A 72089-nucleotide genomic window follows, 5' to 3' on the forward strand; every position below is an offset into this window, starting at 1 on the left:
TGCCTGCGGCCAGCTCTCTTCCGCCGTGTCGGCCGGCCTCCGCATCTTCGCCTATCCATTGTTGAGTCACCGTACATCGCCACGACTCGCCCTCTGCTGTTCGCGCTGAGCTGCTGCGGTCCACTGGCCTCTGTGGCCAAGGCCTCGCCCTTGCTCTTACAGCTTTTTTTTTTGAGCTGCTGTATCCTTTATTAGAAATTCAAAAACATAGGGATACAGATAATTTCGGGCAAGATGCTAAGCCACACGTGGCGCCCGGGACTTAGAGAAGCCGCAGCCTTCGCCAAGGCATGGGCTTCTCCATTGTGCTTTCTATTTTCATGTATAAACTCTACATCCTGGAATTGCCGCCATTGATGTTTGATGTCTTGCAAGATGGAATGATAGTTGCAAGGAGCTTCAACTTGTATATTCGACACCACTTCCAGACAATCAGATGCAACACAGAAGGATTGACTATGTAAATCTGCTGCAAGTGAGAGAGCCTCACTACAAGCCTGAGCCTCAAGGATGGTAGGGTCAGATCGGCCTTCATAGATGACTGCCGAGGCCCCTAGATACTTACCCCGTTTGTCCCTGCATACCACTGCTGAGGCCGCTCTATCTCGCTCGGTCTTGGACCGCTAGTGAAAAGGGTCGGTCCGGTCTGCCAAATACGGCCCGAAAATTTGGGTCCGGTCCGGTCTTTAACGGTCCGACCGAGGAATAAAATGGCAGCGCCGCCGCTGTTCGTCGTCATCGCGGCCAACGGCAGACCCCGGCTGAACCACCATGTCCCCAAGCTTGCCCACTCCCTCCTCCTTCTCCTCGCCATGCGCCATAGCCTCTCGCCGCCGGTCGCCATCACTGTCGTGCGTGCACCGCGGACGATCTCGCGTTCTCGACCCTTGCCATGGCAGCCGTTTCAGCATAGCACACACGCAGGCCATCAACTGGGGGAAAAAGCTCGATCGGCCGTGATTTTCGCGTCCAACAAATCAGGCAAGTATTTTTCGGAAGGTGCAAATCGTGGGAGAAACGCTCTGCCTATAATCATGTGCCTTGATCCTACGCTGCCGTTTTCCTTTTGGTGAAGCGTATGTTCAGGTCTACCCGTTGCTCTCTCCGTAAACCTTGCCTAGTTGTGTGCGTCTTTATCGTGTGTACAGGATTAGTGGAGCTTAGCTCGGGAGTTAGTTGGGTTAGTGGCGGCACCTACATGTATATATCTTGCATAAATGTGCACCTCCATAACTGAATATGACTGTATTCAGTCCTGTTCGTGTGTTAACTTTCCGCACTTTTATTCAGTCGAACAAGAAATACAAAAGTACAAGAGAAACAAGGCTTGATCCGCAAATCGCGGCGCCATTTGACATTTAACTTCACGTCAGGTTTAGTCCTCTAATTATGGCAACACCCGCAGACAGAAAATCGTGGGCTCATGCACGTCCCACATTAGTTGCATGCAACGAAAAAAACTTCTAAGGAATGTTCATGGCTAACCGCCGCAACGCAGAGCCCACTTCCCATGGCACATCGCCCACCTCGCCGCCGGCGCTCGTGCATGTCGCCCACCTCGCCACAGCACCCACGCACGTCTCCCACCTCGCTGCTGCCTTTGTTCACTGTTTCTGTCACAACACCCATCTTCTTGCCGACAATCTGGTCACCACCGCCTCGCCATGACCACCATGGTGTAGACAGTAGGAGGAATTGGGCAGAGCACCTTGGGTGTTGCCGATCTATATCGCATGTATATATAGGGTTGCAGGGGCGCGCGGAGCGCTGGATTACAGGGAGCGCGACGTGCGCATCGTGTGTAGGTTAGTGGGGATCGTGCTGCATGCATGTCCCCTGGTCAGCTATCTATGTGAGCAGCAGCACAACTGCTAACACCCCGCCGCAGCTGCAACGTCGGGTGGTCGGATGCACAAGCTCGAACGGAATTCTTCAAACGCCGGTGTTGGTAGCCCTTTCGTCATCACATTCGTCATCACATCCGCGGAGCTGTCCAAGAGCAACCTTCTCTCGCACGAAGTGGATGTTGAGCTCGATATGCTTCGTGCGCCGGTGATGAACTGGGTTCGCCGCCATATAAACCGAAGAGATGTTGTCGCAGTACACGATCGTAGCCGTGCGGAGCGGGACATGGAGCTCTCCGAGGAGTTGGCGCAGCCAGCACCATTAAGCAATGGAGTTGGCGACGGCGCGGTACTCCGTCTCGGCGCTCGAGCGCGAGACAGTGGGTTGACGCTTGGACGACCAGGAGATGAGGGCGTCGCCGAGGAAGACGGCGTAGCCGGACGTGGAGCGACGCGTGTCGGGTCACCCTGCCTAGTCGGCGTCGGAGTATGCGACGAGGTCGAGGGAGGCTGGCCGGTGCAGATGAAGGCCGTGCGAGGAGGAGCCGCGGACATACCGCAGAATCCGCTTGACCAGAGTGAGGTGCTGATCGCGCGGGTCATGCATGTGGAGACATGCCTGTTGCACGGTATAGGCGAGGTCGGGCCTCGTTATGGTGAGGTATTGTTGGGCACCCACCAGGCTCCGGTACTCGGATGGATCAGAGACCGGTGCTCCCGCATCCCGACTGAGCTTGTGGCGCGTGTCGACCGGCGTGCTCACCGGCTTGCTGTTCGACATGTCTGCGCGGTCCAACAACTCTTCGGCGTACTTGCTTTGGGAGAGAAAGAAGCCGTGTGCGTTGCGGACGACGCTGATCCCGAGGAAGTAGTGGAGGGTCCTGAGGTCTTTCATGGAGAACTCGGAGAGGAGGCGCTGCTGAAGTTGGTGAAGGAGCGCCGGCGTGGACGCGGTGATCACAATGTCGTCGACGTACAGCAACAGGTAGGCCACCTGGTCGACCTGGCGCAGCACGAACAACGAGGGATCCGAGCGGGCCGCGGTGAAGCCGATGGTGCGGAGGAAGCTGGCGAAGCGGTCGAACCACGCCCGTGGGGCCTGCTTGAGCCCATAAAGGGAGCGGTCGAGGAGGCAGACGTGCTCGGGGTGCTGCTCATCGACGAAGCCAGCAGGTTGCTGGCAGTACACCCGCTCAGTGAGGAAGCCCTGGAGGAAGGCGTTGTTCACGTCCATCTGATGGACGGGCCACTCCCGGGCGGCGGCGATGGTGAGCACGACCCGGATTGTGGCAGACTTGACGACCGGCGAGAAGGTTTCGTCGAAGTCCACGCCAGGGCGTTAAGAGAAACCCCGGATGACCCATCGCTCCTTGTACCTCTCCAGCGAACCATCAACCTTGAACTTATGCCGGAACAGCCACTTGCCGGTGACGATGTTGGCGCCGGGCGGCCGCAGCACGAGCGTCCATGTCCTGTTGGCCATCAGTGCCATGTACTCATCCTGCATTGCAGTAAGCCAATGGGGGTCGCGCAACGCAGCGTGAACGGACTTGGGTATGGGCGAGGGCTGGGTGGTGACCGTGGCGGTGTTGGCATCGGCATAGCGCGGGTTTGGACGGAACGTGCCGAGCTGGCGCGCGTGGTCATGGGATGGGAGGGAACGGTCCTGCGGAGAGCGCGAGTCGGAGGGGCAGCACGATGAGCAGGAGTGGGTGTGGGGGAGGGAGTGGGTTCGGTAGCGGGTGGTTCGGTAACGGAAGTGGGCGCATCGGGCGATGCTGTCACCACAGCGCTGGGGCACGGGGTGACCGGAGGCGCCGTGCTCGCTGCATCGGCGCAAGGAGGGCTGATGGTAGAGACTGTTGGGGCAGTGGGAGCTGCGTCTGAACGAGCGCGGAGGGTGCGAGGGTGATGAGGGATGTGGAGCTGTGGAGGCAGTGGCTTCGGTGTCGTCAGACGGAGGCGCGGCGTCGGGGGGAGTGATGGCGGCGAACGGGAACTGTGTTTCGTCAAAGACGACATGACGTGATGTGATGACACGCCCGCTCTTGCGATTAAGGCAGCGGTAGCCTTTATGATCCGGGGAGTAGCCCAGAAAAACGCACGGATGTGAGCATGGGGCGAGCTTGTGAGGGGTTGTGGATGCGAGGTTGGGGTAGCAGAGACACCCAAATACACGCATGGATGCATACGCAGGGTGTGTGCCGTACAGAAGAAAGAATGGTGTGTGGTTGTGGCGGGCACGGCAAGGCCGGCGGTTGAGAAGGAAAGTGGACGTGCTCAAGGCCTCAGCCCAGAAGTGGTACGGCATGGAGGCGAGAGTCAGCAAGGTACGAGAGATGTCATTGAGTGTACGAAGCACACACTCGGCGCGCCCATTTTGCGGCGACGTATAAGGACAGGACATGTGAAGCTGCATGCCCTCGGAGGCGAAGAACGAGCGCGAGGCAGCGTTGTCGAACTCGCGGCTGTTGTCGCTTTGGAGGGTGAGTATGTTAAGGTGGAAGTGGCAGCGACCGAACGCATGGAAGGTTTTGATTGTAGGAAACATGTCTGATTTATGTCGTAAAGGAAACATCCATACAAAGTGGCTATAATCATCAAGTAGCACTAGATAATATTGGTAGCCGGACACACTGAGTACAGGTGATGTTCACGCGTCACAATGAACTAGTTGGAAAGGGAAAAACGACACATGATCAGAAGAAGTAAACAGTAATCGAACACTTTTGCCTAACTGACAAGCATGACATATGGACGACAGTGTGCCATGGCTTGGTGTGGACGAAGAGCGCAGAGTGCTGTGGAGGGAGTCGTGGCCGGGGTGACCAAGTCGTTGGTGCCAAATGTCGGTCGAGACGGCGGCGAGGGCGTGGTGAGGTTTGGACGTGGACACGGGGTAGAGATTGCCGTCATCATCACATCGGAGAATCACCCGCTTCGTCCTTCGTTCCTTAACAGAAAAACCATGATCGTCAAATTCGACGTTAACAGGATTATCTTTAGCTAGGACTTTGACGGAGATTAGGTTTTTGAGAAGGTGGGGGGAGACGAGGACGTTGTGTAGGTGGAGCGGAGATGTGGTGGTGGGAATGGAGGTGTGTCCGGTGTGCGTTACGGCGAGCGAGCTTCCATCACCAACTGTAATAGCAGAAGAAGTATAGGGGGACGATGAGAGGAGCATACCAGAGGAGGACGCCATGTGCGCGGAGGCGCCGGTGTCGAGGTACCAGTCGGCGGTTGGAGGCGCCGGCTGCGGCTGCTGGACGTGCATGCTGTTGAGGGCGTGTACGAGGGCAGACTGGTCCCAAGCAGGCGACTGGCCACCCGTTCCAGCGGTAGACGGCGCCCCGTAGAGCGGGTGCGGCGGCACAGCGCCGGCAGTCCACTGCACGGGAGGGGCGGTCGCCGGGATCGGGTGTGGAGCGCCGTTGCTGGGAGGCGCGTTGGAGTAGTACGAGGCGATGCCGGCGAAGGGGTGTGGAGCGCCGTTGCTGGGGGCGTGGGCCGAGCACGCCTGCGCCCGGAGCATGTGGGCGCCACGGCAGCGGCCACGCATGAACCATGCCGGTCCAAGGCGCGACGTTGGATGGCGTAACAGGGGCGGGGGAGCGCGACGAAAATGCCCCGTCGGAGTGGGAGCCACCACCAGAGGTGTCCACGGCCTTGCCCTTGCCGCGGTTGCGCCCCCCGCCGGAGTTGCCGCCTCCCTGGCGGCGAGGGTTGCCACCACCACCGGAGTTGGGCGGCACAGGTGTGCGGGCGGCATGGAGCGCCATCTCGGAGGTGGTGTCCGCGGTCTGGCGGCTGTCTTCGAGGAGAAGGAACGCACGACAGCGGAGGAAGGAAGGGAATGGTGTTTGCATAGTGAGAATGGGGATGGCATAACGAAGCGAGGGTGCAAACCTCGGAACATGTTCAGAAGCTACTCCCGATCCTTCACGGACTGCCCGAGGTCAGCGAGGCGGTCGGCGCACTCCTTTAGGCGACCGAAGTAGGTGATGACGGAGGAGGAGCCCTGCTCGATGCGGCAGAACTCCGTCGCGAGGAACACCGCCTGATGCTCCTGGTTCTCCATGAACAAAGAGATGATGGAGGCCCAGACCTCCGCCGCAGTCACGTGTCGCTGATGGATGAGGCCGAAGATCTCCGGACTCACGCGGGTGTAGAGCCAGGAGAGGATGTGGGCGTCGTCCTGAAGCCACACCGGATCAGCACGACGCGGGGCGCCGTTGAGGTGAGCGAGGACGCCGCTCTTCTAGAACATGACTTCGAACAGTGTGCGCCCGTGCGAGAAGTTCGGGGGCTGCAGAGTCAGGACGATGGGAACATGGTGGTTGATGAAGACTGCGGCGAGCGGGGAGGCGGGGATGGCAGCGGTTACCGCAGAGGGTGCGCTGGCGACGAGGGCGCCGGGGTTAGCTCCGAGTCCGAGTGCTGACGGAGGAAGGAGGGAAGGTGCAGAGGGACGAGGGGTGGCCGAGGCGGCATCCTCAAGCGCGTCGGTGAGGCCACGTCTGGGGCGAGGAGGGGGTGGTGGAGGAGGCGGCGGCGTAGTCATGCTCGCCGGAGAAGAAACGGCAGCGGAAGAGGCTTACACGCGCTGGGAGAGGCCGGCGTCTGATACCATGTAGACAGTAGGAGGAATTGGGCAGAGCACCTTGGGTGTTGCCGATCTATATCGCATGTATATATAGGGTTACAGGGGCGCGCGGAGCGCTGGATTACAGGGAGCGCGACGTGCACATCGTGTGTAGGTTAGCGGGGATCGTGCTGCATGCATGTCCCTTGGTCAGCTATCTAGGTGAGCAGCAGCACAACTGCTAACACATGGAAACAAGACCGCCGGTCCTCTCGGTCCGGCCCGGGCCTCACCGCTGCCGGTCTGGTCCCTGAAAACAGGCCTGCCACGCTGCTCGGTCCGGTCCGGACCGGACCGCCGGCGGCCGCTTCAAACGCCTGCTCGAACCGGGACCGAACCGGCTCGGATCGTCTCCACCCTGACTTACAGTTGTCTCCGCGACCTGCGTCGTCGCCCCTGCACCGGTAGCCGCCGCTGCGGCCTGGCCCCGCCTCGTCCCCTACGGCCGACCCGGCTGTTCCGCCTCACACTGCCAGCAGCAGGTGGACCATCGGATGCCAACCATTGCCTCGCGCACCTGCCTGGTGAAGACGCCAAGTCGCTGCACCTGCTCCCTGGGCGTCCCGGCTTAGAGACAAGTCAGACTCGTCCTCGGAGAAGAAGCAGAAGGTGGGAGCAGCAGCTTAGCAGCGTATCGCAGCAGGTTCAAGTATTTTTCAAGGCTCAGCAAGGCAAGATTATGGGATGGAGAAAACTCGAAGTGGCCTTCTCAAAAGTATTTGCTGGTGATAGACTGAGGAAAGTTCAAGAGCTGAGGAGAAACAATAAGTGCAGATTAGGCAGGGAAAGAAAAGAAAGAACCCATTATGGAAGAAACAGCTGACCAAAGAATTTGATCTGCCAGCAGTACTAGGTCGAATAAAGTTAAAAGGTATCCCACGTGAAGCACCAAGAACTGTTCAGCTCCATAGTTATTTGATGGCGTTTATTGTGTCGCTTCCAACAAATTGTTCGAGCGCCCAATTCAGACAGACGCACCATCAATACTACCGAAGCAGCGTCAGTATTCATTATTATCGTGCCATCCAGCGGACACGTGTACGGCTTGCCTTCGTACGGTCCGGTTTATAATGACCCGGAGGATCCGTTTTATGCCGCCCGGTTCCAGCGCTTTAAAGCCTCCACCTTCACTACGGTCTTGTCTCTAACGAAGAGGGTGGCTAAAACACCGTTGAAGTTACCAGAGGTTATTCACAGACGCGGATCTTCCATTGTCTAAATAAATCATGTGATGTCTATCCAATTATTTTATTAACACATATTGTTTTCATCAAAGAACAATTACTTGGTCTATGATATTTTTTCATAGGACCATTATTCCTTACAAAAAGGTGTTGCAAAAGGGCGTGAGCAAATATTATTTTTGCGCTAGCACTCGTCCTGCGCAAATTGCCACCCCCGCTACATCAACACACGCAACCGACTCATTGCCCGTGTCCATGGCCGACTTGCCTGCGTCCATGCCGTTTCCAGCACCGCGACTGACTCTCTCGTCCGCACTGGTTTACAACGCCGCTGCCGACTCTTCCCGTCCGCACTAGATTACAAACGTCGCGCCCGACTTATCTGTCTGCTCCCACGGCTGACTCGGCCGTGATTGATTTCAGCTTCACCATGGTGATCATCAACTCCACGGTGGATAATTTCTGGCCAAACATATCAGGTGAAATCCATCCAGTATGTTTTCATGTTTCATATTGTTTTCTTTTAAAGAACAATTACCATGGCTTGCAAATTCTTTACTGCAGGACAAGTTGTCTACTGCAAAGAGGAGTATTATATCTCTGAGCTGTTGAAAGGCTCATACCGGTTTATATCACGGTTAAATATGAAGAATCTCAAGACAACTCTTCAAGTCGTCTTAAGACTCAGGGGCTACAATGATATGACTCTGTAATGATTGCCAGTTTAATGCAGACTCAAGAACTTCGTGTCATTGAAGGGAAAAATAACTCGGCCCCGGAGTTTACTGTCATATTGATGAAAATTTAAAGGCCGTCAGAAAATTTCTGGCTCTAAATGAAAATTATGGTTCAAGGGAAATCCGTCTCACACAAAGCGCTGAAGTTCTCAATATCCAGTTTAAAATCCGGCTCAAGGTAAATTGGTCTCTCATAAAGCTTTGAAATTTTCAATATCCGGTTTGAAATTCCGGTTCAAAAAGAATTTATTTCTCGCAAGTTTGAGTTCTCCGAAAAATTAAAGGTTGCCAAAGAGAACTTGCTGCCATGATGCACGGTTCAAACATGGGTATCCCGCCTTATGGGCTTATCTTATTATGGTCACATGGGGCTTCCTGTTCATTGAGCGAAGCTACGATTACCCTTTGATCCGGCTTATATGCCATGCTTACAAAACACTTGGGGGCTTGCTATCCAGGTTAAAGGGACCAAAGAGAGTCTGTTGGAAAAGCACAACTCAAACATAGGCGCCCATTGAACACAACTCAAAAATATTGCTTGGGGGCTCTTTTGTTTTAAAGAACAAAGAGTTTTTATAACCCTTGTAATAGACTTAAACGCCAGGCTTGGAAGCCAGGTGTATTCACCTAATACCCTGGGTTATCCCGCCTTTTTAAGTAAGCCACTCTGCCCAGGTAATCCTGTAATGACCCGCTGAACGTTTGACAAGACAATCTTATGCAGACAGTGAACTTGTCAATGTTAAAACGATGATTGGTTATGTGAGGTCCATCTTATAAGGTTTGTGTATAGGTTTAACTCAGTGGCTGTGCGGCCCGTGAAAGCACTCGATTTTTGACCTGGCAGCCCATGAAAAGCCTCGTTTTTCGTTTGTTTTTATTCGGCCGATTTTTTGAGGTTTATTTGATGAGGCTTATAAAGCTTTATGATTATAATTCACCGGTGTTTATTAACCCGGCCTGGCTTTTGACTATAAGTCGACCAGTATATGATAAGAAAATGTCCAGTGTTTATTAACCCGGCCTGACTTTTGGACTATAAGTCGGCAACACATCATGATGTTAAAATTCCTTAGAAACATTGTGCTCTAAGGTTTGGGATATTTCCCCTTCCAGTTTATGATGTTATAAGCCGGCCATATATAACAATGGAGAAAGAACATTGCATGTTCAAATTTTTGGCTTATCACCCTTACTGCACGGGAATGATAAGCCGGGGGTGTGAGCAAATATCACAGGTATGATATTTTGTTCTGATTATATACAGTTATCATTAAACTGGCCCTGGCTTTTAACGTTAAGTCGCCAGGGCATATGTTGTTTAAACTATGTAGGATTTGCAGAGCTATGCCTTACATAAATGATTAAGTTCAAGCCCATCAACCGTTGCTCCTCGAGAAGGATTAAATAGGTGTCTGTCGCCTCGTAGACGTTGCAATCACGAGAATCCTGTCTTTCATTGTTACTAGCCATGTTTCCTATGCTTAAATCTAGTCAATTAATTCTAAACCTAATAAAATGAATAATGACATAAAAAGGATTATGTTTTAGAGGAATGTTGATTCATTCTTGTTGCGGTAAATCCCAGGCACTCGATATGTCCTAGTTTGTAGCACAAGTCATGCCGAAATTCACGGAAAATTTCGGCATGACCTTTGCTACAAAGTGGACAAATCAAGCACCTGAAATTTGCTCAAACGGAGATGAATCAACATTCCGGCAAAACATAGGCCACTCGGCTTCATTCCCTGCAAACAACAAAAGGCCACTTGGGCACAATCGAACCACTTCAATGTTGCATATACCAGGACCACTTAAGAACATGTACATGAGCAACTACAATAATGGATATACATGAGCAAACACTATTGAGGAATTTGCATATAACATGACCACTTCAATGAAAAGATATAATAAAAAATAATGGAATATGCAAATGAACATCAATGACATATATCATATAACATCAATCTTGTTTTTTTTATATAGCAACAATTAATTTAACCAAGTTTTTGAAAACAAAAACAATTCAGTTTTGTTTATAGCTAAATGCCATAGCTACCGTTCTTTATTTATAGCTAAATGCTTTTGTTTTTTGTTAAAAGCTAATTTATAGCTAAATGCTAAATGCTAAATGCTACTGCTTTTTATAGCTAAATGCTACTGTTTTTTATTTATAGCTAAATGATATTGTTTCTTGTTTATAGCTAAATGCTACTGTTTGTTATTTATAGCTAATTTATATACCCTTTGTTAATGCCCTAGCTAAATGCTATTATATGTATACCCTCTATTAATTTAAAGCTAAATGAAATTACTGTTTAGGCATTTTCATAAAAAAAATCCCTAGCTATTTCCTAAAAAATGCTAAATATTTTTCCTAAATGCTAAAAAAATTCGTACTGTCCTAACCAAATCTAGGGTTCATATGAACACCTAGGGTTCATATGAACATCATCACAACAACAACATATGAAATTTTCCCTAGCAGAGGGAGAGAGAGAGAGAGAGAGCAGGGAGAGGAGAGGGATAGGCTTACGGTCGGCGGCGAGGGTGGGCTCGGGCTCGGGCGGCGGCGCTTAGGTCGAGGGCGGCGGCGGTGAAATCGAGGGCGGCCTCGGGCGGCGGCGGTGAGGTCGAGGGCGGGCTCGGGCGACGGCTGGCATCAAGGGCGTGCTCGAGGAGGGCGATCGACGATGGCGACAGAGGAGTGGGGGGATAGGGGAAGATGGGGGAAAGGACTTAGCAAAATTTTGAGCTCACGCGGGTTAAGTCAAAATAGCACTAGCGCTTGTAGAAAAAAAACCAATATAGCTAAGTTAGCTACATCGCTTTCTACCAAAACGTGCTACTGCTATAGGAAGTAGCAATTTATTTTCCTTTTTCTTTTCCTTTTATCTAAGGAACTTAGCAATAGCTCGGGCCTATAAAAAACGCTACTGCTAGAGTAGCTATAGCGCTTTGTGAGAACAAGCGCTACTGCTATTCCTTTTTCCTATATTTTTCTTTTTCTTTTGTTTTTCTATCCATTTTATTTTTTTCATTTCTCTATTTTCTATTTTTTTTCATTTTTCATTTACTTTTCTATTTCTTTTTCATTTTATTTTCTTTTTCTTAGCAGTAGCGCTCCGCACTGTAAGCACGCTACTACAAGGAACTTAGTGGTAGGGTGCTTTCCGCAAGATCACCATTACTATTCCTAGTGGCAATAGTGTGGGAATTATAATAGTAGCGCTTTTACGTGCAAACGCGCTACTGCTACCATCATAGTTGTAGCGCCCTTTGTTGACGCGCGCTACTGCTAAGTAGCAATTCGATTTTTTCTAACCAGCGGTACTGCTATACCTCTCTGTATAAGGTTTTCCCTAGTAGTGAGTCCATCATAATAATACTAAGTGATGCATTATTTTTACTGTAAAACTAATTGAAGCGTATTTCGGGTGTGAGCCACAACGTATCCTCAAGCAACAAGCCGCTACATTGAACACTAAATCGACAAACATCATCTCCAACAGATAAATGGAAAAAGCACTCACCTCTATTATCGAGTCTCACAAACAAATAATGAATGTATCACCTTTCCCACATTGGACATGATCGCTATATGTGGCAATCAATGTTAACTGGACGTGAACAGCTTTCAAAATATTTCCCCTACTGCATGGATGCAAACTAATACATAATTTAGTTCTGGAACCAATGGAGGATAAAAATATTGTACTAATAGGAAACAATTATTTAAAAATCAAAGCAGTGACCTCAGCTTCCTGTGCCGGTTCTTTTTGGAAAATCAAGAAAACAAATATATCTATTGATATATGTTCCTACATTCAGGTAGGAATAAATAAGCCATACAAAAGCACCTAACAAAAATAAGATCTAATAATAATTGACCATGCCTTCTTCGAATGGGCATGATCCAGCAGGCAAGAAACATGCGCCCACAAATAAAAAAATTAAGACTAATTATTACAATTAATATCAATATGTCAAGGTGTTAACAGATAAAATTGGAGCACATATATGCATTATACGTAAGTAATGTATTTGGCCATCTCATGGAATCATTCCATGAATCAGTTAATAGGAAAGAAAAATTCTAGGGAACATATTTAAAGATGGGTATATACATCATAGACTCTGCAAATACATTATCAGTCGATGTCTTCAATTTCCAGGTGATATATAATGACCTATTGGGAAGGGCGGTTTTACATAACCTGTTGGATGGAGCAAATTGCAAAATTTTATGTAATGTTGTCAGAAACATCACAAGTCCAAAGTCAGAGGAAAGGAATTGCATCTCAGCAAGTATAATGCAGCATAACCTGTAACAAATATAGTAAGTGAAAGGCTTAATTGGGGATAAAAAATCAGTTTGCTGCCAAAATAAATCCTACCGAGATTCTAGAAAAAGATAAATCGCTAATACATAGAACATATCATGCTTGATGCATCATACCATTACACATCAATACTATTGCTGAAAAGCCATGAGAAAAACATAGGCATATATTAGCAATCAAACGCTTGTGTGACAAAATTGAATTTTTTTAAATTGCACTCTATAATATAAAAAGATATATGTTGCCTGACGTCCGCAAGAAATAGCAACTCCATGAAGTCCATGCGGGAGCATGTGGCGTTGATAGCCTTGACCGAGAGAGTCGGCGGTGTGTGGTAGTCGCATTTGATGATCGAGGCGGACTTCTCGACACTTGTCACCCCTGACAGCGGTAGGCTATGCACCGTAGCCTGCACACAAATTGAATGTGTGGTCGGGAACGTGACCTCACATGGCCTCTGTGAAAGTTTTCAGCATGGGAGGCACTTGTGCTGAGGAGGCGCGTGTTCGGGACACCTAGCACAGTCCCAAAACGTCACTGCTGACGTTTTTGGTAGATATGGTTTAACGAGGATAGATGTACTTGGAAGTAAACCTACACAAAGGTCTGCATGCGGCCATGTAATTGGCTCCTTCTGGATGTTGTAGTACTAATTGTCAAGTGGAATTCCAATGTAGTTTCTTCATGTAATGAGGGTTCAAAATTTCAGCGAAATTTCACATATTTCGGTGGGGTTCGTAATAATTGCAACCATGAAATTTTGCGCCAAATTCAAACTAAAATTTAAATTAGGTTAAAAAACATGAAATATTATTGATTTTTGAAACTCAAAATCCGAAATAAGTTCCCAGTTTCTAAATTTTTGCATATTTCAGCGACGTCTGAAATTTTTCCATGTCCGAAATTAAAAACCTTACCGACGTGGCTTTTTGGGCTGGTCCATCTATAGTTATGCCCTGGCCTCTGGGTACCTTGGTTTTAAATATGCCGACATGGCTCGTGCTCAAAATCAAGAGGGACAACTAAAAAGAAAGTTTTTTCACGCTCCACTAACTAGCGTAGTCTTCTACTATCAATAAAACCAAAAAATAAATCAAATGTTAGTGAGTGAGATCTAAAATTTGGGAGTTATCCAAACGCATGTCATGCCCATCAGTAAACACCAATGGTTTGGTAGGGTAACTCTCAGCCGCCATTCAAGTTGTAAGTAGATATTTACACTTATAGTATCGATGATTTGTTTTCATTTTAATATCGAAAGATTATTTTGTTAGAAAATAGATTTTTTTCCCTCAGAAAGCTCATTCATCTCACTGGTAGAAAAAGGGCCTGTTGTCCCGGTTCGTAAGGGCCTTTAGTCCCGGTTCCTGAACCGGGACTAAAGTGTCGGTACTAATGCCCTGTCCCTTTAGTCCCGGTTCAATCCTGAACTGGGACTGATGGGCCTCCACGTAGCCTGTGCGCGGAGACCAGGCAGGAGACCCTTTGGTCCCGGTTGGTGGCACCAACCGGGACCAATAGGCATGCACGCGTCAGCATTTCTGTGGCTGGGGTTTTTGTTTTTTTTTGAAAGGGCGGGGGTTGGGGGTTTTGGGGGGGTTAATTTAGGTGTTTTATATATTGTGTTAGCTAGCTATAATTAATAGAGAGAAGTGTCCTCTCTTATGTCCGTGCTTGGTCGACGCTACGTACTATACATACGTATAGAGAGGACTAGACACGCTAGCTAGCTAGTAAGCAAACGAAGGAAACAGAAGATCGTCATGAACATATATGCATACAGAGAGAAGTGATATCGACCACCTCTCCTTCTCCGAGAGATTGGTCGAACAACAAGTTCTGTATATCTATCCGACACTACCGGCTACATATATACAATAATTATCTCTTACAAATATAATCATATGGACTCATGGTCCACATAGTATTCTCCGTCTTCAGCGATCACGTGGTCAAGAAAGAATGCCGCCAATTCCTCTTGAATTGCTCGCATGCGAGCTGGTGCTAGGAGTTCATCCCGCTTCCGAAACATCTAATTTGAAGAAGAGGGTCAATACATATATATATGAATGAATGAAGATCAATACAAATGATGGTAATAAAATAAAATTGTGAATGTTGTTATTTACGTACTTCATATTGTTCGTCAGAGTACCCGCCCCGCTCACAGGTCGTGTGGCGGATGGACTCGCAAACGTAGTATCCACAGAAATCATTCCCTTGTTCCTCCCACAACAACTTTACAAGAAATAGAGGTCAATCAAACTGATAAGCAAGAATGCTAAATGGTATTGATGAAACTAGCGCTTAAATCACTAGGAGTTGCGCGGAACATGCTACTATAGTACTTACTTTCGGGTGTCTAAATTCCAGCTCCTTCGGCAGTCCCGGAACTTTTCTGGTGAATTTTCACCAAACCCTGCCGGACAAAGAAAACAATTACTTGATATCAGGAAATGAACAAAGTTGCTGATATGGTGGATAATGATTGATTTAACTTACTTCTTGAGGATTTCAGTCATGTCCGCATACTCCTGGGAATCTTTTGGTTTAGAGTCCAAGACGGTTACTACTCCCTACTCAAGCCTAATCTCTAGGAGAATATAGTGGAAACTGCACACGCATGCATAACTCATCAATTGCATTACTATAACCTGGACTAATATATAAGGGAAACCGAATATGCACAAGACAGTAACACTCACTTGAAGTTGTAAGGAAAGAGTATTATATCTTTGTTTTCATTTTTTTGAATGATCGTAGCAAGTTGGCCTCGGTATCTCCGGGACAATGTTCAACCTCAGTTGCATCTATGAGATATGTGTTAACGAACCCAATATCACCGATTTGTCTTTTCTTCAATTCGGCGATCTTCATTCTGCATAATATAGTGAGGATAATTATAAATACATGCAATGAAAGAGATGAGCTATATAGAGAGACTTAATGACAGAAGTAGTAGTACTTACAGACAGTAGCAGGTGATCGTTGTTTTATCGAGGGCCAATTGATTGAAAAACTGATAGAACTCCTCAAATGGAATAGGCAACAGTTCAATTCCAATGAGGTCATGCTTCGGTTTAACTCTCGCATACAAAGTACTCCTCCCCTCAGACTCTCTGCAGATTTTCAAGTACCAATCATGTAATCTTCGCATCATCGTTGTTAAAGATTTTTCATCTTTGACGAGAGGCTTCCCGTACTCGTATCTGTGTATCTGCACCTTCATGGGATCATAATGTACATCGTCGGGCAGGTAATCGTCAACATTGCCATAACCGGGCACCATCCTCGGATCGATGATGTCGCTAGGCACCTTGAGGGGGGGGGGGGCACGATTGCTTCGCTTGTTCGCCAAGCTGGGCAATTTGTTTCCCAGCTGCTCGTCGTTCTTTCAGCCTTTGATCACTGATTGTACTTCCCGACCGCTCCGCTTCGGCCCATGTCTTTGCAATAATGCGCTCATAGTTGCCTTTCGGCGGAGACTTGGGTGGTTTTGCCAGGGCAGCCAGAGTGCGCTTCACTTTCACCGGATCTACCTTCTCCTCCGGAGGTGGATGTCTCTTTGCTCTCAACCCTTGAAACCAGTCATCCGCTTCGGTTCGCGCGATCTTCGCGTTCTCCTCCGGGGTCCTCTCGTATGGTAACTTTTGTGGACTCTTCAGAGAAGGACCGAATCTGTATGTCCTCCCGCCTCTGGTTGTACTGCTAGACGCCGGCCGAGCAGACGAAGCAGTTGTCTTCTTTACTTGCTTACGAGGCGGAGGAGAAGGACTACAACGCGTCGGAGCAGCTGCTGGAGCGGCGGCGGGTCTCTTCCGCCCTTGCTGACGAGGCGGAGAAGGAGGAGGCTGGCTGCTCGGGCACGCCGGCGCAGGCGGAGTGCTGCCACGCGCCGGAGAAGGAGCCGGCCAAGGGCCCTGATCGTCACTCGCCGGAGGAGGAGGCGGTGGAGGAGGCGGAGTGCCCTGACTCGCCGGAGGAGGAGGAGGAGGCAGAGGCGTCCAATTTGGAAGGTTGATGAGCTCCTTCCGCCATAGGCATGGAGTCTTCAGAGCAGACCCCAGCCGAGTCTCCCCTTCACCGGTAGGGTGGTCAAGCTGGAGGTCCTCAAATCCCTCCGTTATTTCATCCACGATCACCCTAGAATATCCTACTGGAATCGGCCGGCAGTGAAAAGTTGTGCCGGGTTCAGTAGGATAAACAGAGCCAACAGCCGCCTTGACCTTCAAATTCATCCATTGTGTCATAAGGTGGCAATTTTGAGACTCCATGATAGCATCCACGGGATAGCTGGCAGGAGCCATCAAGGCATGCTCCGGCTGAAGCAGCTCGGTGGAAGCCACGCTGCTTCTACGCTGAGATGGCGGGGTAGCTTCGGGGGAAGCTTCGGCAGTACGTTTGCTGCGATTTGCTTCTCGTTCCTCTATCGCGTCTACCCTTGCTTGCAGCGCCTACATTTGGGTCTGCTGCACTTTTTTCCTCCTCTCATGGGATTTGTAACCGCCTGCGTCCGGAAACCCAACCTTCCATGGAATGGAGCCTGGCGTGCCTCGTGTCCGTCCAGGGTGCTCAGGATTCCCGAGGGTCATTGTGAGCTCGTCGTTCTCTCTGTCTAGAAAGAACTTCCCTTGCTGCACTGCTTCGATATACTGCTGAAGCTTCCTGACTGTTATGTCCATTTGATCGTTCGTCCAAATGCACTTCCCTGTTACAGGGTCCAAGGTTCCGCCAGCCCCGAAGAACCAAGTCCGGCAACGGTCTGGCCAGATAATTGTCTCTGGTTTGATCCCTTTATCAACCGGATCATTCTCAGTCTTGGCCCACTTAGGCTGGGCTATGAGGTAGCCACCTGACCCCGTGCGATGGTGAAGCATCTTCTTTGCAGCATTTTGCTTGTTTGTCGCCGACATCTTCCTACTCTTTTCTAATGTCTTGTGGGCCACAAATGCGGGCCAGTGATCTCTGATCTTCTCATATCTGCCCTTGAATTCTGGTGTCTCATTATTTTCGACAAACTTATTCAGCTCTTTCTTCCACCTCCTGAATAGTTCTGCCATCCTCTTAAGAGCAAAAGACTTGATTAATTGCTCTTTAATTGGGTTCTCTGGATTATCCTCTGGCGGTAGGGTGAAATTTGACTTCAGCTCAGTCCAAAGATCATTTTTCTGCATATCATTGACATAAGACACCTCAGGGTCTTCTGTAGCCGGCTTAAACCATTGCTGGATGCTTATCGGGATCTTGTCCCTAACCAGAACCCCGCACTGAGCAACAAATGCGCTCTTTGTCCGGAGGGGTTCAATCGGTTGGCCGTCGGGCGCGATTGCTATGATCTCGAACTTTTCATCCGAGCTCAACTTTTTCTTCGGGCCTCGTCTCTTTACCGAAGTTGTGCTCGATCCGGAGGGCTAGAAAAAAGAACAAAGACTTAATTAATATGTGTACATACCAAAACAATGAATTCATCAATCAGCTAGTCAGCACAGGCTTAACTAATATATATACCTGACCGGACTCGGTTCGGTCACCGGAGCCGTCATCACGGTCTCCTTGTTGCACCGGCATTGGGTCACCGGAGCCGTCCTCATGTTCTTCTTCTTGCACCGGCATTAGGTCACCGTAGCCAGCTTCTTCACCCTCTCCTTCCAGACCATCGGTGTCATTGAGAAACAACGAGACGGCATCACTTCCTTCTGCGATTATGTCCCTCAACAACGCTTCTTTTGCTTCATCTCGGGCGGTGTCCATAGTTTCTACAAATATTTACAACATGGCAATTATTATTCAAACATGACAGATGGATATATTAGTGCCAAACGTAGAACTAGCTACCTAATCATAGTAAGGAATCATATATATTAATTAGTGGCCTCGACCCCCCCCCCCCATGTGTTGAAGTTATCAGGAGGGGGTATATATCGACAACGACGACACTACATCTATATGTCCCTCGACGACCCTCGTTCCCGATAAAAAAAGAGGAAGAAGAAGAAAAAAAAGAGGAGAAGAAAGAATAGAGGAGAAGAACCAACTCCTCTATTCTTTCTTCTCCTCTTTTTTTTCTTCTTCCTCTTCTTTTTTTATCCTCTTCTTTCTCTCATGTTCGAGAGGATCGCCGAGGGGTCGGAAGGTTGCCTAGTGTCAAAGGATTCAACAAAACCATGTCTTCATCATTAGGCGAAAGTAACATGTGCATGATGGTACGAAGCTCTCCAAAGTTATTTTGGAACGGAGTCACAGATAAGATAATTCGCTTTTTGGTACAAAGTTCAGCAACGCCTTCCAAATATCGTTATTTGGAAGGCCTTTGCTGAAATTCATACAAAAAGGCAAATTATCCTATCTGGGACACCATTCCAAAATAACTTTGGAGGACTTCGTCATGCCCTGGTTACTTCCGGCTAATGATGAAGCCATGGATTTCTTCAATACTTTGACACTAGGAAACCTCTCTCGACCCCTGGGCGATCCTCGACCCCTCGAACCCTCGACGACCCTGGAACCCTCGACCCCTAGACGACCCTGGAACCCTCGACCCTCGATCCCTCGACCCTATAGAACCCTCGAAGAAAGGAATAGCTGGAGGAGAAGATCAAAGAAAAAAAGAAGAAAAAAAAGACGAGAAGAAGAAAGGAATAGTGGAGAAGAAGAGAAAATAGAATATTCTATTTTCTCTTCTTCTCCACTATTCCTTTCTTCTTCTCCTCTTCTTTTCCTTCTTTTTTCTTCTTCTTATTTATTTCTCCTCTTCTTTTCCTCTCCTCTTCTTCTTTCTTTCCTCTTCTTATTTTCTTCTTTCCTATCCTCGACGACCCTGGAACCCTCAACCCCTAGACGACCCTAGAACCCTCGACCCTCGATCCCTCGACCCTATAGAACCCTGAAACCCTCGACCCTGAAACCCTCGACCCTTGACCCCTTAATGACCCTCGACCCTCTACCCTAGTTCCCGACCCTTGACCCCTCGGCGATCCTCGACACCCTCGTTCCCGATAAAAATTAAGAAGAAGAAGAAGACGAAAAAAGAGGAGAAGAAGAAAGGAATAGCTAGAGGAGAAGATCAAAGAAAAAAAGAAGAAAAAAAGAGGAGAAGAAGAAAGGAATAGTGGAGAAGAAGAGAAAATAGAATATTCTATTTTCTCTTCTACTCCTCTATTCCTTTCTTCTTTTCCTCTTCTTTTTCTTTTTTTTCTTCTTCTTCTTTATTTCTCCTCTTCTTCTCCTTTCTTCCTCTTCTTATTTTCCTTTTTCCTCTCATTCTTTTTCACATAAATTTTTGACATTTTTGACATATTTAGCACATTCTAAATTTTCCTAACTCTTTTACAACCACAAAAATTACTCCAACTTCATGACAGTACCCACACTCCATTTCACCAAAAACCTTCTGATCCATAGTTTAAATTTTTTAAATTTCATTCAAATGAAATTTGAACCAGATTCAAATTCCTTGTTGAAAACCTATTCTAAACCAATCAAAAAATTCTGAAATTTTGCCATCACCTTTGTCTTGCATCAGTACCTCACCACAAAAAATATCATAAATCCTAAAAATGCCCAAAGCCATCTATCATTTGATCAAACACCATCTATATGCACTGTTCATATCTGTAAAAAAAATTCAGAAATTTCAGAAAAGTTTGCTGCTGCTCCACTCCTCCTCGCCTCTCCTTCTCCTCTCCTTCTACTCTTCAATGCGTCGGGGCCGGCGGCGACCATGGAGCAGGGGCAGAGAGCAAGGGTCGCACTCGATCGGGACCATGGGAAAGGGGGGGCTCACTTTGAGGGGGGCGGCGATGGCAGGAGTCCGGCGACGAGGACGGCAGGCTCGGGGCGGCACGCGGTGACGGGGACGGCACGCGGCCGGCGACAGGGACGAGGAGGGGTGGGCTCGGGGAGGCACGCAGCGACGGGGACGACGAGGATGGCGGGCTCGGGGATGCCGGCTATGAGGACGACGCGGGCTCGTGGAGGCGATGACGTTGGCGGCGGCGGCGTAGACGGCGAGGTGGAGTAGCCTGACGGCGTCGTCGGTGGGGGAGGGGGAACTGGCGATGCAAACTGGAAATTTTCACAACTGTTTGTTATATAGTCCAAGATTTAGTCCCGGTTGGTGGCATAAACCGGGACTAATTCCCCCTTTAGTCCCGGTTGGTGCCAGTAACCGGGACCAAAGGCCTCTTTTCAGCAGCCCAAAGGGCGGGAAGCGGCGGCCTTTGGTCCCGTTTGGTGGCACCAACCGGGACTAAAGGGGGCATTGGTCACGGTTGGTGCCACGAACCGTGACCAATGCCCCCTTTAGTCCCGGTTGGTGCCACCAACCGGGACCAATGGCCTTGTGCTGCCCCGGGCCCAAAAGTTTAGTCCCACCTCGCTAGTTGAGAGGGCTCAGGAGTGGTTTATAAGCGCTGCTGCGCCCACCCTCTCGAGCTCCTCTCAACTGCAGGCTTTCGGACCAATGCCTAATCTGTCACTACAATGCCTGTGGGCCTACTGGGCCTGCTGCGGGCCTGAATCCTGGCCCATGGTAGGGTTTCTAGTCGTATTCAGGCCGTGGTGGCCCAGTAGGTGGCATTTTTTTGTTTTTTTGTTGCTTTATTTATTTTCTTTTGTTTTTGCTTTATTTTTTAATTCTTTATGCTTTTAGTTTTAGAAAAATTATAAACTTTTTGTTAATGCCATTAGTTTTCAAATTTGAAAATAATTTTTTTGTTTTTTTGTTTTCTTTGTTGCTTTATTTATTTTATTTTGTGATTAACTTTACTATAAAAATAGTTTTTTTCCTGTTTTTTTATTTGTTTTTTGCATTATTTATTTTCTTTTGTTTTTTGCTTTAATTTTTAATTCTGTTTGCTTTTAGGTTAGCAAAATTATAAACTTTCTGTTAGTGCCATTAGTTTTAGAAAAATTATAAACTTTCTGGTAGTGCCATTAGTTTTCAAATTTGAAAACAATTTTTTAGTTTTTTTTCTTTGTTGCTTTATTTATTTTATTTTGTGATTAACTTTACTATAAAAATAGGTTTTTTCCTGTTTTTTGATTTGTTTTTTTGCATTATTTATTTTCTTTTGTTTTTTGCTTTAATTTTAAATTTTGTTTGCTTTTAGGTTAGCAAAATTATAAACTTTCTGTTAGTGCCATGAGTTTTAGAAAAATTATAAACGTTCTGTTAGTGCCATTAGTTTTCAAATTTGAAAACACTTTTTTACTTTTTTTGTTTTCTTTGTTGCTTTATTTATTTTATTTTGTGATTAACTTTACTATAAAAATAGTTTTTTCCTGCTTTTTGATTTGTTTTTTGCATTATTTATTTTCTTTTGTTTTTTGCTTTAATTTTTAATTCTGTTTGCTTTTAGGTTATTAAAATTATAAACTTTGTGTTAGTGCCATTAGTTTTAGAAAGTTAAAAGTTGGCATGGGCCAGGGACTAATGGTCATGGTATTACGAGGGCCGAACCATAAGACATGAAAGCATTTCAAATGAACTCTGAAAAAGTTGAAAGTTGGGATGGTATCATAATTTCACCCACATAGCATGTGCATGTACAAAACAGACAATGATAGCATGTTCGTGTGTTACAAAGTTGCGGGAGAAAGTCTTTACTTTTTCTTCGCTTATGTCATTTGCTTATTGCGCCGTAACCATGGATAATCTTCATTGTTTATCAGGATACTTGGGTCAGCCTTGACATTGAAGGGAGGAATTTCATGAAACTTTTCATAATCTTCAGACATGTCTGTCTTGCCGTCCACTCCCAGGATGTCCCTTTTTCCTGAAAGAACTATGTGGCGCTTTGGCTCATCGTATGATGAATTCGCTTACTTATCTTTTCTTTTTCTCGGTTTGGTAGACATGTCCTTCACATAGATAACCTGTGCCACATCATTGGCTAGGACGAACGGTTCGTCAGTGTACCCAAGATTTTTCAGATCCACTGTTGTCATTCCGTACTATGGGTCTACCTGTACCCTGCTGCCTAACAGATTGACCCATTTGCACTTAAACAAAGGGACCTTAAAATCAGGTCCGTAGTCAAGTTCCCATATGTCCACTATGTAACCATAATATGTATCCTTTCCGCTCTCGGTTGCTGCATCAAAGCGGACACCGCTGTTTTGGTTGGTGCTCTTTTGATCTTGGGCGATCGTGTAAAATGTATTCCCATTTATCTCGTATCCTTTGTAAGTCAATACAGTCAAAGATGGTCCCCTGGACAACAAGTACAACTCATCACAAACAGTGTTGTCACCTCTGAGACGTGTTTCCAACCAACTGCTGAAAGTCCTGATGTGTTCACATGTAATCCAGTCGTCGCACTGCTCCGGGTGTTTGGAGCGCAGACTGTTCTTGTGTTCATCGACATACGGGGTCACCAAGGTAGAGTTCTGTAGAACTGTGTAGTGTGCTTGAGACCAAGAATATCCGTCCCTGCATATTATTGAGTCTCTTCCAAGAGTGCCTTTTCCAGTCAGTCTCCCCTCATACCGCGATTTAGGGAGACCTATCTTGTTAAGGCCAGGAATGAAGTCAACACAAAACCCGATAACATCCTCTGTTTGATGGCCCATGGAGATGCTTCCTTCTAGCCTAGCGCGATTACGGACATATTTCTTTAGGACTCCCATGAACCTCTCAAAGGGGAACATATTGTGTAGAAATACGGGCCCCAGGATGACAATCTCGTCGACTAGATGAACTAGGACGTGCGTCATGATATTGAAGAAGGATGGTGGGAACACCAGCTCGAAACTGACAAGACATTGCGCCACATCACTCCTTAGCCTTGGTAAGATTTCTGGATCGATCACCTTTTGAGAGATTGCATTAAGGAATGCACATAGCTTCACAATGGCTAATCGGACGTTTTCCGGTAGAAGCCCCCTCAATGCAACCGGAAGCAGCTGCGTCATAATCACGTGGCAGTCATGAGACTTTAGGTTCTGATACTTTTTCTCTGGCATATTTATTATTCCCTTTATATTCGACGAGAAGCCAGTCGTGACCTTCATACTGAGCAGGGATTCAAAGAAGATTTCTTTCTCTTCTTTCGTAAGAGCGTAGCTGGCAGGACCTTTATACTGCTTCGGAGGCATGCCGTCTTTTTCGTGCAAACGTTGCAGGTCCTCCCGTGCCTCAGGTGTATCTTTTGTCTTTCCATACACGCCCAAGAATCCTAGCAGGTTCACACAAAGGTTCTTCGTCACGTGCATCACGTCGATTGAGGAGCGGACCTCTAGGTCTTTCCAGTAGGGTAGGTCCCAAAATATAGATTTCTTCTTCCACATGGGTGCATGTCCCTCAGCGTCATTCAGAACAGCTAGTCCACCGGGACCCTTCCCAAAGATTACGTAGTGTAAATCATTGACCATAGCAAGCACGTGATCACCGGTGCGCATGGCGGGCTTCTTCCGGTGATCTGCCTCGCCTTTGAAATGCTTGCCTTTCTTTCGACATTGATGGTTGGTCGAAAGAAATCGACGATGACCCAGGTACACATTCTTCCTGCATTTGTCCAGGTATATACTTCCAGTGTCATCTAAACAGTGCGTGCATGCATGGTATCCTTTGTTTGTCTGTCCTGAAAGGTTACTGAGAGCGGGCCAATCGTTGATGGTCATGAACAGCAACGCCTTAAGGTTAAAATCCTCCTGTCTGTGCTCATGCCACGTACGTACACCGTTTTCATTCCACAGCTGTAAAATTTCTTCAACTAATGGCCTTCGGTACACATCAATTTCGTTGCCGGGTTGCTTAGGGCCTTGGATGAGAACTGGCATCATAATGAACTTCCGCTTCATGCACATCCAAGGAGGAAGGTTATACATACATAGAGTCACGGGCCAGGTGCTGTGATTGCTGCTCTGCTCCACGAAAGGATTAATGCCATCCGCGCTTAAAGAAAACCATACATTCCTTGGGTCCTTTGCAAACTCATCCCAGTACTTTCTCTCGATTTTTCTCCACTGCGACCCGTCAGCGGGTGCTCTCAACTTCCCATCTTTCTTTTGGTTCTCACTGTGCCATCGCATCAACTTGGCATGCTATTCGTTTTTGAACAGACGTTTCAACCGTGGTATTATAGGAGCATACCACATCACCTTCGCAGGAACCCTCTTCCTAGGGGGCTCGCCGTCAACATCACCAGGGTCATCTCGTCTGATCTTATACCGCATTGCACCGCATACCGGGCATGCGTTCAGATCCTTGTATGCACCGCGGTAGAGGATGCAGTCATTAGGGCATGCATGTATCTTCTCCACCTCCAATCCTAGAGGGCATACGACCTTCTTTGCTGCGTATGTACTGTCGGGCAATTCGTTATCCTTTGGAAACTTCTTCTTCAATATTTTTAGTAGCTTCTCAAATCCTTTGTCAGCCACAGCATTCTTTGCCTTCCACTGCAGCAATTCCAGTACGGTACCGAGCTTTGTGTTGCCATCTTCGCAATTGGGGTATAACCCTTTTTTGTGGTCCTCTAACATGCGATCGAACTTCAGCTTCTCCTTTTGACTAATGCATTACGTCCTTGCATCGACAATGACCCGGCGGAGATCATCATCATCGGGCACATCGTCTGGTTCCTCTTGATCTTCAGCAGCTTCACCCGTTGCAGCATCATTGGGCACATCTTCTGGTTCCTCTTGATCTTCACCAGCTCCCCCCGTTGCAGCATCACCGTATTCAGGGGGCACATAGTTGTCATCGTAGTCTTCTTCTTCGCCGTCTTCCATCATAACCCCTATTTCTCCGTGCCTCGTCCAAACATTATAGTGTGGCATGAAACCCTTGTAAAGCAGGTGGGAGTGAAGGATTTTCCGGTTAGAGTAAGACCTCGTATTCCCACATTCAGTGCATGGACAACACATAAAACCATTCTGCTTGTTTGCCCCAGCCGCATCGAGAAACTAATGCACACCCTTAATGTACTCACGGGTGTGTCTGTCACCGTACATCCATTGCCGGTTCATCTGCGTGCATTATATATAATTAAGTGTCCAAATTAATAGAAGTTCATCATCACATTAAAACCAAAGTGCATACATATTTCTCATCTAACAACATATAGCTCTCCAGAGCATCTAATTAATTAAACCATACATTGAAACTATGTAAAACATTTCAATGCGAAAACAAATGCGATCATAATCGCAACCAAGGTAACAATTGATCCAACGGCATAATGATACCAAGCCTCGGTATGAATGGCATATTTTCTAATCTTTCTAATCTTCAAGCGTATTGCATCCATCTTGATCTTGTGATCATCGACGACATCCGCAACATGCAACTCCAATATCATCTTCTCCTCCTCAAATTTTTTTATTTTTTCCTTCAACAAATTGTTTTCTTCTTCAACTAAATTTAACCTCTCGACAATAGGGTCGGTTGGCATTTCCGATTCACATACATCCTAGATAAATAAAATCTATGTCACGTTGGTCGGCATAATTTTCATAAACAATAAATGAACCAATAGTTATAAAGATAATATACATACCACATCCGAATCATAGACAGGACGAGGGCCGACGGGGGCGGATACCAAAACCATCACACTATATAAGATGCAATAATAAATGTAAGAAAATGATACAAGTATCTATCTAAACATACAAGTAAGAATATTTTTCCTTTCAGAAAGAAGATAAGATCAAGAGGCTCACCACGGTGGTGTCGGTGATGAGATCGGCGCGGGTGATCGACGGCGGTGAAGACGGGGATGGGGCGTGACGGACCACTAAATCTAGACAAATCTTGAGGAAAATGGAGCTTGGAGGTCGAGCTTCGAGAGGAGAAAGCTTAAGTAGTGTGGCTCGGGCATTCCATCGAACACCTCATGTGCATAGGAGGTGAGCTAGAGCACCACAAAGCCCTCTCCCCCTCGGTCAGAGAAAAACAGAGCACTGGGGTGCTCTGCTCGCGAGCGAGGGGTATATATAGGCACCTCATTGGTCCCGGTTGGTGACATGAGCCGGGACTAAAGGGGAGCCTTTTGTCCCGGTTCAAGCCACCAACCGGGACCAATGGTGGTGGGCCAGGAGCGAGGCCCATTGGTCCCGGTTCATCCCATCAACCGGGACCAAAAGGTCCAGATGAACCGGGACCAATGGCCCACGTGGCCCGGCCGGCCCCCTGGGCTCACGAACCTGGACCAATGCCCACATTGGTCCCGGTTCTGGACTGAACCAGGACTAATGGGCTGACCCGGCCTGAACCAAAGCCCTGTTTTCTACTAGTGTCTAGAAAAGAATTATGGCCATGTGTAGTAGAAGTTACTAGTTTTTTTGCTGCAGCCCTCAAAAAGGTCTTAACACTTTAGTATTAGCAGTTTTAGCAGTGTACAGAGATAAGTTTCCCCCTTAGAAAGTAGATGGATTTGATTCATTGCTTAGTAAGACTCTGAGAGAAGCTTCATGAGCAATTACTGCAGGGTTATATGCTCCATCAACATTGCCTAGGTATCCTGCTTGGGAGATTTGTTTGACGGAAGGCCTCCTTTCTTCCTCACTATCCTCCAGTGAACCCACATTAAGCATCGCTTTTGTAGCATGGATAACATTTCTTGACATGAGATTGAGCTCTACTTCAGACTTGAGATAGATAGATTGCAACAGATGCAAACGAAATGCTTGCAAGTTGGAATGACATAACAACGGAAGAGGATGCATTTCACGGCAGGATTAGCACCAAGCATAATATCCTCCGATTTAAATACAGTACCCTACAATGACACTAAAGATGAAGTGCATCTACAAATTAACATCACCCGAATAGTTTCAGCTGCAACTCCTAAATAAGGAAGCACGAACTGCCTTGAATGCATCATTTTTTTCCCATCAACACAGAAGCGGTGGACCTAATCCTAATCACGCGGACCAAGGGGAGAGCTTGTCGATGCGGATGTGCAGGGGAACTTCCATGGACGCCCCGTCCCCTACTGCTGCTGGAACCAGGTACATCCGCGGCACCAGCAGGAACGTCGGCTCGTCCGCGGCGGCCACCGTGCCGGGCGACGAGCTGCTCCTTATATGCATGTCCACCAGCACCATGTCCTCCTTGCCGCAGTTCGCCGCCGCCGGGGGCGGCTCCAGGTTGCCCCACATCTTGCACATGAATCGGGGCCACGTCACTGCCCTCGCCTTGGCGCACACCAACGACACGGCGGCCGCGCCGGCGCCCAGCGCGCCCACGGTCAGGACAAACACGTGGTTGTTATCGTCGCCGAGGAGTACCAGCCGCGGCACTGACACTGGTAGCTGGAACTTGCTGACCTTGCCGTACTGCACGGCGCGCACCGGCACCGAGTGGATAGTGTAGAGGTGGCCGGCGAGCGCCTGTGGCGCGCCGGCGTAGCCGCAGCCGGGGTCCGTGCAGTGGCAGGGCATGTGCGGGCATGCTTTCTGGTGCTCGGCAACCTCGTGGTAGGTCATGTACCTTTGGCAGCCGGCGTTGGGGCACCCGATCCTGGTAGAGGACACCACGGCGTCCAACGCAGGGCAGGGGTTGAAGAAGCCGCCGCCGTCCACACACGGCTTGCACTGCCCGAAGGGCAGCTGGGCCACGCAGCTACCGCAGGCCACATGCCCCACTTTGCACTGCACGCAGGCACACAAATCGGAGATCTCCGGTAAATCAGCAAATCTTGAGGAACGAAAGAATCGATATTTCACCGGTGGTAATCGAGGAAGCAAGAGAGGAACCTGGAAAACGGGGGGCTTGAAGGGGAGGGTGCAGAGGGGGTAGTGGAGCACTTGCTTGTCGATCCTGCCGTCGAGCTCCACTCGCGGGCTGTACGCCGCCGTGACGATGGCCCCTCCGTCTCCTCCTCCGGCCGCCTCTTGCCTGACATGGCCTTCGGGCAGGTCCAGCTGCACCTTCTTGGCGCTCTCGCCAGCCTTGTCCAGCGAAGCCCTGCTCCTCCCCTCGACGGCGGCACCTTGCATCCTTGTTGGCCTTTGGGGAAAGAAAACCGCTGTCTGTGTGTCTCGGGCCAAACTTTTTCCAGGAGGTGGGAGAGGAGAAGAGCAGAGGTCTGAGAACAAATGGTACGGAGGCAGCCAAACTACACCGTAAATGCTTCCTTAATGTGGTTTCCATTCCCAAACTTATATGGAATAGATATAAGCTATGGTCCTAATCAATTTCATTATTGCTAGTTTATCCATATATTAATGTTTTCTTCCTTTTAAGTACATACAAGTGTGCGATAAAAGGTTGACTATTGCAGAACCACGTTGTTCTAGAAACATTGAAGAACATAAATGTAAGCACATTTTCTTTGTGTGGTTTCCTGCTTAATTGATACACGGTGGAGTACTTTTGACTCCATTGCCAGATTATAACACCATCAAACACGTGGGAGCCCATAAAAAATAAAAGGATACATGTGCAAGCACAAGGGACACACGTAACCAAATAGTACAAAGGAGCACACAACGCATCACAACTTTTCACCCAGGTCACGACACATCCCTCCTTTCTCACTGCTATGGACCGGCACATACGCCATGGCTGATGTGCTGGCTGCCACCAGCAAATAACAACAACCTGACCACAAGCGTCCAAAAGATCCCTGAATAGGGTACTGGATTTTGGAGACCCCAGAAACCAAAAAACTTGATTAGCTGCTTGCATGGAGTAGGAAAAAATAACCCCTTGATTCGGTAGATGCCGTCAAGAAGCAATGAGCCATCCATCGGTCATCACACCATGCAACCACCTAGTCCAGAGACTTCTAAGCAGGCATCAGTTGCTGGAGGTTATAGAGACACAGTGGGATAACCAGAGAGGACACCAACCAAGATCATCCTTGCATCGGTGCATGAGAAAGGCTTGAACAACGTTGCCGGAGCACGAAAAAGCTAACACCAAGGATGATGTGGAAAATCAATTATCGGTTCCCAACCTCTTGAGCATGCGTTGGTTTTCCCTTGAAGAGGAAAGAGTGATGGAGCAAAGTAGCATAAGTATTTACCTTAGTTTTGAGAACCAAGGTATCAATCCAGTAGGAGAAAACACACAAGTCACCTAGTACCTGCACAAACAATTAAGAACCTTGCAACCAACGCGATAAAGGGGTTGTCAATCCCTTCACTGTCACTCGCAAAAGTGAGATCTAATAAAGACCCTAAAGTAAATATTTTTGGTATTTTTGTTGTATAGATTGGAAAGTAAAGATTGCAAAATAGTAAACGAGATGCGATGTAAATAAAAGAGATGCAATATAAGAAGAAAGAGACCCAGGGGCCATAGGTTTCACTAGTGGCTTCTCTCAAGCACTAGTAGAAAACATGGCTTGGTCCAGGCCGGGTCAGCCCATTAGTCCTGGTTCAGTCCAGAACCGGGACCAATGGGGGCATTGGACCCGGTTCGTGAGCCCAGGGGGCCGGCCGGGCCACGTGGGCCATTGGTCCCGGTTCATCTGGACCTTTTGGTCCCGGTTAGTGGGACGAACCGGGACCAATGGGCCTCGCTCCTGGCCCACCACCATTGGTCCCGGTTGGTGGCTTGAACCGGGACCAAAGGCTCCCCTTTAGTCCCGGTTCATGCCACCAACCGGGACCAATGTGGTGCCTATATATACCCCCTCGCGTAAGAGCAGAGCACACTGCTCTGTTTTTTTCTGGCCGAGGGGGAGAGGGCTTGGTGGTGCTCTAGCTCACCTCCTATGCACACAAGGTGTTCGATGGAATGCCCGAGCCACAGTACTTAAGCTTTCTCCTCTCCAAGCTCGACCTCCAAGCTCCATTTTCCACAATATTTGTCTAGGTTTAGTGGTCCGTCACGCCCCGTCCCCGTCTTCACCGCCGTCGATCACCCGCGCCGAGCTCATCGCCATCACCACCGTGGTGAGCCTCTTGTTCTTATCTTCTTTCTGAAAGAAAAAATATTCTTACTTGTATGTTTACATAGATACTTGTATTATTTTCTTACTTTTATTATTGCATCTTATATAGTGCGATGGTTTTGGTATCCGCCCCCGTCGGCCCTCGTCCTGTCTATGATTCGGATGTGGTGTATATATTATCTTTATAACTATTGGTTCATTTATTGTCTATGAAAATTATGCCGACCAACATGACATATATTTTATTTATGTAGGATGTATGTGAATCGGAAATGCCAACCGACCCTATTGTCGAGAGGTTAAATTTAGTTGAAGAAGAAAACAATTTGTTGAAGGAAAAAAATTGAGGAGGAGAAGATGATATTGGAGTTGCATGTTGCGGATGTCGTCGATGATCACAAGATCAAGATGGATGCAATGCGCTTGAAGATTAGAAAGATTAGAAAATATGCCATTCATACCGAGGCTTGGTATCATTATGTCGTTGGATTAATTGTTACCTTGGTTGCGATTATGATCACATTTGTTTTCGCATTGAAATGTTTTACATAGTTCCAATGTATGGTTTAATTAATTAGATGCTCTGGAGAGCTATATGTTGTTAGATGAGAACTATGTATGCACTTTGGTTTTAATGTGATGATGAACTTTTATTAATTTGAACACTTAATTATATATAATGCACGCAGATGAACCGGCAATGGATGTACGGTGACAGACACACCTGCGAGTACGTTAAGGGCATGCATGAGTTTCTCGATGTGGCTGAGGCAAACAAGCAGAATGGTTTTATGTGTTGTCCATGCACTGAATGTGGGAATACGATGTCTTACTCTAACCGGAAAATCCTTCACTCCCACCTGCTTTACAAGGGTTTCATGCCACACTATAATGTTTGGATGAGGCACGGAGAAATAGGGGTTATGATGGAAGACGGCGAAGAAGAACAGTACGATGACAACTATGTGCCCCCTGAATACGGTGATGCTGCAACGGGGGAGCTGGTGAAGATCAAGAGGAACCAGACGATGTGCCCAATGATGCTGCAACGGGTGAAGCTGCTGAAGATCAAGAGGAACCAGACGATGTGCCCGATGATGATGATCTCCGCCGGGTCATTGTCGATGCAAGGACACAATGCGAAAGTCAAAAGGAGAAACTGAAGTTCGATCGCATGTTAGAGGATCACAAAAAAGGGTTGTACCCCAATTGCGAAGATGGCAACACAAAGCTCGGTACCGTACTGGAATTGCTGCAGTGGAAGGCAGAGAATGCTTTGGCTGACAAAGGATTTGAGAAGCTACTGAAAATATTGAAGAAGAAGCTTCCAAAGGATAACGAATTGCCCGACATTACATACGCATCAAAGAAGGTCGTATGCCCTCTAGGATTGGAGGTGGAGAACATACATGCATGCCCTAATGACTGCATCCTCTACCGTGGTGCATACAAGGATCTGAACGCATGCCCGGTATGCGATGCATTGCGGTATAAGATCAGACGAGATGACCCTGGTGATGTTGACGGCGAGCCCCCCAGGAAGAGGGTTCCTGCGAAGGTGATGTGGTATGCTCCTATAATACCACGGTTGAAACGTCTGTTCAGAAATGAAGAGCATGCCAAGTTGATGCGATGGCACAGTGAGAACCGAAACAAAGATAGGAAGTTGAGAGCACCCGCTGACGGGTCGTAGTGGAGAAAATTGAGAGAAAGTACTGGGATGAGTTTGCAAAGGACCCAAGGAATGTATGGTTTGCTTTAAGCGCAGATGGCATTAATCCTTTCGTGGAGCAGAGCAGCAATCACAGCACCTGGCCCGTGACTCTATGTATGTATAACCTTCCTCCTTGGATGTGCATGAAGCGGAAGTCCATTATGATGCCAGTTCTCATCCAAGGCCCTAAGCAACCCGGCAACGACATTGATGTGTACCTAAGGCCATTAGTTGAAGAACTTTTACAGCTGTGGAATGGAAACGGTGTACGTACGTGGGATGAGGACAGACTGGAGGAATTTAACCTAAAGGCGTTGCTGTTCGTGACCATCAGCGATTGGCCCGCTCTCAGTAACCTTTCAGGACAGACAAACAAATGATACCACGCATGCACGCACTGTTTAGATGACACTGAAAGTATATACCTGGACAAATGCAGGAAGAATGTGTACCTGGGCCATCGTCGATTTCTTCCGACCAACCATCAATGTCGAAAGAAAGGCAATCATTTCAAAGGCGAGGCAGATCACCGGAAGAAGCCCGCCATGCGTACCGGTGATCACGTACTTGCTATGGTCAATGATTTACACGTAATCTTTGGAAAGGGTCTCGGTGGACTAGCTGTTCCGAATGATGCCGAGGTACACGCACCCATGTGGAAGAAGAAATCTATATTTTGGGACCTACCCTACTGGAAAGACCTAGAGGTCCGCTCTTCAATCGACGTGATGCACGTGACGAAGAACCTTTGCGTGAACCCGCTAGGCTTCTTGGGCGTGTATGGAAAGACAAAAGATACACCTGAGGCACGGGAGGACCTGCAACGTTTGTACGAAAAAGACGGCATGCCTCCGAAGCAGTATAAAGGTCCTGCCAGCTACCCTCTTACGAAAGAAGAGAAAGAAATCTTCTTTGAGTGCCTGCTCAGTATGAAGGTCACGACTGGCTTCTCGTCGAATATAAAGGGAATAATAAATATGCCAGAGAAAAAGTTTTAGAACCTAAAGTCTCCTGACTGCCACGTGATTATGACGCAACTGCTTCCGGTTGCATTGAGACGGCATAAACTAGTGATTCACATACATTTTAAAACTATAAGTATTTAGTACAAATAAAAAATTAAAAGCAAAAATTAAAACAAAAGAAGAAAAGAAAAAAAAATTCAAATTTTAAAACTAATGGCACTAACAGAAAGTTTATAATTTTTGTGACCTAAAAGAAAAAAGAAATCACTAAAAAAACTATAAGTATTTAGTACAAATAAAAAAAAATAAAAAGCAAAAAAGAAAACAAAAGAAGAAAACAAAAAAATTCAAATTTTAAAACTAATGGCGCTAACAGAAAGTTTATAATTTTTGTGACCTAAAAGCAAAAAGAAATCACTAAAAAAGTATAAGTATTTAGTAAAAATAAAAAAAGAAAAAGCAAAAAAGAAAACAAAAGAAGAAAACAAAAAAAACCAAAATTTAAAACTAATGGCACTAACAGAAAGTTTATAATTTTTGTGACCTAAAAGCAAAAAGAAATCACTAAAAAACTATAAGTATTTAGTACAAATAAAAAAATAAAAAGAAAAAAAGAAAACAAAAAAATGCCACCTACTAGGCCTCCACGGCCTGAATACGACTAGAAACCCTTCCATGGGCCAGGATTCAGGCCCGCAGAAGGCCCAGCAGGCCCAACAGGCATAGCGGTGCACAGATTAGGCCCGTAAGCCTGCAGTTGAGAGGAGCTCGAGTGGTGGGCGTAGCAGCGCTTATAAACCACTGCGAGCCCCTCTCAACTAGCGAGGTGGGACTAAACTTATGACCGCACAGCGCCAGCACAGGACATTTGGTCCCGGTTGGTAGCACCAACCGGGACCATAGGGGGGCATTGGTCCCGGTTGGTGGCACGAACCGGGACGAATGCCCACCTATGGTCCCGGTTCGAGCCACCAACCGGGACCAAAGGCCTCTGTTTCCCGCCCTTTGGGCTGCTGAAAAGAGACCTTTGGTCCCGGTTAGTGGCACAAACCGGGACCATAGGTAGGCATTCGTCCCAGTTCATGCCACGAACCGGGGCCATAACTGCCTGTATATATACCCACCACTTAGCAGTTTCAGATTTCATCGCCATTTGCCCCTTGATGACGCCGAGCTCATCGACGCCGCCAGGCTGCCCGTGCTCGCCGTCGCTGCCCCGAGGTCGCTGTCGCCGTCACCGCCCGCTCCTCGTCGCCGCCGCCGCCCGATCCTCGAGCCCGCGCCGCCCCCGAGCCCTTGCCGCCCTCGAGCCCGTGCCGCCCCGGAGCTCGCCGTCGTCCCCGAGCCCTCCTCCCCGAGCTCACGCCGCCCCCCGAGCTCGCCGTCGTCCCCAAGCCCACGCCGCCCCGAGCACATGCTGCCCCCGATCTCGCCGTCGTCCCTAAGCCCTCCTCCCCGAGCCCGTGCCGCCCCGACGCCATCCGCCGCCCTCGCCGCCGCCCTCGCCGACGCCCTCGCCGCCCCCACCGTCGCCCTCGCCGGTCAACCTCGCTGTGAGCCGTCGCGCGCCACCCCGGTTTATCATTTTTTTCATTTTTTTGTTCGTATATATAATGTATATATGTATGTGGCTATATGTATGTATAGATGTTCATGTATGTGTATTATTTTTTTGTTTAGAGCATTTTTTGTTCATATATGTATTTTTTTGTTTATGTGTATTATTTTTTTTGTTCATAGCATTTTTTTGTTCATATTTTTTCATAGCATTATTTCCATGTATATATGTATGTGGCTATGTATGTATAGATGGATAGCATTTTTTTCCATGTATGTATGTCATTGTCGATATACCCCCTCCCCGTTAACTTCGACAGGAGGGGGGTCGATATAACCCTCCCCGATAACTTCGACATGAGGGGGGGGGGGGTTGATATACCCCCTCCCTGATAACTTCGACATGAGGGGGGGTCGAGAACTAGTTTAGGGGGGTCGAGGGTTGAGAACTAGTTTAGGGGTCAAGGGTCGAGAACGTCGGACATTCATGAGAGAGGTGAGGAAGAAGGGGAATTAGAGGGAGAAGAAGAGGAGAGGAAGAAGAGGAAGTCTTCTCCTCTATTCTTTCTTCTCTTCTTTTTTCTTCTTCTTCCTATATGTATTAGTTTTTTTATTTAGGTTGTTAATTAGTAGATATTAATTTTGTTCATATATGTATGGATGCATGTGATATGTATGTATGTATGTATCGGGTATGTCGTTGTCGATATACCCCCTACCCGATAACTTCGACATGAGGGGGTCGAGAGGGGGTCTAGGGTCGCAGAGGGGTCGAGGGTCGTCGAACATGAGAGGAAGAAGAGGATAAAAAAAGAAGAGGAAGAAGAAAAAAGAGAGGAGAAGAAAGAATAGAGGAGTTTTTCTCCTCTATTCTTTCTTCTCCTCTTTTTTTCTTCTTCTACCTCTTTTTTTATTGGGAACGAGGGTCGTCGAGGGTCGCCGAGCGGTAGAGGAAACCCTAAATAGCAAGTATCGTCGGTGTGAGATACATGTGGCCGTCGGTGTCGGACAGTACATCCACATCCCACAAGTGACGCGGGCTGCGACGCCCACGTCACTTGTGGGACGTGGATGTAATGTCCGACACCGACGGCCACATGTATCTCACACCCACGTACTTGTGTAGGGGAACGTAGCAGAATTTTAAAATTTTCTACGCATCACCAAGATCAATCTATGGAGTCATCTAGCAACGAGGGAGAGAGGAGTGCATCTACATACCCTTGTAGATCACGAGCGGAAGCGTTCAAGAGAACGGGGTTGATGGAGTCGTACTCGTCGTGATCCAAATCACCGAAGATCCAAGCGCCGAACGGACGGCACCTCTGCGTTCAACACACGTACGGAGCGAGGATGTCTCCCACACCTTGATCCAGCAAGGAGGAGGGAGAGGTTGAGGAAGAGGGCTCCAACAGCAGCACAACGGCATGGTGGTGGTGAAGCTGCAGTACTCCGGCAGGGCTTCGCCAAGCTCTAACGGAGGAGAGGTGCTGGAGAGGGGAGGGGCTGTGCCTTGGATGTTCTATGAAGCCCTCCCCTCACCCCTCTATTTATAGGGGAAGGGGGAAGGGGGCCGGCCCCCTCTAGATGAGATCTAGAGGGGGGGCGGCGGCCAAGGGGAGGGGGGCTTGCCCCCCAAGCAAGGGGGCGCCCCCCTCAGGGTTTCCCCCAACCCTAGGCGCATGGGCCCTAGGGGGGTGTGGCGCCCCAGCCCACTCGGGCTGGTTCCCTTCTCCATACAGCCCATAAGGCCCTCCGGAAGAGGTGGCCCCTCCCGGTGGACCCCCGGAACCCCTCCGGTGGCCCCGATACAATACCGATATGCCCCAAACCTTTCCGGCAACCGTGTGACAACTTCCCATATATAAATCTTTATCTCCGGACCATTCTGGAACTCCTCATGACATTCGGGATCTCATCCGGGACTCCGAACAACATTTGGTAATCACATACAATTCATCCTAACAACCCTAGCGTCACCGAACAACATTTGACCATGACGACTCTCCGGTCAATAACCAACAGTGGGATCTGGATACCCATGTTGGCTCCCACATGCTCCACGATGATCTCATCGGATGAACCACGATGTTGAGGATTCAATCAATCCGTATACAATTCCCTTTGTCAATCGGTACATTACTTGCCCGAGACTCGATCGTCGGTATCCCAATACCTTGTTCAGTCTCGTTACGGGCAAGTCACTTTACTCGTACCATAATGCATGATCCTGTAATCAACCACTTGATCACATTGAGCTCATTATGATGATGCATTACCGAGTGGGCCCAGAGATACCTCTTCGTCATACGGAGTGACAAATCCCAGTCTCGATTCGTGCCAACCCAACAGACACTTTCGGAGATACCTGTAATGTACCTTTATAGTCACCCAGTTACGTTGTGACGTTTGGCACACCCAAGGAACTCCTACGGTGTCCGGGAGTTGCACAATCTCATGGTCTAAGAAAATGATACTTGACATTCAGAAAAGCTAAAGCAAACGAACTACACGATCTTTGAGCTAAGCTTAGGATTGGGTCTTGTCCATCACATCATTCTCCTAATAATGTGATCCCGTTATCAATGACATCCAATTTCCATAGTCAGGAAACCATGACTATCTTTTGATCAACGAGCTAGTCAACTAGAGGCTCACTAGGGACGTGTTGTGGTCTATGTATTCACACATGTATTACGATTTCCGGATAACACAATTATAGCATGAACAATAGACAATTATCATGAACAAAGAAATATAATAATAACCATTTTATTATTACCTCTAGGGCGTATTTGCAACAGTCTCCCACTTGCAGTAGACTCAATATTCTAGTTACATTGTGATGAATCGAACACCCATCCAGTTCTGGTGTTGATCATGTTTTGCTCTAGGGAGAAGTTTAGTTAACGGATCTGCTACATTCAGGTCCGTATGTACTTTACAAATCTCTATGTCTCCATTTTGAACACTTTCACGAATGGAGTTGAAGCGATGCTTGATATGCCTGGTCTTCCTGTGAAAGCTGGGCTCCTTGGCAAGGGCAATAGCTCCAGTGTTGTCACAGAAGAGAGTCATCGGGCCTGACGCATTGGGTATGACTCCTAGGTCGGTAATGAACTCCTTCACCCAGACTGCTTCTTGTGCTGCCTCCGAGGCTGCCATGTACTCCGCTTCACATGTAGATCCCGCCACAACGCTTTGCTTGCAACTGCACCAGCTTACTGCCCCACCATTCAAAATATACACGTATCCGGTTTGTGACTTAGAGTCATCCAGATCTATGTCGAAGCTAGCATCGACATAACCCTTTACGACGAGCTCTTCGTCACCTCCATAAACGAGAAACATTTCCTTAGTCCTTTTCAGGTACTTCAGGATATTCTTGCCCGCTGTCCAGTGTTCCATGCCGGGATTACTTTGGTACCTTCCTACCAAACTTACGGCAAGGTTTACATCAGGTCTGGTACACAACATAGCATACATGATAGATCCTATGGCCGAGGCATAGGGGACGACACTCATCTTTTCTCTTTCTTCTGCCGTGGTCGGGCATTGAGCCGTGCTCAATCTCGTACCTTGCAATACAGGCAAGAACCCCTTCTTTGACTGATCCATTTTGAACTTCTTCAATATCTTGTCAAGGTACGTACTCTGTGAAAGACCAATGAGGCGTCTCGATCTATCTCTATAGATCTTGATGCCTAATATATAAGCAGCTTTTCCAAGGTCCTTCATTGAAAAACACTTGTTCAAGTAGGCCTTTATGCTTTCCAAGAATTCTATATCATTTCCCATCAACAGTATGTCATCCACATACAATATGAGAAATGCTACAGAGCTCCCACTCACTTTCTTGTAAATGCAGGCTTGTCCATAAGTCGGCGTAAACCCAAACGCTTTGATCATCTCATCAAAACGAATGTTCCAACTCCGAGATGCTTGCACCAGCCCATAAATCGAGCGTTGGAGCTTGCACACCTTGTCAGCATTCTTAGGATCGACAAAACCTTCCGGCTGCATCATATACAATTCTTCCTTAAGGAAACCATTAAGGAATGCCGTTTTGATGTCCATTTGCCATATCTCATAATCATAGAATGCGGCAATTGCTAACATGATTCGGACGGACTTCAGCTTCGCTACGGGTGAGAAAGTCTCATCGTAGTCAACCCCTTGAACTTGTCGATAACCCTTAGCGACAAGCCGAGCTTTATAGATGGTCACGTTACCATCCGCGTCTGTCGTCTTCTTAAAGATCCATTTATTTTCTATGGCTCGCCGTTCAATGGGCAAGTCAATCAAAGTCCATACTTTGTTTTCATACATAGATCCTATCTCGGATTTCATGGCTTCCAGCCATTTGTCGGAATCCGGGCCCGCCATCGCTTCTTCATAGTTCGAAGGTTCACCGTTGTCTAACAACATGATTTCCAAGACAGGGTTACCGTACCACTCTAGTCCAGAACGTGTCCTTGTGGACCTATGAAGTTCAGTAGCAACTTGATCTGAAGTTTCATGATCCTCATCATCAACTTCTTCTCTAGTCGGTGCAGGCACCTCAGGAACATTTTCTTGAGCTGCGCCACTTACCGGTTCAAGAGGTAATACTTCATCAAGTTCTACCCTCCTCCCACTTATTTCTTTCGAGAGAAACTCTTTCTCTAGAAAGGACCCATTGTTGGCAACAAAGATCTTGCCTTCGGATCTGAGGTAGAAGGTATACCCAACAGTTTCTTTAGGGTATCCTATGAAGACGCATTTTTCCGACTTGGGTTCGAGCTTTTTAGGTTAAAGTTTCTTGACATAAGCATCGCATCCCCAAACTTTTAGAAACGACAGCTTAGGTTTCTTCCCAAACCATAATTTATACGGTGTCGTCTCAACGGATTTTGACGGAGCCCTATTTAAGGTGAATGCGGCAGTATCTAAAGCATAGCCCCAAAATGACAGCGGTAAATCGGTAAGAGACATCATAGATCGCACCATATCCAATAGAGTGCGATGTCGATGTTCGGACACACCATTACGTTGAGGTGTTCCAGGCGGCTTGAGTTGTGAAACTATTCCACATTTTCTTAAGTGTGTGCCAAATTCGTGACTCAAGTATTCTCCCCCACGATCTGATCGCAAGAACTTGATTTTCCTGTCACGTTGATTCTCAACCTCACTCTGAAACTCCTTGAACTTTTCAAAGGTCTCAGACTTGTGTTTCATTAAGTAGACATACCCATATCAACTCAAGTCATCAGTGAGGGTGAGAACATAATGATAGACACCGCGAGCCTCAACACTCATTGGACCGCACACATCAGTATGTATGATTTCCAATAAGTTGGTTGCTCGCTCCATTGTTCCTGAGAACAGAGTCTTGGTCATTTTACCCATGAGGCATGGTTCGCACGTGTCAAATGATTCGTAATCAAGAGACTCTAAAAGTCCATCTGCATGGAGCTTCTTCATGCGTTTGACACCTATGTGACCAAGGCGGCAGTGCCACAAGTATGTGGGACTATCATTATCAACCTTACATCTTTTGGTATTCACACTATGAATATGTGTAGCATTACGCTCGAGATTCATTAAGAATAAACCATTCAACATCGGAGCATGAACATAAAACATATCTCTCATATAAATAGAACAACCATTATTCTCGGTTTTAAATGAGTAGCCATCTTGAATTAAACGAGATCCTGATACAATGTTCATGCTCAAAGCTGGCACTAAATGACAATTATTGAGGTTTAAAACTAATCCTGTGGGTAAATGTAGAGGTAGCGTGCCGACAGCGATCACATCGACCTTGGAACCATTCCCGACTCGCATCGTCACCTCGTCCTTCGCCAGTCTCCGCTTATTCTGCAGCTCCTGCTTTGAGTTACAAATGTAAGCAACGGCACCGGTATCAAATACCCAGGAGCTACTACGAGTACTGGTAAGGTACACATCAATTACATGTATATCACATATACCTTTAGTGTTTCCAGCCTTCTTGTCTGCTAAGTATTTGGGGCAGTTCCGCTTCGAGTGACCACTTCCCTTGCAATAAAAACACTCAGTCTCGGGCTTGGGTCCATTCTTTGGCTTCTTCCCGGCAGCTTGCTTACCGGGCGCGGCAACTCCCTGGCCGTTGTCAGGACCCCGATTCCAAGTCACATCGGTCTAGCTGGTAACACCTCATATCACTTTGCGGCCTCACGCACGGTATTCCCACGGGTGTCGCCTTACCATGCCCCGGGACCGTTTGCGCCTTTTGGCTCACGTATATGATAGTGTCGCTAGCATCCATATGACAGAGAACCCGGGCCGACATGGCTAGTCGTGAACCCAAAGCGGCACTAACCCATGGGGACAGGTATACATGAATCAACTTCGAGCATGTCGGTCAGCAGCGTGTGAATCCGGGCTGTAGCACTGGGCTAACAGGACTCCGGATGTCACCGCGTGACATTTCCGCGAAGGGACAGACACAGGAACAAAGTGAAACACATGCCGGCCAGTCAAGTGTCCTGAGCAGTAGTGTTGGGCTAGCAGGACTCCGGTGAACCGGGCTGTAGCTGACTACTATGGCTCATGGAAACACAAGACTACATTTCCCCATAAGAGAGGCTACCAAGGATAAACCACTAGGTTGTCGGATCCCACACATACCAAGCATTTCAATCATACACACAATATGCTCGATATGTGCAAATACACCATGGCATCACAACATAACTCTACGACTTAAAGTATTTATTCATTAGGCTCCGAGGAGCGAGATATTGCAAACATGAGTCTCATGACCCAACATATAGAGTATACAAGCAACAAACACATGCGGAAGCTTAACTTGTCTGAGTATAGACAACTACAAATGAAGAAGGCTCAGAAACCTGACTATCTACAAGACCCTCCCAAGGTTACAAGATCGTAGCTGAGGTAACAAGCTAAACGTCGAAGTCCACGCGGAACTACTAGCGATACTGGAGTCTCTCTGCAAAACATAAATTAAGCAAACGTGAGTACAAATGTACCCAGCAAGACTTACATCAGAACTAACTACATATGCATCGGTATCAACAAAGGGGGTGGTGGAGTTTAACTACAGCAAGCCAGCTTTTACTCAGTGGCTAACCTGAACTACTATGGATCCGCTCCCGTCTCCCTGCGAGAACGCCATCCATAGCAGTCACGCTTATCTTGCGAGTTTTAGAGTATCCACTTCCACTTGTCTATGAACTATGCCAGGGGTCCAAATTTCCATATCCGAGGAATCCGGCTATTCGAATAGATAATGATTACCCTGCAGGGGTGTACTTCTTCATACATGCTCTCGCCACTTATCGCCCTGTACACGTCATGTACCTCGGCAACCTTCAAGCGGAAGCCGGGCGAGGGAGTCGGCCATGACCTGACTAACCAACAAGTCTCTAGTCCAGGTTTATCGCCTATTCGGGTTCCATCCGCAAGGAGATCCGGCCGGGGTGTCGCTCACGGCCCCAAACGATGTGTGCAGGGTTCCCAATCCCACCATCCGGGTGCCACATGGTACACCGTGCCACTGTGCCTAGTCTGTCCCAAGCCCACCTGTACCGGGTGCCACTTGGTAGACTACTAACACTACCTACAAACACCAGAAACTAATTGCAACTCCTGGACAGAGATCGAGTTGATTAATAAGCCGAGAGGGGCCGAGTTACCGGAACCCAATGTGTGGTAGTAACTGTTCATGGATCACAAACACAGAACTCAGTTCTTGAGGACAGTTGCAATGAGACAACCCACCATGTACTCCTACATGGCCTCTCACCGCTACCTTTACCAACTCGTGTTCACACACTTAGCTCTCAACAGTAGGACATGTTCACCACATTCCAATTCATCCCCGATGAATTAGACCTGACTCAACTCTAAGCAGTAGCAGGCACGACAAACAAACATGAATGAGTAGGCACATCAGGGCTCAAACAACTCCTACTCATGCTAGTGGGTTTCATCTATTTACTGTGGCAATGACAAGTCATGCAGAGGAAAGGGGTTCAGCTACTGCAACATGTAACAGTTGTAACGTTGTTGTCCTAATGCAGTAAAAGAGAGCATGAGCGAGAGAGTAGGATTGTATCGGAATGAACAAGGGGGTTTTGCTTGCGTGGCACTTCTGAAGATAGTATAGCTCTTCATCGGTGTCATCGATCACGTCGTCGGAAACAACGTCTACTGAGAGGGGGCAATTACCGGCAAACAAGGAAGAATACAATCAATGCAATGCAACAATATGATGCATGATCATGACATGGCAATATGTTGTGATTTGGGCTAATGCAACAGAAAGTCATTTTAACTGAAGTGGAATTCAAAACTATATCAAATTCCAACTCCAAACCTATTATGAAATTTGCCCTAATCATGTTTCATCCTAAACAGTGAGGTTAACTTCCTCAAACATGCATGAAAATTGTACAGATGGATTCCTTGAATTTTTCTGATAATTTTTCATATATAAATTATTTCATTTGGAGTTACGGTTGAATTTCTATGATTTTTAGAAGTTTTAGACATTTTCTGGAATTTTCTAAATAAGAATAAATCCAGAAAATGGCATTACTGCGTCAGCACTGCATCAGCACTGCGTCAGCAGGTCAACTATGGCTGACCAGGTCAAACTTGACGACCGGGTCCCACATGTCATTGACTCACTTCTAACTGGGAGTTAATCCCGTGTTGACTGGGATTTGACCCGCTACGGGGCCCACTGTCAGTGGCTGAAGGGAGGCTAATCAGTAGGATTAGCCCCTAGTGGTTACGCCGGCGATGACCCGACGCGGCGACGATTGCCGGCCGGCCGTTTCCGGCCACGGCTGGTCGCACGGTTAGGTGCGTTGGAGAGCCCGTTGTGCGGCGCATCCAGTGGTGGTCGTGGGGATGCCGGGGACGGCGTGTAGCGGTGGCGGAGGCGAGCATATGCAGCGGCGGAGCTCAGTGGTGTGCGGGTGCTGCGCCAGGGCTCGCTGCCGAGCTGCCTGTGCTGCACGGCAGCGCCAGGGGTGCTCTAGGGCGCGCCCGTTGCACGACGACAGCGAACGGAGCACGGGGAGCACGCGTGCTACGGCAATGGCGGAGCCGAGCTTCGACTCTTGCGGCAAGGGAGCTAGAGGGCACGGGAGGACAGGGGAGAAGGGGAAATCAACGCGGTGGCTCACAGTGGACACGCAGAGCAGATCAGCGGACTTGGGGACGCTCTGAACAAGACGAATCGACGGAGTCGATCTCCGGGCACCGAAGGTGAAGACGACGACGCTCCGGTCGACTAGGGCCTCTTTCGGTCACGTGCGTCGGGTGTGTTGCTCCACGGGGTCGTGGCGGAGCTCGGGGACGCGGAGAGGGAGCGAGGGAGTGGCTGCGGCCACGGCGAACGGCGTCGGTGTGCTCCGGCTCGTTCGGTCGGCCATGGGAGAGAGAGCAGAGGGGAGGGAAGAGGTTGCGGGAGAGGGAGAGAGAGGACAGGGGTCTCTGGCATCTCCATGGCGTCGCGAGGACAGGGCGAAGGGGGAGCAGGAGGTGGAGCTCGGTTGCGCGCGCGTTGACACGTCGTCGTCCTCCTGGCAGAAGCTAGGAGACGACTGGCGGGGGTTGGTGGGCTGGGCCAACTGGGCCAGCTCCAGGTAAGTGGCTGGGCTTCTCTCTCTCTCTCTGTCCTTTCTAATTTTATTCTGTTTTTCTATTTTTCTGCTTTATGTTTGCAAATAAAATACCAACCAAAACACTTTGGTTAATTTTGTAAATTTTTGTGAGGAATATTTGAATTATTTTCAAACCACACAATAAATTTCAGAATATTTGGAGCAACCAATAGTTAATGGTAACTTTTAAACTCCAACTCAAATACCATAATGATTTAATTCAATGACCAAAATGTCCTGGAAAAATATGCATCATCTCTGGTAGAGGCTTTCACCTTTTTCAATAAATCATGAACATTTTTAAAAGGATATTTTGAGGTCATTGAAAAAAATTTGGTTGAACCTATTTGAATTGCATTTGTGCTAGGGTTTATCAATCCCCATTTCAAATTTATTAAATTGAACATGATGACATGAATGCTTATGAAACTAATTGCAATCAAACTCTAGGGCTGTGACAAATCACCCCCACTAAACAAGGATCTCGTCCCGAGATTCAAGACGTGGGGTAAGAACACAGAGGGAACACAAAGCTAACACAAGCTTCTCGATCCAACTTGCACTGCTTTTAGAGCGTTGCTTCGATCACCATCATTGTCTCAATGTCCTGCTCTAAGAACTCCAACCAACATGGCAACGAGAGGAAAGGGGAAACTCTAGAGGGATCGATTTTCTCGAAGATCGAGCAACTCAGGATTAACTCACGGAATGAGCCATAGATACATCTCATGAGCTGAGACGCGAAGCACACATCAGGAGTGATGGAAAGAGGTAGATGAGAAGGTTCTACTGGTAGGCAAAATCCCACGCTGAAACGGGTGGGGCAAGATCTCAAGATAGCGATGAAATAATCACCATGATTCTATAATGGGGCACCTTAGCGGAGGTGACTCGTAGAATTATTTCCTTAAGTGGCAAAAAGAATTACTTTTAATCCATAGATCATTAAAACTCTTCATACCAGCCTAAGGTAATCACAATCGATTGTTGGAAGGGGTTTGAAAGAATGGCATACTCCGACAAGGATGGATGATGTGGACTACCTTGTTGAAGACAACGCAATGGATGATTTCTAGCTTATCATTGGAAATGGATGGGACCCATGGTAAGTCCACTTTTGAAGATGATCCTGAACAACAACTACTGAGGTGCAAGCTGGGAACAAAATGCAAATGTTGGGAATGATTCTGGTAACTGGGGAAGAACTCAACAGTCGAGAGTGTTTCCAATATTCCAATGGTTATAGAATCATCGAAGAAACTGAGAGAACAAGGATCCCTAAGGAACAACTTCAAGAATAGGTCACACTAAGTCCTCATGGAGAAGATGGTCAGATAGCTCAATCAAGATACTACAATGATAGATCTTCTGGCTAGGTGTGTCGGCCAGAGCATCAACCTTGTCGGGACCTACATCATAGATCTTGGAGATGTTCCAGCCATCATATCTGTCTGAGATTCAGATCTAACTGGTAACATGATTTTTTTTGACAACATGTCTAGAAAAGAAGGGTTGCAACACAAGTCGACGAGATAACGTTGCGAGACTCTCGGGAGATGAACTACGATAGCAAGCTCCAAAACATGAGCTAGTTCTGCTACACACATGTGAGCATGTTGTCCAAGACAAGAATGACCACATAGTAGTCTTATAGTAAAACACTATCGAGTTCTGGTCGGGAACCATCATCAAGGGTTTCGAAGTCTTTGCATAAGTCTTGCTCTTAAGAAGAGACTTCTTCTCCTTGAACAATCAATCAGTGGCTTGGTGTGCTAGGGATACATATAGAATGAAGGTTGCAAGTCTCCAAACCACAGAATACTTCGCACGTATGCATGAATGACTAGGGATAGTTCCAGAGGAAGCAACATTGACTTTCTTGAATTCACGGCGGCAACTTGCATCAAATGCACATGCATTTGAGGAAGTCACTTCTTTCATCCGAACATATGCTTCATGGATGGGACATGAAGATAATGCTTATAAAAGTTTCCAACATTACCTAGATGTTCGACATGAATCATGGACAAGATAAGGATGTCGTCGATGGGCTCAACAACAATTCATCCAGGTTCCCATGAAGATGGAATTCCACGACTATGTGAACAAGGTGGTAGCATTGGTCAGACCAAAGGATGTAATGGTGTATGCCCGAGGAATCAACCTCGAGTAAGACAACATTACGAACATCGTTGGTTCTGATTTGATTTGAGGATAGCCCACACTCAAATAAAAGTTTGGACAAGACAATAGATCCAACAATTGATCACGAGGACCAATCGATGAAGATATCATCTTTCTTCAACACACACACACGCATACAAAAGATATCCCTTAACACGAACTAAGTCATCTTTTATCTTCCAACTCTCCAAGTTGTTGTTTAGCTTAACCAACTAGCTCAGGGGTATCCAACACAGATTCTTGGAGAAGGGGTGGTTACAAGAATCCAACTTGATCATGAACCCAACATAGCGGTCAGGTGACAATCGGGTAATACTTCCATGAAGATATTCGGAAAATCACGAACCACCGATATGTTATTAAGCTCGAGAACAATCTTGCTTTTCAGGCAAGACGATATGATCAAGGAGCGAGGGATTGTCACAATCCTAACTCCTTGGTCGATGAGTGCACCCGGAAATATGGACTAGGTAACATGATCAATCTTAGGATGATGATTCAATAACCAGCACGCTAAGATTGAGAGTATTGTCCATTAACTACCAAGCAACGGAGTTGCTAGGAGTATTGATTTCGCACATCACAGTACACTTGCCGGCATTCCGATTATAATAACATGGAACCGAGGAATGAAGAATGATGGCAAGAAGTATTACTGCGTCAAGAATTTATAGGAGGTGGTGCAATTCTCATGACACTCCTGACAGAAAGATGGTAACACTCCAAGGTAGAACAGACTAGAAGCTGGATTAGCATTCTTAATCTGCGGAATACAATTGCTTTGACCCAATCCTAGATATGGATGAGGTGCTGGAGTTTGTTTCTCCTAGTCATTCCAAAATAGAATGGCTTGACGGGCCACAAGAATAATAGGCATCGATGAGCAAGAATGCACAACTAGTCCTGACTATCAAGTGATAGACTAGGGTCGGGATACAACTGAGAAGGGTCAACTCAAGGAACATATAACTTTCTGAGTTGTGGATGCATAGATTAGTATGTCGAACCAAGTTCGACATGTTTCTTCCGGATAACCCATGCAGAGAGGTAGGACTGGCAGAGTCACAATTATGAATGGAGAACTCCTCAAGAGTACATTGATTGTGATCTTTTGGTTCAAATAACTTATGCCATATTGGCTCATGGTATTGGAAGAACGATATACCACAGACCTCGAGGACTATCGCAAGGGTTACTAATATATTAAAGGAACTAGCAACACTATCAACAAGAGGTAAGTAGAGTGAAACTTGGGCTCAAAACCCAGAAATAGAATGCCTATTACTAAATGGCATCACTGGATGCTTCCGAGAATGGTGGCCAGAATCATCACACTGGGGATACAAAAGCGTTGCTAAATTACCGAGTGGTTCTCGAGGACACCTAGGGTCATAATACTAACTGCAACATACATATCAAGGCAACGGAGTACCTCAACAGACCGATTAGTGTGCTTAATTTGGCCCAAGGAACATCAAGAACGGGAGGAAGGGATTTGCAAATGCATCAGACTATTTAGAAACCTGGGATGACTCGGACAGCATAACGGCTATAAATGCTCAAAATGATTTGACACATCCTTCAAAATGGTGGCATAACCACTCAACATCACAATATCAAGGTTCTGAGGCTAGCTATGAACATATGGAAGTAGTAGGAACTGAACTGAGGCTTGAACTCAACAATCCTCGGAAACTACGGTTTAGTAACACGTCATCCTAAGAGATAGAAGACAAGCCTAGCTCTTAATCCCCGTAGAAGAGAAGAGGTTGACTCAGATCAGACGGCCATAGGGTAAAGGAGTAAAAAGAGCCTTACGTTCCCTTCCACAATCAATTCCCTTACATAACTAAAGCATTTCCAGACACGACTTCGACCAGCTTGGCTTGGTAATCCTATAGGCAGTCAGGCTCTGATACCAAAGCTGTCAGGACCCCGATTCCAAGTCACATCGGTCTAGCTGGTAACACCTCATATCACTTTGCGGCCTCACGCACGGTATTCCCACGGGTGTCGCCTTACCATGCCCCGGGACCATTTGCACCTTTTGGCTCACGTATATGATAGTGTCGCTAGCATCCATATGACAGAGAACTCGGGCCGACATGGCTAGTCGTGAACCCAAAGCGGCACTAACCCATAGGGACAGGCATACATGAATCAACTTCGAGCATGTCGGTCAGCAGCGTGTGAATCCGGGCTGTAGCACTAGGCTAACAGGACTCCGGATGTCACCGCGTGACATTTCCCTGAAGGGACAGACACAGGAACGAAGTGAAACACATGCCGGCCAGTCAGGTGTCCTGAGTAGTAGTGCTGGGCTAGCAGGACTCTGGTGAACCGGGCTGTAGCGGACTATTATGGCTCATGGAAACACAAGACTACATTTCCCCATAAGAGAGGCTACCAAGGATAAACCACTAGGTTGTCGGATCCCAAACATACCAAGCATTTCAATCATACACACAATATGCTCGATATGTGCAAATACAACATGGCATCACAACATAACTCTACGACTTAAAGTATTTATTCATTAGGCTCCGAGGAGCGAGATATTGCAAACATGGGTCTCATGACCCAACATACAGAGCATACAAGCAACAAACACATGCGGAAGCTTAACTTGTCTGAGTACAGACAACTACAAATGAAGAAGGCTCAGAAATTTGACTATCTACAAGACCCTCCCAAGGGTACAAGATCGTAGCTGAGGTAACAAGCTAAACATCGAAGTCCACGCGGAACTACTAGCGAGACTGGAGTCTCTCTGCAAAACATAAATTAAGCAAACGTGAGTACAAATGTACCCAGCAAGACTTACATCAGAACTAACTACATATGCATCGGTATCAACAAAGGGGGTGGTGGAGTTTAACTACAGCAAGCCAGCTTTGATTCAGTGGCTAACCTGAACAACGACTGCAAGTAACTCTTTTGAGGTGGCGCACACGAGTCCACAAATTCACCATACCAATACACTACTATGGATCCGCTCCCGTCTCCCTGCGAGAACGCCATCCATAGCACTCACGCTTATCTTGTGAGTTTTAGAGTATCCACTTCCACTTGTCTATGAACTATGCCAGGGGTCCAAGTTTCCATATCCGAGGAATCCGGCTATTCAAATAGATAATGATTACCCTGCAGGGGTGTACTTCTTCACACACGCTCTCGCCACTTATCGCCCTGTACACGTCATGTACCTCGGCAACCTTCAAGTGGAAGCCGGGTGAGGGAGTCGGCCACGACCTGACTAACCAACAAGTCTCTAGTCCAGGTTTATCGCCTATTCGGGTTCCATCCGCAAGGAGATCTGGCCGGGGTGTCGCTCACGGCCCCAAACGATGTGTGCAGGGTTCCCAAGCCCACCATCCGGGTGCCACTTGGTACACCGTGCCACTGTGCCTAGTCTGTCCCAAGCCCACCTGTACCGGGTGCCACTTGGTAGACTACTAACACTACCTACAAACACCAGAAACTAATTGCAACTCCTGGACAGAGATCGAGTTGATTAATAAGCCGAGAGGGGCCGAGTTACCGTAACCCAATGTGTGGTAGTAACTATGATGGATCACAAACACAGAACTCAGTTCCTGAGGACAGCTGCAATGGGACAACCCACCATGTACTCCTACATGGCCTCTCACCGCTACCTTTACCAACTCGTGTTCACACACTTAGCTCTCAACAGTAGGACATGTTCACCACATTCCAATTCATCCCCGATGAATTAGACCTGACTCAACTATAAGCAGTAGCAAGCATGAAAAACAAACATGAATGAGTAGGCACATCAGGTCTCAAACAACTCCTACTCATGCTAGTGGGTTTCATCTATTTACTGTGGCAATGACAGGTCATGCAGAGGAAAGGGGTTCAGCTACCAAAGCATGTAACAGTTGTAACGTTGTTGTCCTAATGCAGTAAAAGAGAGCATGAGCGAGAGAGTAGGATTGTATCGGAATGAACAAGGGGGTTTTGCTTGCGTGGCACTTCTGAAGATAGTATAGCTCTTCATTGGTGTCATCGATCACGTCGTCGGAAACAACGTCTACTGAGAGGGGGCAATTACCGGCAAACAAGGAAGAATACAATCAATGCAATGCAACCATATGATGCATGATCATGACATGGCAATATGTTGTGATTTGGGCTAATGCAACAGAAAGTCATTTTAATTGAAGTGGAATTCAAAACTATATCAAATTCCAACTCCAAACCTATTATGAAATTTGCCCTAATCATGTTTCATCCTAAAGAGTGAGGTTAACTTGCTCAAACATGCATGAAAATGGTACAGATGGATTCCTTGAATTTTTCTGATAATTTTTCATATATAAATTATTTCATTTGGAGTTACGGTTGAATTTCTATGATTTTTAGAAGTTTTGGACATTTTCTAGAATTTTCTAAATAAGAATAAATCCAGAAAATGGCATTACTGCATCAGCACTGAGTCAGCAGGTTAACTGTGGCTGAGCAGGTCAAACCTGACGACCGGCTCCCACATGTCATTGACTCACTGCTAACTGGGAGTTAATCCCGTGTTGACTGGGATTTGACCCGCTACGGGGCCCACTGTCAGTGGCTGAAGGGCGGCTAATCAGTAGGATTAGCCCCTAATGGTCGTGCCACGTCGGCGTGGTTACGCCGGCGATGACCCGACGCGGCGACGATTGCCGGCCGGCCGTTTCCGGCCACGGCTGGTCGCGCGGTTAGGTGCGTTGGAGAGCTCGTGGTGCGGCGCATCCTGTGGTGGTCGTGGGGATGCCGGGGACGGCGTGTAGCAGTGGCGGAGGCGAGCATATGCGGCGGCGGAGCTCAGTGGTGTGCGGGTGCTGCGCCAGGGCTCGCTGCCGAGCTGCTTGTGCTGCACGGCAGCGCCAGGGGTGCTCTAGGGCGCGCCCGTTGCACGACGGCAGCGAACGGAGCACGGGGAGCACGCGTGCTGCGGCAATGGTGGAGCCGAGCTTCGGCTCTTGCGGCAGGGGAGCTAGAGGGCACGGGAGGACAGGGGAGAAGGGGAAATCAACGCGGTGGCTCACAATGGACACGCAGAGCAGATCAGCGGACTTGGGGACGCTCTGAACGAGGCAAATCGACGGAGTCAATCTCCGGGTACCGGAGGTGAAGACGACGACGCTCCGGTCGACTGGGGCCTCTTCCGGTCACGTGCGTCAGGTTTGTTTCTCCACGGGGTCATGGCGGAGCTCGGGGATGCGGAGAGGGAGCGAGGGAGTGGCTGCGGCCACGGCGAACGGCGTCGGTGCGCTCCGGCTCATTCGGTCGGCCATGGGAGAGAGAGCAGAGGGGAGGGAAGAGGTTGCGGGCGAGGGAGAGAGAGGAAAGGGGGCTCTGGCATCTCCATGGCGTCGCGAGGACAGGGCGAAGGGGCAGCAGGAGGTGGAAGCAGGAGGTGGAGCTCAGTTGCGCGTGCGTTGACACGTCGTCGTCCTCCTGGCAGAAGCTAGGAGACGACTGGCAGGGGTTGGTGGGCTGGGCCAACTGGGCCAGCTCCAGGTAAGTGGCTGGGCTTCTCTCTCTGTCCTTTCTAATTTTATTCTGTTTTTCTGTTTTTCTGCTTTATGTTTGCAAATAAAATACCAACCAAAACACTTTGGTTAATTCTGTAAATTTTTGTGAGGAATATTTGAATTATTTTCAAACCACACAATAAATTTCAGAATATTTGGAGCAACCAATATTTAATGGTAACTTTTAAACTCCAACTCAAATACCATAATGATTTAATTCAATGACCAAAATGTCTTGGAAAAATATGCATCATCTCTGGTAGAGGCTTTCACCTTTTTCCATAAATCATGAACATTTTTAAAAGGATATTTTGAGGTTATAAGAAATTTTTTTGGTTGAACCTATTTGAATTGCATTTGTGCTAGGGTTTATCAATCCCCATTTCAAATTTATTAAATTGAACATGATGACATGAATGCTTATGAAACTAATTGCAATCAAACTCTAGGGCTGTGACATCAGTCCTTCTTGAAGTTCTTCTTACCCTTGCCTTTCTTGAACTTAGTGGTTTTATTCACCATCAACACTTGATGTTCCTTTTTGACTTCTACCTCTGCTGATTTCAACATTGAATATACCTCAGGAATGGTATTTTCCATCCCCTGCATATTGAAGTTCATCACAAAGCTCTTGTAGCTCGGTGGAAGCGACTGAAGGATTCTGTCAATGACCGCGTCATCCGGGAGATTAACTCCTAGCTGAGTCAAGCGGTTATGCAACCCAAACATTTTGAGTATGTGCTCACTGACAGAACTATTTTCCTCCGTCTTACAGCTGAAGAACTTGTCGGAGGCTTCATATCTCTCGACCCGGGCATGAGCTTGAAAAACCATTTTCAGCTCTTCGAACATCTCATATGCTCCGTGTCTCTCAAAACGCTTTTGGAGCCCCAGTTCTAAGTTGTAAAGCATGCCGCACTGAACGAGGGAGTAATCATCAGCACGTGACTGCCAAGCGTTCATAACGTCTTGGTTCTGTGGGACGGGTGCGTCACCTAGCGGTGCTTCTAGGACATAATCTTTCTTGGCAGCTATGAGGATGATCCTCAGGTTCCGGACCTTGTCCGTATAGTTGCTGCCATCGTCTTTCAGCTTGGTTTTCTCTAGGAACGCGTTGAAGTTGAGGACAACGTTGGCCATTTGATCTACAAGACATGTTGTAAAGATTTTAGACTAAGTTCATGATAATTAAGTTCATCTAATCAAATTACTCAATGAACTCCCACTCAGATAGACATCCCTCCAGTCATCTAAGTGAAACATGATCCGAGTTAACTAGGCCGTGTCCGATCATCACGTGAGACGGACTAGCCAACATCGGTGAACATATTCATGTTGATCGTATCTTCTATACGACTCATGCTCGACCTTTCGGTCTTCCGTGTTCCGAGGCCATGTCTGTACATGCTAGGCTCGTCAAGTCCACCTAAGGGTATTGCGTGTGTAAATCTGACTTACACCCGTTGTATTCGAACGTTAGAATCTATCACACCCGATCATCACGTGGTGCTTCGAAACAACGAACCTTCGCAACGGTGCACAGTTAGGGGGAACACTTTCTTGAAATTATTACGAGGGATCATCTTATTTAAGCTACCGTCGTTCTAAGCAAATAAGATGTAAAACATGATAAACATCACATGCAATCAAATAGTGACATGATATGGCCATTATCATTTGGTCCTTTTGATCTCCATCTTCGGGGCTCCATGATCATCGTTGTCACCGGCATGACACCATGATCTCCATCATCGTGTCTTCTTGAAGTTGTCTCGTCATCTATTACTTCTACTACTATGGCTAACGCTTTAGCAATAAAGTAAAGTAATTACATGATGTTTATGTTGACACGCAGGTCATAAATAAATAAAGACAACTCCTACGGCTCCTGCCGGTTTTCATACTCATCGACATGCAAGTCGTGATTCCTATTACAAGAACATGATCATCTCATACATCACATATATCATTCATCACATCATTTGGCCATATCACATCACAAAACACTTGCTGCAAAAACAAGTTAGACGTCCTCTAATTATTGTTGCAAGTTTTTACGTGGCTGCTATAGGTTTCTAGAAAGAACGTTTCTTACCTACGCGAAAACCACAACGTGAATTGCCAATTTCTATTTACCCTTCATAAGGACCCTGTTCATCGAATCCGATCCGACTAAAGTGGGAGAGACAGACACCCGCCAGCCACCTTATGCAACTAGTGCCTGTCAGTCGGTGGAACCGGTCTCACGTAAGCGTACGTGTAAGGTTGGTCCGGGCCGCTTCATCCCACGATGACGCCGAATGAAGATAAGACTAGTAACGGCAAGATAATTGACAATATCGACGCCCACAACTACTTTGTGTTCTACTCGTGCATAGTAACTACGCATAGACCTAGCTCATGATGCCACTGTAGGAGAACGTAGCAGAATTTTAAAATTTTCTACGCATCACCAAGATCAATCTATGGAGTCATCTAGCAACGAGGGAGAGAGGAGTGCATCTACATACCCTTTTAGATCACGAGCGGAAGCGTTCAAGAGAACGGGGTTGATGGAGTCGTACTCGTCGTGATCCAAATCACCGAAGATCCAAGCACTGAACGGACGGCACATCCGCGTTCAACACACGTACGGAGCGAGGACGTCTCCCGCGCCTTGATTCAGCAAGGAGGAGGGAGAGGTTGAGGAAGAGGGCTCCAACAGCAGCACGACGGCGTGGTGGTGGTGAAGCTGCAGTACTCCGGCAGGGCTTCGCCAAGCTCTTACGGAGGAGGAGAGGTGTTGGGGAGGGGAGGGGCTGCGCCTTGGATGTTCTATGCAGCCCTCCCCTCACCCCTCTATTTATAGGGGAAGGGGGAAGGGGGCTGGCTCCCTCTAGATGAGATCTAGAGGGGGGGGGGGCGGCCAAGGGGAGGGGGGCTTGCCCCCCAAGCAAGGGGGCGCCCCCCTTAGGGTTTCCCCCAACCCTAGGCGCATGGGCCCTAGGGGGGTGTGGCGCCCCAGCCCACTTGGGCTGGTTCCCTTCTCCATACAGCCCATAAGGCCCTCCGGAAGAGGTGACCCCTCCCGGTGGACCCCCGGACCCCTCGGGTGGCCCCGGTACAATACCGATATGCCCCCGAACCTTTCCGGAGACCGTATGACAACTTCCCATATATAAATATTTAGCGCTGGACCATTCCAGAACTCCTCGTGACATCCGTGATCTCATCCGGGACTCCGAACAACATTCGGTAATCACATACAAGTCTTCCTAACAACCCTAGCGTCACCGAACCTTAAGTGTGTAGACCCTACGGGTTCGGGAGACATGCAGACATGACCGTGACGACTCTCCGGTCAATAACCAACAGCGGGATCTGGATACCCATGTTGGCTCCCACATGCTCCACGATGATCTCATCGGATGAACCACGATGTCGAGGATTCAATCAATCCGTATACAATTCCCTTTGTCAATCGGTACGTTACTTGCCCGAGACTCGATCGTCGGTATCCCAATACCTTGTTCAGTCTCGTTACCGGAAAGTCACTTTACTCGTACCGTAATACATGATCCCGTGATCAACCACTTGATCACATTGAGCTCATTATGATGATGCATTACCGAGTGGGCCCAAAGATACCTCTCCGTCATACGGAGTGACAAATCCCAGTCTCGATTCGTGCCAACCCAATAGACACTTTCGGAGATACCTGTAATGTACCTTTATAGTCACCCAGTTACGTTGTGACGTTTGGCACACCCAAGGCACTCCTACGGTGTCCGGTAGTTGCACAATCTCATGGTCTAAGGAAATGATACTTGACATGCAGAAAAGCTACAGCCAACGAACTACACGATCTTTGAGCTAAGCTTAGGATTGGGTCTTGTCCATCACATCATTCTCCTAATGATGTGATCCCGTTATCAATGACATCCAATGTCCATAGTCGGGAAACCATGACTATCTTTTGATCAACGAGCTAGTCAACTAGAGGCTCACTAGGGACGTGTTGTGGTCTATGTATTCACACATGTATTACGATCTCCGGATAACACAATTATAGCATGAACAATAGACAATTATCATGAACAAAGAAATATAATAATAACCATTTTATTATTGCCTCTAGGGTATATTTCCAACAGTCTCGCACTTGCACTAGAGTCAATATTCTAGTTACATTGTGATGAATCGAACACCCATGCAGTTCTGGTGTTGATCATGTTTTGCTCTAGGGAGAGGTTTAGTCAACGGATCTACTACATTCAGGTCCGTATGTACTTTACAAATCTCTATGTCTCCATTTTGAACACTTTCACGAATGGAGTTGAAGCGACGCTTGATATGCCTGGTCTTCTTATGAAACCTGGGCTCCTTGGCAAGGGCAATAGCACCAGTGTTGTCACAGAAGAGAGTCATCGGGCCCGACGCATTGGGTATGACTCCTAGGTCGGTAATGAACTCCTTCACCCAGACTGCTTCTTGTGCTGCCTCCGAGGCTGCCATGTACTCCGCTTCACATGTAGATCCCGCCACAACGCTTTGCTTGCAACTGCACCAGCTTACTGCCCCACCATTCAAAATATACACGTATCCGGTTTGTGACTTAGAGTCATCCAGATCTGTGTCGAAGCTAGCATCGACGTAACCCTTTACGACGAGCTCTTCGTCACCTCCATAAACGAGAAACATATCCTTAGTCCTCTTCAGGTACTTCAGGATATTCTTGACCGCTGTCCAGTGTTCCATGCCGGGATTACTTTGGTACCTTCCTACCAAACTTACGGCAAGGTTTACATCAGGTCTGGTACACAGCATAGCATACATGATAGACCCTATGGCCGAGGCATTGGGGACGACACTCATATTTTCTCTATCTTCTGCCGTGGTCGGGCATTGAGCCGTGCTCAATCTCGTACCTTGCATTACAGGTAAGAACCCCTTCTTTGACTTATCCATTTTGAACTTCTTCAATATCTTGTCAAGGTACGTACTCTGTGAAAGACCAATGAGGCATCTCGATCTATCTCTATAGATCTTGATGCCTAATATATAAGCAGCTTCTCCAAGGTCCTTCATTGAAAAACACTTGTTCAAGTAGGCCTTTATGCTTTCCAAGAATTCTATATCATTTCCCATCAACAGTATGTCATCCACATACAATATGAGAAATGCTACAGAGCTCCCACTCACTATCTTGTAAATGCAGGCTTCTCCATAAGTCTGTGTAAACCCAAACGCTTTGATCATCTCATCAAAACGAATGTTCCAACTCGGAGATGCTTGCACCAGCCCATAAATCGAGCGGTGGAGCTTGCACACCTTGTCAGCATTCTTAGGATCGACAAAACCTTCCAGCTGCATCATATACAATTCTTCCTTAAGGAAACCATTAAGGAATGCCGTTTTGACGTCTATTTGCCATATCTCATAATCATAGAATGCGGCAATTGCTAACATGATTCGGACGGACTTCAGCTTCGCTACGGGTGAGAAAGTCTCATCGTGGTCAACCCCTTGAACTTGTCGATAACCCTTAGCGACAAGCCGAGCTTTATAGATGGTCACATTACCATCCGCGTCTGTCTTCTTCTTAATGATCAATTTATTTTCTATGGCTCGCCGATCAACGGGCAAGTCAGTCATAGTCCATACTTCATTTTCATACATGGGTCCTATCTCGGACTTCATGGCTTCCAGCCATTTGTCGGAATCCAGGTCCGCCATCGCTTCTTCCTAGTTCGAAGGTTCACCGTTGTCTAACAACACGATTTCCAAGACAGGGTTACCGTACCACTCTAGTCCAGAACGTGTCCTTGTGGACCTATGAAGTTCAGTAGCAACTTGATCTGAAGTTTCATGATCCTCATCATCAACTTCTTCTCTTGTCGGTGCAGGCACCTCAGGAACATTTTCTTGAGCTGCGCCACTTACCGGTTCAAGAGGTAATACTTCATCAAGTTCTACCTTCCTCCGACTTATTTCTTTTGAGAGAAACTCTTTCTCTAGAAAGGACCCATTGTTGGCAACAAAGATCTTGCCTTCGGATCTGAGGTAGAAGGTATACCCAACAGTTTCTTTAGGGTATCCTATGAAGACGCATTTTTTCGACTTGGGTTCGAGCTTTTCAGGTTGAAGTTTCTTGACATAAGCATCGCATCCCCAAACTTTTAGAAATGACAGCTTAGGTTTCTTCCCAAACCATAATTCATACGGTGTCGTCTCAACGGATTATGACGGAGCCCTATTTAAAGTGAATGCGGCAGTCTCTAAAGCATAGCCCCAAAATGACAGCAGTAAATCAGTAAGAGACATCATAGATCGCACCATATCCAATAGAGTGCGATTACGACGTTGGGACACACCATTATGCTGAGGTGTTCTAGGCGGCATGAGTTGTGAAACTATTCCACATTTTCTTAAGTGTGTGCCAAATTCGTGACTCAAGTATTCTCCCCCATGATCTGATCGCAAGAACTTGATTTTCCTGTCACGTTGATTCTCCAACTCACTCTGAAACTCCTTGAAATTTTCAAAGGTCTCAGACTTGTGTTTCATTAAGTAGACATACCCATATCTACTCAAGTCATCAGTGAGGGTGAGAACATAACGATAGCCACCACGAGCCTCAACACTCATTGGACTGCACACATCAGTATGTATGATTTCCAATAAGTTGGTTGCTCGCTCCATTGTTCCTGAGAACGGAGTCTTGGTCATTTTACCCATGAGGCATGGTTCGCACATGTTAATTGATTCGTAATCAAGAGACTCTAAAAGTCCATCTGCATGGAGCTTCTTCATGCATTTGACACCTATGTGACCAAGGCGGCAGTGCCACAAGTATGTGGGACTATCATTATCAACCTTACATCTTTTGGTATTCACACTATGAATGTGTGTAGCATTACGCTCGAGATTTATTAAGAATAAACCATTCACCATCGGAGCATGACCATAAAACATATCTCTCATATAAATAGAACAACCATTATTCTCGGATTTAAATGAGTAGCCATCTCGAATTAAACGATATCCTGATACAATGTTCATGCTCAAAGCTGGCACTAAATGACAATTATTGAGGTTTAAAACTAATCCCATGGGTAAATGTAGAGGTAGCGTGCCTATGGCGATCACATCGACCTTGGAACCATTCCCGACGCGCATCATCACCTCGTCCTTCGCCAGTCTCCGCTTATTCCGCAGCTCCTGCTTTGAGTTACAAATGTGAGCAACCGCACCGGTATCAAATACCCAGGAGCTACTACGAGTACTGGTAAGGTAGACATCAATTACATGTATATCACATATACCTTTAGTGTTGCCGACCTTCTTGTCTGCTAAGTATTTGGGGCAGTTTCGCTTCAAGTGACCACTTCCCTTACAATAAAAATACTCAGTCTCGGGCTTGGGTCCATTCTTTGGCTTCTTCCCGGCAGCTTGCTTACCGGGCGCGGAAACTCCCTTGCCGTCCTTCTTGAAGTTCTTCTTACCCTTACCTTTCTTGAACTTAGTGGTTTTATTCACCATCAACACTTGATGTTCCTTTTTGACTTCTACCTCTACTCATTTCAGCATTGAATATACCTCAGGAATGGTCTTTTCCATCCCCTGCATATTGAAGTTCATCACAAAGCTCTTGTAGCTCGGTGGAAGCGACTGAAGGATTCTGTCAATGACCGCGTCATCCGGGAGATTAACTCCCAGCTGAGTCAAGCGGTTATGCAACCCAGACATTTTGAGTATGTGGTCACTGACAGAACTATTTTCCTCCATCTTACAGCTGAAGAACTTGTCGGAGACTTCATATCTCTCGACCCGGGCATGAGCTTGAAAAACCATTTTCAGCTCTTCGAACATCACATATGCTCCGTGTCTCTCAAAACGCTTCTAGTGCCCCGGTTCTAAGCTGTAAAGCATGCCGCACTGAACGAGGGAGTAATCATCAACACGTGACTGCCAAGCGTTCATAACGTCTTGGTTCTATGGGACAGGTGCTTCACCTAGCGTTGCTTCTAGGACATAATCCCTCTTGGCAGCTATGAGGATGATCCTCAGGTTCCGGACCCAGTCCGTATAGTTGCTGCCATCGTCTTTCAGCTTGGTGTTCTGTAGGAACGCGTTGAAGTTGAGGACAATGTTGGCCATTTGATCTACAAGACATATTGTAAAGATTTTAGACTAAGTTCATGATAATTAAGTTCATCTAATCAAATTACTCAATGAACTCCCACTCAGATAGACATCCCTCCAGTCATCTAAGTGAAACATGATCCGAGTTAACTAGGCCGTGTCCGATCATCACGTGAGACGGACTAGCCAACATCGGTGAACATCTTCATGTTGATCGTATCTTCTATACAACTCATGCTCGACCTTTCGGTCTTCCGTTTTCCGAGGCCATGTCTGTACATGCTAGGCTCATCAAGTCAACCTAAGTGTATTGCGTGTGTAAATCTGGCTTACACCCATTGTATTCGAACGTTAGAATCTATCACACCCGATCATCACGTGGTGCTTCGAAACAACGAACCTTCGCAACGGTGCACAGTTAGGGGGAACACTTTCTTGAAATTATTACGACCGATCATCTTATTTAAGCTACCGTCGTTCTAAGCAAATAAGATGTAAAACATGATAAACATCACATGCAATCAAATAGTGACATGATATGGCCATTATCATTTGCTCCTTTTGATCTCCATCTTCGGGGCTCCATGATCATCGTTGTCACCGGCATGACACCATGCTCTCCAGCATCATGATCTCCATCATCGTGTCTTCTTGAAGTTGTCTCGTCATCTATTACTTCTACTACTATGGCTAACGCTTTAGCAATAAAGTAAAGTAATTACATGACATTTATGTTGACACGCAGGTCATAAATAAATAAAGACAACTCCTACGGCTCCTGCCGGTTGTCATACTCATCGACATGCAAGTCGTGATGTAGTGTCCGACACCGACAGCCACATGTATCTCACACCCACGATACTTGCTATTTAGGGTTTCCTCTACCGCTCGGTGACCCTCGACGACCCTCGTTCCTGATAAAAAAAAAGAGGAAGAAGAAGAAAAAAAGAGGAGAAGAAAGAATAGAGGAGACCGTGAGGACGGCTCCGGTGACCCAATGCCGGTGCAAGAAGGAGACCGTGATGACGTCTCCGGTGACCGAACCGATTCCGGCCATGTATATATATTAGTTAAGCTTCTGCTGACTAGCTAATTGATGCATTCATTGTTTTGGTATGTACACATATTAATTAAGTCTTTGTTCTTTTTTCTAGCCCTCCGGATCGAGCACAACTTTGGTAAAGAGACGAGGCCCGAAGAAAAAGTTGAGCTCGGATGAAAAGTTTGAGATCATAACAATCGCGCCCAACGGCCAACCGATTGAACCCCTCTGGACAAACAGCGCATTTGTTGCTCAGTGCGGGGTTTTGGTTAGGGACAAGATCCCGATCAACATCCAGCAATGGTTAAAGCGGGCTATAGAAGACCCTGAGGTGTCTTATATCAATGATATGCAGAAAAATGATCTTTGGACTGAGCTGAAGTCAAATTTCACCCTACCGCCAGAGGATGATCCGGAGAAGCCAGTTAAAGAGCAATTAATCAAGTCTTTTGCTCTTAATAGGATGGCAGAACTATTTAGGAGGTGGAAGAAAGAGCTGAATAAGTTTGTCGAAAATAAAGAGACACCAGAATTCAAGGGCAGATATGAGAAGATCAGAGATCACTGGCCCGCATTTGTGGCCCACAAGATATTGGAAAAGAGTAAGAAGATGTCGGTGACAAACAAGCAAAATGCTGCGAAGAAGAAGCATCACCATCGCACGGGGTCAGGTGGCTACCTCGTAGCCCGGCCTAAGTGGGCCAAGACTGAGAATGATCTGGTTGATAAAGGGATCGAACCAGAGACAATTAACTGGCCAGACCGTTGCCGGACTTGGTTCTTCGGGGCTGGCGGAACCTTGGACCCTGTATCAGGGAAGTGCATTTGGACGAACGATCAAATGGACATACCAGTCAAGAAGCTTCAGCAGTATATCGAAGCAGCGCAGCAAGGGACGTTCTTTCCAGACAGAGAGAACGACGAGCTCACAATGGCCCTCGGGAATCGTGAGTACCCTGGATGGACACGAGGCACGCCAGGCTCCATTCTGTGGAAGGTTGGGTTTCCGGACGCAGGCGGTTACAAATGCCATGAGAGGAGGAAAAAAGTGCAGCAGACCCAAATGCATGCGCTGCAAGCAAGGGTACAAGCGATAGAGGAACGAGAAGCAAATCGTAGCAAACGAACTGTTGAAGCTTCCCCCAAAGCTACCCCGCCATCTCAGCGGAGAAGCAGCGTCGCTTCCACCGAGCTGCTTCAGCCGGAGCATGTCTTGACGGCTCCTGCCAGCTATCCCGTGGATGCTATCACGGAGTCTCAAAATTGCCACCTGATGACGCAATGGATTAATATGAAGGTCAAGGCGGCTGTTGGCTCTGTTTTTCCTACTGAACCTGGCGCAACTTTTCACTGCCGGCCGATTCTAGAAGGATATGCTAGGGTGATGTTGGATGAAATAACGGAGGGATTTGAGGACCTCCAGCTTGACCACCCTACCGGTGAAGGGGAGACTCGGCTGGGTTCTGCTCTGAAGACTCCATGCTATGGCGGAAGGAGCTCATCAACCTTCCGAACTGGACGCCTCCGCCTCCTCCTCCTCCTTCGGCGAGTCAGGGCACTCCGCCTCCTCCACCGCCTCCTCCTCCGGCGAGTGACGATCAGGGCACTCGGCTGGCTCCTTCTCCGGCGTGTGGCGGCACTCCGTCTCCTCCACCACCTCCTCCTCCAGCGAGTGATGATCAGGGCACTCGGTCGGCTCCTTCTCCGGTGCGTGGCGGCACTCCGCCTCCTTCTCCGGTGCGCCCGAGCAGCCAGCCTCCTCCTTCTCCGCCTCGTCATCAAGGGCGAAAGAGACCTGCCGCCGCTCCGGCTGCTCCTGCGCATCGTAGTCCTTCTCCTCCGCCTCTTAAGCAAGTAAAGAAAACAACCGCTCCGTCTGCTCTGCCGGCATCTAGCAGTACAGCCAGAGGCGGGAGGACATACAGATTCGGTCCTTCTCTGAAGACTCCAGAGAAGTTACCATACGAGAGGACCCCGGAGGAGAACGCCTAGATCGCACGAGAAGAAGTGAGGAACTTCTTTGAAGGGGTGAAAGCAAAGAAACATCCACCTCCGAAGGAGAAGGTAGATCCGGTGAAAGCGAAGCGCACTCTGGCTGCCCTGACAAAACCACCCAAGTCTCCGCCGAAAGGAAACTATGAGCGCATTATTGGAAAGGAATTTGCCGAAGCGGAGCGGTCGGGAAGTACTGTCAGTGATCAAAGGCTGAAAGAACGACGAGCTAGGAAACAAATTGCCCAGCTTGGCGAACAAGCGAAGCAATCGGCCCCCCCGCTCAAGGTGCCTAGCGACATCGTCGCTAATGATCCGAGGATGGTGCCCAGTTATAGCAATCTTGACGATAACCTGCCGGACGATGTACATTATGATTTCATGGAGGTGCAGATACAAAGATACGAGTACGGGAAGCCTCTCGTCAAAGATGAAAGATCTCTATCAACGATGATGCGAAGATTGCATGATTGGTACTTGAAAATCTGCAGAGAGTATGGGGGGAGGAGTACTTTGTATGTGAGAGTTAAAAAGGAGCATGACCTCGTTGGAATTGAACCGTTGCCTGTTCCATTTGAGGAGTTCTTTCAGTTTTTCAATCAATTGGCCCTCGATAAAGCAACGGTCACCTGCTACTGTCTGTAAGTAGTACTACTTCTGTCATTAAGTCTCTCTATATAGCTCAGCTCTTTCATTGCATGTATTTATAATCATCCTCACTATATTATGCAGATTGAAGATCGCCGAATTGAAGAAAAGACAAGTCGGTGATATTGGGTTCATTAACACATATCTCATAGATGCAACTCAGGTTAAATTTCATGCCACAGATACCGAGGCCAACTTGCTACGATCGTTGGTAATAAATGAAAACAAAGATATAATACTCCTTCCTTACAACTTCAAGTGAGTGTTACTGTCTTGTGCGTATTCGGTTTCCCTTATATATTAGTCAAGGTTATAGCAATGTAATTGATGAGTTACGCATGCGTGTGCAGTTTCCACTATATTCTCCTAGAGATTAAGCTTGAGCAGGGACTAGTAACCGTCTTAGACTCAAGATGAAAAGATCCCCAGGACTATGCGGACATGACTCAAATGCTCGAGAAGTAAGTTAAATCGATCATTATCCACCATATCAACAACTTTGTTCATTTTCTGGTATATCAAGTAATTCTTTTCTTTGTCTGGCAAGGTTTGGAAAAAATTCACCAAAAAAGCTCCAGGACTCCTGAAGAAGCTGCAATTTAGACACCCGAAAGTAAGTACTATAGTAGCATGTTCCGCGCATCTCCTATTGATTCAAGTGCTAGTTTCATCAATACCATTTGGCATTCTTGCTTATCAGTTTGATTGACCTCTATTTCTTGTAAAGTGGTTGTGGCAGGAACAAGGGAATGATTTCTGTGGATACTACATTTGCGAGTCCATCCGCCACACGACCTGTGAGCGGGGCTACACTGACGAACAATATGAAGTACTTAAATAACAACATTCACAATTTTATTTTATTACCATCATTTGTGTTGAGTTTCATTCATTCATATATATATGTATTGACCCCCTTCTTCAAATTAGATGTTTCGGAAGCGGGATGAACTCCTAGCACCAGCTCGCATGTGAGCAATTCAAGAGGAATTGGCGGCATTCTTTCTTGACCACGTGATCGCTGAAGACGGAGAATACTATGTGGACCATGAGTCCGAATGTTAGGAGATTACATTTGTAAGAGATAATTATTTTATATATGTAGCCGGTAGTGTCGGATAGATATACAAGAACTTGTTGTTCGACCAATCTCTCGGAGAAGGAGAGGTGGTCGATATCACTTCTCTCTGTATGCATATATGTTCATGACGATCTTCTATTTCCTTCGTTTGCTTACTAGCTAGCTAGCGTGTCTAGTCCTCTCTATACGTATGTATAGTACGTAGCGTCGACCAAGCACGGACATAAGAGAGGACACTTCTCTATATTAATTATAGCTAGCTAACACAATATATGAAACACCTAAATTAACCCCCCAAAACCCCCAAACCCCCCCCCCCCCTTAAAAAAATAAAAACCCCAGCCACAGAAATGCTGACGCGTGGATGCCTATTGGTCCCGGTTGGTGCCACCAACCGGGACCAAAGGCCCTCCTGCCTGGGCTCCGCGCACATGCCACGTGGAGGCCCATCTGTCCCGGTTCTGGATTGAACCAGGACTAAAGGGACATGGCATTAGTACCGACCCTTTAGTCCCGGTTCAGGAACCGGGACAACAGGCCCTTTTTCTACTAGTGAAGATAGCATGTATTACGGTGGGTGAACAAATTACTGCCGAGCAATTGATAGAAAAGCACATAGTTATGAAGATATCTAAGGCAATGATCATGAATATAGGCATCGCATCCGTGTCAAGTAGATCGAAATGATTCTGCATCTACTACTATTACTCCGCACATCGACTGCTATCCAACATGCATCTAGAGTATTATGTTCATAAGAATAGAGTAACACATTAAGCAAGATGACATGATGTAGAGGGATAAAATCAAACAATATGATATAAACCCCATCTTTTTATACTCGATGGAAACAATACAATACGTGCCTTGCTGCCCTTACTGTCACTGAGAAAGGACACCGCAACATTGAATCCAAAGCTAAGCACTTCTCCCATTGCAAGAAAGATCAATCTAGTAGGCCAAACTAAACCGATAATTCAAAGAGACTTGCAAAGATATCAAATCATGCATATAAGAATTCAGAGAAGAACCAAATAATGTTCATAGATAATCTTGTTCATAAACCCACAATTTATCGGATCTCGGCAAACACACCGCAAAAGAGCATTACATCGAATAGATCTCCAAGAACATCTAGGAGAACTTTGTATTAAGAATCAAAGAGAGAGAAGAAGCCATCTAGCTAATAACTATGGACCCGAAGGTCTGTGATAAACTACTCACGCTTCATCAGAGAGGCTATGGTGTTGATGTAGAAGCCCTCTGTGATCGATTCCCCCTCCGACAGATCGCCGGAAGAGGCCCCACGATGGGATCTCACGGGTACAGAAGGTACGGTGGTGGAGAAGTGGTTTCATGGCTCTCTGCGATTGATTTAGGGTATAAGAGTATATATAGGCAAAAGAAGTACGTCAGTGGAGCTATGAGGGGCCCACGAGGGTGGGGGTGCGCCTACCCCCTGGGCGCGTCCTCCTGCCTTGTGGCCACCTCGTGGAGTTCTAGTCTTCGACTCCAAGTCTTCTGGATTCCTTTCGGTCCAAGAAATATCATCACGAAGGTTTCATTCCATTTGGACTCCGTTTGGTATTCTTTTTCTGCAAAACTCAAAAATAGGAAAAAAAACAGAAACTAGCATTGGGCCTCCGGTTAATAGGTTAGTCCCAAAAATAATATTAAAGGGCAAATTAAAGCCCATTAAAGATCCAAAATAGATAATATAATTGCATGGAAAAATAAAAAAATTATAGATACGTCGGAGACGTATCAAGCATCCCCAAGCTAAATTCCTGCTCGTACTCGAGTAGGTAAATAATAAAAACAGAATTTTTGATGTGGAATCCTACCTAACATAATTATCAATGTAATTTTCTTTATTGTGGCATGAATGTTCAGATCCGAAAGATTCAAGACAAAAGTTTAATCTTAACATAGAAATAATAATACTTCAAGCATACTAACAAAGTAATCATGTCTTCTCAAAATATCATGGCCAAAGAAAGTTCATCCCTACAAAATCATATAGTTTGGCTATGCTCCATCTTTGTCACACAAAATATTCAAATCATGCACAACCCCGATGACAAGCCAAGCAATTGTTTCACACTTTAGTATTCTCAAACTTTTTCAACTTTCACGCAATACATGAGCATGAGCCATGGACATAGATCTATTGGTGGAATAGAATAGTGGTTGTGGAGAAGACAAAAAAGAGGAAGATGGTCTCACATCAACTAGGCATATTAATGGGCTATGTAGATGCAAATCAATAGATATCAATGTGAGTGAGTAGGGATTGCCATGCAACGGATGCACTAGAGCTATAAATGTATGAAAGCTCAACAAAAGAAGCTAAGTGGGTGTGCATCCAACTTGCTTGCTCACGAAGACCTAGGTCATTTTGAGGAATCCCATTGTTGGAATATTCAAGCCAAGTTCTATAATGAAAATTCCAACTAGTATATGAAAGTGACAAAATAAGAGACTCACTATCATGAAGAACATGGTGCTACTTTGAAGCACAAGTGTGGAAAAAAGATAGTAGAATTGTCCCTTCTCTCTTTGTAACATCCCAAATTTTCAATTTGGAATGTTATACATTAGATCATCATTGCATATCATATTTTATTGCTTTTCTGGTTGATCCTAGAAATTCTACGCAACTCAAGGACCCTCGGAGAGAGTTGGGGATTTCGTTATTTTCATATTTGAGTTTTCTCAAATTTTGAAAATAGGATCATGTAATTTTATTTATTTTATCTTCAACTATTTCTATTCTCAAAATATGAGAGAGGGAATAAAATGACTTTCCCAAAATAAAGAAATATTGAGGATTTAATAAAAAATCAAGTAAGATTTTATTTTCGTTTTATTTGCTATTTTATTTGAATTTAGGAAAAAATGCCTGTTTTGAAAAATTGCATTTAGAGCCAAAAAAATGTTCATCCTGTTCTAAATATTTTATTTAGACGGAGAAAATTTGTTTTGGCATTTTTAGAATTTATTTTTTTTTCTAGATTTTTTTAGGCACAGCGAAATTGTTTAAAAAAAACCCCCGCGCCCGACTACGCCAAGGGCCCAGCCGAGCCAGGCCGGCCCAGCCGCCGCCGCCTTCCCCGCCGGACTCGGAGAGGAGTCCGAGCTGGAGCCGCCTCGCCGCCGCTGACCCCCTCCCCAAGTCAACCTCCCTCCTTCAAATAGCCACCCCGGGGCCCCCCTAGAGCCCAGAGTCGCCGCCGCCGCCACCCCGCGCCGCGTCACCCGCCGCCGCCTGCTGCCGCCCCGCCGCCGCCCGCGCTGCCCGGAGCCGCCCCCCTGCCGGAGAGCCGCCGCCGCCGAGGTAGTCGCCGGCCGGTTTTTGAAAAAAACCGATTCGGTTTTCTTTTGAAAACCCTAGTTTTCGTTTTTTTAAATAAATAGATCGGTTTTTTTGTCAGTTTATTTATTTTGTGAGCTCCCGTTCATTCCTTAACTGTTCGTCGTTTTTCTTTTCTCGGATTAAATCAGCAGTGTTTCTGATCGTGATCTATGATCCGATGTTCGTTCTAGTTTATCTGTCCACTCGTTTATCGGAATCAGGCGATTCAAGCGCCTGGAGTTTCGTCTCGAAACCCTCTTTCCGTTTAACCAACTCAAACAAGTTTTTTCCACAGTAAAAATTGCACTAGATTCAGAATAGTAAACGAAGCTTATTTCTTTTGTCGTTTGCCTTTCGTTGCTTCGTTCGATTTGGTTCTTTTTGCCAACCAGAGTTCTTAAGTTGAACCTTCTGGTTAGATCTTTTGTTCGAGTTTTACCTGTGTATTAGATGAGTACTTATTGTGTGCTTGTTTGGTTGTGATAGAGTACCCGGAGTGCGCCGCTTGCTACTTCGAATCGCTAGGTTTCCCGGATCATCAGCAAGGAAAGTAACACTTTGAGCATACCTCCTACTACCTAGTTTTATTGCATTAGATCAATCCTCACACATTGCATCCCCAAGCTAAACTCCTGCTCGTCCTCGAGTAGGTAAATAATAAAAACAGAATTTTTGATGTGGAATCCTACCTAACATAATTATCAATGTAATTTTCTTTATTGTGGCATGAATGTTCAGATCCGAAAGATTCAAGAAAAAAGTTTAATCTTGACATAGAAATAATAATACTTCAAGCATACTAACAAAGTAATCATGTCTTCTCAAAATATCATGGCCAAAGAAAGTTCATCCCTACAAAATCATATAGTTTGGCTATGCTCCATCTTTGTCACACAAAATATTCAAATCATGCACAACCCCGATGACAAGCCAAGCAATTGTTTCACACTTTAGTATTCTCAAACTTTTTCAACTTTCACGCAATACATGAGCATGAGCCATGGACATAGATCTATTGGTGGAATAGAATAGTGGTTGTGGAGAAGACAAAAAAGAGGAAGATGGTCTCACATCAACTAGGCATATTAATGGGCTATGTAGATGCAAATCAATAGATATCAATGTGAGTGAGTAGGGATTGCCATGCAACGGATGCACTAGAGCTATAAATGTATGAAAGCTCAACAAAAGAAGCTAAGTGGGTGTGCATCCAACTTGCTTGCTCACGAAGACCTAGGGCATTTTGAGGAATCCCATTGTTGGAATATTCAAGCCAAGTTCTATATTGAAAACTCCAACTAGTATATGAAAGGGACAAAATAAGAGACTCTCTATCATGAAGAACATGGTGCTACTTTGAAGCACAAGTGTGGAAAAAAGATAGTAGAATTGTCCCTTCTCTCTTTGTAACATCCCAAATTTTCAATTTGGAATGTTATACATTAGATCATCATTGCATATCATATTTTATTGCTTTTCTGGTTGATCCTAGAAATTCTACGCAACTCAAGGACCCTCGGAGAGAGTTGGGGATTTCGTTATTTTCATATTTGAGTTTTCTCAAATTTTGAAAATAGGATCATGTAATTTTATTTATTTTATCTTCAATTATTTCTATTCTCAAAATATGAGAGAGGGAATAAAATGACTTTCCCAATATAAAGAAATATTGAGGATTTAATAAAAAATCAAGTAAGATTTTATTTTGGTTTTATTTGCTATTTTATTTGAATTTAGGAAAAATGCCTGTTTTCAAAAATTGCATTTAGAGCAAAAAAATGTTCATCCTGTTCTAAATATTTTATTTAGACGGAGAAAATTTGTTTTGGCATTTTTAGATTTTATTTATGTTCTAGATTTTTTTAGGCACAAAGAAATTGTTTAAAAAAAACCCCGCGCCCGACTAGGACAAGGGCCCAGCCGAGCCAGGCCGGCCCAGCCGCCGCCGCCTTCCCCGCCGGACTCGGAGAGGAGTCCGAGCTGGAGCCGCCTCGCCGCCGCTGACCCCCTCCCCAAGTCAACCCCCTTCCTTTAAATAGCCACCCCGGGGCCCCCCTAGAGCCCCGAGTCACCGCCGCCGCCACCCCGCGCCGCGTCGCTCGCCGCCGCCTGCTGCCGCCCCGCCCCGACCGCGCCGCCCGGAGCCGCTGCCCTGCCGGAGAGCCGCCGCCGCCGAGGTAGTCGCTGGCCGGTTTTCGAAAAAAAACTGATTCGGTTTTCTTTTGAAAACCCTAGTTTTTGTTTTTTTAAATAAATAGATCGGTTTTTTTTGTCGGTTTATTTATTTTGCGAGCTCCCGTTCATTTGTTAACTATTCGTCATTTTTCTTTTCTCGGATTAAATCCGCGGTTTTTCTGATCGTGATCTCTGATCCGATGTTCGTTCTAGTTTATCTGTTCACTCGTTTATCGGAATCAGGCGATTCGAGCGCCTGGAGTTTCGTCTCCAAACCCTCTTTCCGTTTAACCAACTCAAACAAGTTTTTGCCACGGTAAAAATTGCACTAGATTCAGAATAGTAAATGAAGCTTATTTCTTTTGCCGTTTGCCTTTCGTTGCTTCGTTCGATTTGGTTCTTTTTGCCAACCAGAGTTCTTAAGTTGAACCTTCTGGTTAGATTTTTTGTTCGAGTTTTACCTGTACATTAGATGAGTACTTTTTGTGTGCTTGTTTGGTTGTGATAGAGTACCCGGAGTGCGCCGCTTGCTACTTCGAATCGCTAGGTTTCCCGGATCATCAGCAAGGAAAGTAACACTTTGAGCATACCTCCTACTACCTAGTTTTATTGCATTAGATCAATCCTCACACATTGCATCCCCAAGCTTAATTCCTGCTCGTCCTCGACTAGGTAAATAATAAAAACAGAATTTTTGATGTGGAATCCTACCTAACATAATTATCAATGTAATTTTCTTTATTGTGGCATGAATGTTCAGATCCGAAAGATTCAAGAAAAAAGTTTAATCTTGACATAGAAATAATAATACTTCAAGCATACTAACAAAGTAATCATGTCTTCTCAAAATATCATGGCCAAAGAAAGTTCATCCCTACAAAATCATATAGTTTGGCTATGCTCCATCTTTGTCACACAAAATATTCAAATCATGCACAACCCCGATGACAAGCCAAGCAATTGTTTCACACTTTAGTATTCTCAAACTTTTTCAACTTTCACGCAATACATGAGCATGAGCCATGGACATAGATCTATTGGTGGAATAGAATAGTGGTTGTGGAGAAGACAAAAAAGAGGAAGATGGTCTCACATCAACTAGGCATATTAATGGGCTATGTAGATGCAAATCAATAGATATCAATGTGAGTGAGTAGGGATTGCCATGCAACGGATGCACTAGAGCTATAAATGTATGAAAGCTCAACAAAAGAAGCTAAGTGGGTGTGCATCCAACTTGCTTGCTCACGAAGACCTAGGGCATTTTGAGGAATCCCATTGTTGGAATATTCACGCCAAGTTCTATATTGAAAACTCCAACTAGTATATGAAAGGGACAAAATAAGAGACTCTCTATCATGAAGAACATGGTGCTACTTTGAAGCACAAGTGTGGAAAAAACATAGTAGAATTGTCCCTTCTCTCTTTGTAACATCCCAAATTTT

General features: G+C 46.6%; 2 protein-coding genes across 2 annotated transcripts; both read right to left on the bottom strand.

Moving 5' to 3' along the window:
• Window positions 1-4762: 4762 nt before the first annotated feature.
• Window positions 4763-6405, bottom strand: LOC147977828 (uncharacterized). The gene is made up of 3 exons (XM_087516466.1): window positions 6372-6405; window positions 5031-5270; window positions 4763-4797 (listed from the first exon to the last, which is right to left on the bottom strand). The coding sequence occupies exons 1-3, from the start codon at window positions 6403-6405 to the stop codon at window positions 4763-4765; spliced, it is 309 nt and encodes a 102-aa protein (XP_087372592.1).
• Window positions 6406-27339: 20934 nt separating this feature from the next.
• Window positions 27340-28853, bottom strand: LOC125516925 (E3 ubiquitin-protein ligase SINA-like 3). The gene is made up of 2 exons (XM_048682183.2): window positions 28459-28853; window positions 27340-28353 (listed from the first exon to the last, which is right to left on the bottom strand). Exons 1-2 carry the CDS (start codon window positions 28699-28701, stop codon window positions 27625-27627), a joined length of 972 nt encoding a protein of 323 aa, XP_048538140.2. The 5' UTR covers window positions 28702-28853; the 3' UTR covers window positions 27340-27624.
• Between the last annotated feature and the right edge of the window lie 43236 nt (window positions 28854-72089).

The sequence above is a fragment of the Triticum urartu genome, chromosome 3A (assembly GCF_056163025.1).
Source record: "Triticum urartu cultivar PI428250 chromosome 3A, HENAU_Tu73, whole genome shotgun sequence".
Lineage (NCBI taxonomy): Eukaryota > Viridiplantae > Streptophyta > Magnoliopsida > Poales > Poaceae > Triticum > Triticum urartu.

Excerpts from the sequence above, each read along its gene's own strand:
- LOC147977828 (XM_087516466.1), bottom strand. The coding sequence starts at position 6,405 with ATGACTACGCCGCCGCCTCCTCCACCACCCCCTC. Across the intron at positions 5,271-6,371 it reads GCCTCCTCCACCACCCCCTC|CTCCACACCCGATCCCGGCG; the intron begins CTCGCCCCAGAC and ends CCAGCAACGGCG. Across the intron at positions 4,798-5,030 it reads GCACATGGCGTCCTCCTCTG|GAACGAAGGACGAAGCGGGT; the intron begins GTATGCTCCTCT and ends TTTTCTGTTAAG.
- LOC125516925 (XM_048682183.2), bottom strand. The coding sequence starts at position 28,701 with ATGCAAGGTGCCGCCGTCGAGGGGAGGAGCAGGGCTTCGCTGGACAAG. Across the intron at positions 28,354-28,458 it reads TCAAGCCCCCCGTTTTCCAG|TGCAAAGTGGGGCATGTGGC; the intron begins GTTCCTCTCTTG and ends GCCTGCGTGCAG.